Here is a 70936-nt window from a genome sequence, read left to right on the forward strand (position 1 = left end):
ATGGAAATTAAAATAAGTAGGTTTTTTTGGGAACCCTTCCTCTGGATCAGGCCCTATGCTGACATCTCTCTGAGTTACCTCCCTGAATCTTCACAAATAACACAAAGACATCGGTGTATTTGTTATTACCACTTTACAGACATGAAAAGTGAGGCTTGGATGAAAAAGCAACTTGCCCATGGTTATACAGTTACTGAGTGACTGTGGGGATTTGAACCCAGGCCTGTCTGGCCACAGAGGCACAGCTCAGAACCATGTATGGAAAGGCCTGGCTCTACCACTCGCCTGCTCTCCACCACACACACACCCAACATACTCCCTTACTCGCTTAGGTTCTGAGACTGACACATCCTGTATTGGGAGCCTTCTTGGCTCTCTCCCAAGAGCTGAAGGCCCTGCCCCAGGCTCCATGGCTCTGATGTCATTCCTAAGGGAAAGGACCCACCCCCAAACCCACAGAGCCCCCACCCTCTTTCCCCCAGAGGTCTGTTGGCCCTGGACCCAGGGCCTGCCTCTCAGGCCTCAGTGATGAGCCCTATCGGTTTTGGCCAGCAGCTCCTTGCCACCTGATGCCAAGAGGACCCCTTCCTCCACTGAAGAGCTCCTCCGAGCACAAACCCTGGCCCCACCCCGCTGGGCTTCAGAGCTCAGGTTATAAAAGTTGTGCCTTTCTGGAAGGCTGGAGACAGACCAGGGAGACTCCGGGCAATCCTGTGATTGGAGAGGTAAGGACAAGCAGGGCACTTCTCAAACGTTTCCTGAGCACCTACAAGAATGTGGTTTGGTGCACAGGTTCTTAATAGTTCGAATCCAAGCGCCGCCACCTGTGTGACCTTGGGCGATTCGTCTTTCCTCTCTGAGCCTCAGTTTTGTCATCTGTAAATTGGACTTGCAATCCGTAATCCCAGACCATTGCGGTGGGGACTCACTGATGTGATGAAGCTTTACAACATTCTTGGCACACTGCCTGCTCCCTAGAAAGCACTCAAGTGGAAATTGGGGCTGGTCGGGATGCCTTAAAGCAAGAGGGAAGAGCTGGAACATGGTGTGATGTACGCAGGGCAGGAGGGAGGGAGACACCCGACATGGGTGAATTGACTGAGAAAAGTACCAAAATAGGGACCAACTAAACTCTGGTGGGGTGAATCGTGGGTGAATTTCAGTTCACCCTGGAAGCAAAATATGACTGTTTAATGCCACGAGAACCAACTTCCCATCCAAAACTTGCATATGAAAGCGAACAATTGCATTTTTTATTACCCAGCATAATCACTGTTCTGAGCTCCTACGACACCAAGCAACAAAAAACTAGATGCTACTAATTCAAGGCATTGCCAGGATTTTCTCAGGTACTTCAGAGTACACTTGGCCTTTGGGGCCCTCTTGTTCTTGCTCAGTAGCAGCGTTTACCCTCTGAGTAGCTGCCTCATGGGCACAGCATAGGGGTCAGGGGGGCTCCCCGGTGGGCCCTGCTGATGTTGGAGCCGTCTGCATCCCAGCTGGTCTCTGCCTTGAAGTCCCAGAGGCTGCATCTGCTGAGGCACAGCCTTGCCCACCCGGAGGGCCCCCTGCCTGCGGGCTCAGGGTCTTTTTTTTTTTTTTTTAATTTGACAGAGAGAAATCACAAGTAAGCAGAGAGGCAGGCAGAGAGAGAGGGAGAAGCAGGCTGCCCGCTGAACAGAGAGCCTGATGCAGGGCTCGATCCCAGGACCCTGAGATCATGACCTGAGCTGAAGGCAGAGGCTTAACCCACTGAGCCACCCAGGTGCCCCTGGGCTCAGGGTCTTAACTATGTCCTTTGGCCACCTGGTCAGGGCTGAAGTTCAGCTGGTGAGAACCTGTACAAACATCCTGGTTGAAATATTGAAATATTTCCCTACTAGCTGGTAAAGAGCGGTGCCTTCAAGCCCCTTCCCCAGTGCCCACCCCAACCAATCTAACACCTGCCCCAGGACCCTCATCCACTGTCCTCCGTCAAGATCAAGAAACGTCCACAGTCCAAAGGGAGTGCTGTATCTGCTGCCATCTCACAGGGTCGCACAGCCGCAGTAACAGCTATGAGCACCCGGCTTGCTAAGCGCTCTGCACCTACTGTGGAATGCATTCCTCACTGCCACCATGTTCATCCCCATTTTACAGATGAGAACACTGAGGCACAGAGAGGTCGAGTAAGCTGCTCAGGGTCACGCGGTCAGGCAGTAACAGAGCCTGGATTTGAAAGCAATCCACACAATGCGGAAGGGCAGTCCAGGAGGAAGAACCCAAAAGCACTAGGGTGAGGTGGTGAGAAGTGCAGGTAGGGTTCAAGGACTAGCAGATCTGGAGCTAGAGGGAACAGCAAGGAGAGAGGAAAGCTGGAGAGAGGTTCTAGGGAAGGCAGAATTAGGAGACCCTAGACAATGGGTCCCTAGTGGGCATATGGAGGTGGCCACTGGGGTTCCCAGCTCTATTCCACAGGTCATGACTGAGAGGATGCTGCTGTTCTGGGGGTCACTGCTATGCTGGGGGCTGCTGCCCCAGGCTCAAGGGAAGGCCCAACATCTGCTCTACCTGCGAATCAGCAAGAATCAGCTGGAAACAGGTAAAATTTAAGCAGCGGGCTTTAGAAGGCAAGATCTCAGGGAAGGGAAGGGGTGGAAGATGGTGCCATCACCCTCCCCAAGGCTTCTCCTCTTCTGGCCTCCCCATCACCAGCAGCAGAATTTGCCTTCCTTCACCTAAACCTGACCTCATCTTTACACTACTCTAATCCCTAATGTGGCTCCCCAGTACCCTCAAGAGACGCTCCAAATTCCTCACCTTGGCATGCAAGGCCCTGTATCCCCGATCTCTTCCACCGCCACCTGGAGTGGAAGAGGCCGGGGATACTCCCCAGTCTCCTTCCCTTCCTGTGATGTTTCTTCCATCTACAAGTCTCTTTCCCTACTTCCCAACGTGGCGAATTCTGACTCATCCTTTAAGGCAAAGCTCTCAAAGTCCCTCCCAGTTTTCCCAGGCAGGACTCTCCTTCCTCTGAGCTCCCACAGCCCTTTGGTGAAGCCTCATCTATGGCACTGGCCTGATATTTTGTAGTTATCCTCTCTGTCTCTCTCCCTTTTGACCATGAGTTCCTTTGACCGATGCCCACCCACCTCCTACCCCATTCCCTGCAGCCTAACCCCAATGATCTTTCAGTTTAATAAATTCACCAGACTCATTACCACCTCAGGGCCTTTGTACATGCTGTTCCCCCTGCCTCATTTGCTCTCATCCCAGATCTTGCAATAATGGATTCCTCCACTTGACTCAGGTCAGCTCAAATGCCTCCTCCTCAAAGAGGCTTTCCCTGACCACCCTATCAAAGGCAGACCTTCACCCCAGTTATCTTCCAACTCAACTCCATTTCATTTTCTTTGTAGCACTTACTTTCAAAAATTGCCTTGTTCACTTATCGGGATGCTGGGTAGTTGTCTGTCTCTCCCACCAAAATGTACACTCCTCACGGGCAGACTGCACACTGTTCCCATTCCCTGAGCCCAAGAGAGAGTGTACACTTAGTAAATACTTGCTGCTAAATGACCATACAAATTGCTGACTGAGCGGGTGCCAGGGGGCGTTTGTTGAATGACCGAATGAACGGTGAGCCCCACCTTGAGGAGAGGCTCATGTCCTCAGACATTTCAGACCTATTCTCGGAAAACCACATCCTGGACCGCATGGCCAGGATTCCTGTGACAGGGCCCACCAGTGAAGGTGTCACCATCCTGGACCACCTGCCCTTTGTAAAAGAAGGCCTCTCCAAGAAGAGCAGTGGGCTTGACCTGTCCCTGGTCGGGGACCTGCTCTCAGGGAAGAGCCTCCCATTGCTGACGGAGCTGCTCCAGGCTGGCGGGTGAGTCTGCAGAGGCTGACTCTGACCTTTCTTCCTGCTTCAGGCTCGTCCCTTTCCCTGAGCCACAACGTTCTCACGTGTCAAGTGGATCCCTGGGCGGGTGGGAGGCCCGGTGGGGTTCCTGGGAGGTTCTCTGCAGTCTGGAAGGCACTCGGGCAAGTGCATCTTTCTTGTTCTAAATCTCTCCAAGCCACTTAAAATCATCCAAGGAACAAAGCAGAGTCTGGATCGAGGGTCTCAGGCTGGCGCCCCTCCAGACCTCCACACTCAGCCTCCACCTGGGTATTGCAAACTTGCATGGTGCTTTTTAAATATTTTCATTTTAAAAAATTAAAAACGTTTTAATGAATTTCCAATATGTAAAAATCAAAAGGGTTTGAATCAAAATCTAGGCTTTCTGATTGTAGAGTTTGTCAGAAATGCCGTAACAAAGTACCACGCAACAGGAATTCCTGAGGCTCACCCAACAGGGATTCATGGTGTCAGGGTTCTGAAGGCCGGAAGTCCAAGATCAAGGTGTGGGCACGGCTGCCTACACGCCTCTCTCCTGGTTTGGGGCGGTTTGCTGCCCATTCTAGTGGACAGCAGATGAATCACCAGCTTGTATCTCATGTTCAAAAAGTACTCTGGGTTCCTCTCAGCTCGGGGAGATGCTGGGAACCAACGTCACTGAAGGGAGTAGAAGGCTCTTGTCCTCCCCCGGGAATGCTCGGCCAGGCAGATGGTCCCTTAGCAGATGGCGGCAGGATCACCAGTCACCTTGCTTTCTCTGACTTTTGCCCGCCTGCTTCCCTTTTGCAGAATGCATATACTTGAATTCAGGCAGGCTCAAGGGCTCAAGGCACATAGACAGCCCCTCTACAGTATTCTCCCCATTTTGTAGAGGGTGATACTGAGGCCGGAAGAAAGGGAAGGGACTCAGCCCGCTCTTGAAGGCTTGGGCGCTGGAACTACAGTCCCATTGTTCTTCATCTGGGCTGGGGCTCAGAGATGGGGTTGTCCCAAAGCTGTTCCTACTCCTCCTGGGGTCTACCCTTATTCCAGCCAACCCAGACACATGCGATACAGAAATACAATGGCTTTACCAGGCCGTGCCAACACCCCCTGAACCCCTCTTACAGGCTGGTCATAGAAGACGTCAAAGGACCTGAGGTTACCCTGCGTATCCTGAGCGACAGCCTGCTGCAGGTCACTCTGCGAAGCAAACTGTACCTCTCGCTCCAGGAGTGAGTACACGGGGTACTTGGTCGCCCCCCTTCTCGGTGCCTGGCAGGCCCACCCTCGCGGCTATGACACAAGAGGCAGCTGTGCAGGGCCACCAAAGGCCTCCTGCCTCTGTCATGAGAAGGCTCATAATAATCTTTGCCATTGGGGCGTGTTTCAAAGTCATTTTTACTGACGGAGAAACGAGGGCGCAGAGTGGGAGAGGGACCTAGCCAGGACCACACAGTGAGGCATCAGTGTCCTCGGACTGCCCAGGCCAGAGAGCATGTGTCCCGCCTGAGGGACAGGCAGATGCAGTAGCCGGATGTTCTGAAGCGGGCGGCTGCAAGCTCACCTCAGAGCTCCGCACCCCGGGCCTCCGCTCCCGCTCACCAGCCAGGCAACTTGAACAAGGGCCTCTGTTTCCTGGGCCTCGGTTTCCTCATCTACCAAATGGGTATGATCCTCTGCCCTTGGCTGTAGTGAGCGTTCACTGCCGACCCAAGAGCTCAGACCACAGCAGGCAACAGAGGGAGAGCTGCGGGTGGGGTCGGCACGTGAAACAAATCTTCGTAAATGCCCTTCAGGAGTATGTCCACCCCTGGTTTTCTTGTAAAAATGTGGCTTTCTTGGTCTAGCTTCCCTTTTTAATAGATAAGGGAACACAGAGAAATATTTCTCTCTTATCATCACCCTTGTAGTGATGGGCAGTAAAACCACAGCTTGGCCCTTGGCCTGGTGGGACTGGAGCACCATGAGCACCTGTGGCCCAGCTCAAGGTCACCATCAGCCCCATGTGATGGCCCCACTAAGGATGCGGGCTGGTGTTGGCAGCTCTCTCAGGTTTTCCCAGGCATGAGATCCGTATCTTTTTTTTTTTTTTAAAGATTTTATTTATTTATTTGACAGACAGAGATCACAAGTAGGCAGAGAGGCAGGCAGAGAGAGAGGAAGGGAAGCAGGCTCCCTGCTGAGCAGAGAGCCCGATGTGGGACTCAATCCCAGGACCCTGAGATTATGACCTGAGCTGAAGGCAGAGGCTTAACCCACTGAGCAACCCAGCCGCCCGAGATCCATATCCGCAGCTGCAGGTCACTAGCCTGAGACTTCCAGCCTCCGCCTGAGGCTGTGGCTTGGAGCCTGCCTGGACACACTGCCCCTACAGGGTACTACGGCTCAGAGTCCTCAAGAACATTCGCATTGGGGTACGGCTGGAACAGACAGGGAACAAGACCAAGGTGATGTTAGAGGAGTGCCACACTCCACCGGGATACCTAAGCATCAAGGTCCTGGAACAGTGAGTACCTGCCCACACCTGTGCTCTCATCGGGCAGGAGCGGGTGCCGGGACTTCCGGCACTGCCCCCGCTGCCCAGCCCTTCACTGGGTCTCACCGCAGGGGCTGCCTCTCCCCAGCCTCATATTCTGAGTGACCAAGGGCCTCAGGGACAGGGTCATCTCCGAGGCTGCAAGTGGCATACACCATCCATCAGCATTTCCTCTCTCGACATTGAATGTCATGGCTGAGAGTGGGCATCCACCCAGGTCAAGTCTCAGCTTGCCTGCTTCCTAATTCAGGGGCCCTGTACAAGCTGTTTGACTTCTAGAGCCTGTTTCCTCACGAGTAAAATGGAATTGCCTACCAAACTCAGCCAGCATGGCATGGCTGTGGGGAAAAGATAAGCTAATCCACGTGCTGAGACAACCTTAGCACAAAAACCACCTCCTCCAGGAAGCCTTCCATCACTCTCCCTCCTTGAAAACCCCAGAGACCTTTATCAGAGAGGAAATAAAGAGATGGAGGCAGAGAGGGTCTATCAGGAAGAAATAAAGAGGAAGAGGATGTCTTGGAGAGGGAGCAAGAAGGCATGAAGGAGACAAAACAGAAAAGGAAAGGGTAGGGGTGGGGGAGGAGAAGAGAGACACAGGAAGGAAGCAGCCACTCTAGAGTTTCCCTACTACGCAAGCCCAGAAGCCCTGCCCTGGACTCCTGCATCTGGCCTCAGTTTCCCCTTCCATGGTGTCTCAGACTCCACCTGCCCTCCTCCACCACTAGGATGAACCCCTTCCTCGCAAACGCAGCTCTGGAGTTGGTGACAAGCGTCCTGGATGAGGCATTGCCCTTCCTCCTGCAGAAGATAGTATGTTGTTTGTCCTCCTCTGCCTCACGGGGCCGCTCCCACACCCTGGGAGAGGGGTGTGACCCCGAGGGAGAGCACTTCGACCTGACAAGGACCCCGTCATGCCTTCCCTGCAGGTGTGCCCCTTGGCCACAACCCTACTCAACTTACTGCTGGAAGACCTGCTGCATGTCACTCTGCGTACGTAGCTCCTGGCCGAGGAAGCGGTGTATTTTCCATTCTCCTACTGTGTGCCAAGAATGATGCTCTAGGCTCTGAGAATATGACAGGAGACAAAACAAAGCCTACCCACAGGGAGCCTCCTTTCTAGTGGGGACAAGAAAGGGCACTATGCCTTCTGACCTCGGCAAGTCATTTTCCCTGGGAGCCTCAGTCTCCCAATCTGTAAAATGGGACTAATGCTAGACCTCCAGAGCGGACTGCACTGCTGCAATAATACCTAGAACCAGGCACAAAGCTATTGCTCGATAAATGTTTGTTGTCCCAAGAAGCATAGATCTAGCCCACAAGCAACTTCAAGCTAAGCAGAGACGGAGAATAGATTTCTGCCTGCTTCGCTGCCTCCCCACAGCCGCCCACCCTCCCCCAGGGGAAGCTGAGTCCTCGTTTCATTGCAGCCCCAGCCATCTCAGGGCCGGAAGACTTCCAGTACTATGTCACCACCACGGAGTTCACAGACGAGGCCATCCTGATGAATGTCCGGGTAGGCCAGTCCCACTGGCCAGAGCAGACCCCTCTGGGGACATCTGCTGGTCTGGGGGGCGGGGAATGACAGCCAAAAAAGGAAAGTAGGGTTTCTCTGGTTAGGAGACAGAGAAGGAGGGAGAAGGAAGGGGAGAGCTGGCAGGTGCCTGCCCTCAGGAGCCAGTACGGAGCCCAGAGAGTCCCACCTCAACCCTGGAGAGCAGGAGAGGCCACAGGGCTGAGTGTCCTGTGAGTGGGGATCAGGCTCCAACAAGAGGGCAGTTGGGACAGTTCAGGGGTACAGGATCATGCGTAACGCCCAGCTGGCAGGGACCCTTTAGATGGGGAAACCGAGGCCCAGAAAAGGGATGAGGCTGGCTGCCCAACTCCCTTTCACTGCTCCTTCCCCCTCCCCCATGGAATGGTCAGAGGTGGGTCAGGCAGACAGGAAGGATAGGAGAGGATAGGAAGGAGGCATTGTTAACAAAAGCACAGAGAAGGGAATGGGTCAGATAAAGAAGAAGCGAGGAGCGGGGGCTCGTGAATTCAAAACCCAGCTCCCCCTCTTACCCTGTGTAGGACCTTGAGTAAGTCACTTTACCCCCTCTGGGCTTCTGTTTCCTCATCTGTCAAATGGGGATAGTTACAGTTCCCAACTCACAGCACCCTTGTAAAGTTGAAATGAGATTGTGCACGTGTGTTTAGAACTGCCTAGCACATAGTGAGCCTTTGACATTGGTTACAGCTATAACCAGTTGTTGGCCAGAGAAGCTGTTCCCACTGAGTTTCTCCTTTGTGTTTCTGAAGCTTGTGACACCCTGCGGCCCCAGCCAGAGACCCCGAAGACCTGCCGGCCTGACCCCCCAACCCCTTCCAAAATTAGCCCGAGGCAGCATGGCAGACCTGGCTTTTGGGCTAGAAACCTACAATGACATCCTGTCCTGCCTCTACACCAGCAATGAGATCCGAGTGGACCCCCAGGACTCCAAAGTGAGTGCTTGAGAAAGAGGAATAACATAATTTTATTGCTTTACTTTTCACATGAAGAAACCAAGGCCCAGCTGGCAGAAGTGCCTTTCTGGGTGGACCTAGATAAGTCACTTCTCTCTGGACCTCCAGGGAGAACTCCTATTCAACCTTCAGAACCCAGCATAGAAGTCCCCCACTCTAGGAAGACTTCCTTGAACATCCAGGTGCATTGTTTTTCTCTTCATAACACTTATCCATTCATTCATGCCACAAAAATTTATTGAAAGCCAATTATGTGCCAGGCTCTGTGCACCCAGGGTCCCTGCCGTTACAGATCTCAAAATCAAGGGGGAGAAAAGAACCTGAACAAGGAAACAGCCAGATAAATAAAATAATTTAGCTAATTTATAATAAGACCAATGGATCAGCAAGTGACTAGTGGGGATGACAGGGCTGTCCTGGGTGCCACAGTCAGTGAAGACATCTCTGAGGAGGTGGCCTAAGTGGGGGCAAGGAGGCACAGAAGTCTGCAAGAAGAGCAAGTGCCCAGGGTCGATGAGGGGATCACATGAGGGAAAAATCCACAAATGTCACTGCTGCAAAGCCCATAGAAGCTCCTCACCACACCAAGTCTCTTCCCTGAAGTTAGTACCCTGCTGACCTCTCCAGCTCTGTCTCCTTACCCACTACTCTCTAGACACACAGGCTGAGCTGTTACCCACCTCAGGGCCTTTGTACATGCTAGTTGCTCTGCCCAGAACATTATACCTGTTGGTCTTCGTGAAAATGTCATCTCCTCAGAGAGCCCTTCCTTGACCACCACATTGAAACACTTAAGATAAGCCTTCCCCCTTTTCCCCTCCACTTCCTCTCTTTCTCTCTGTCCTTCTCCCTTCGAGACACTGATCCCACTGTGTATGTGTATGGATAGAGTTGTATATGCAGTCATGTGTATACACAGACACATGTGTACGTATATTGGGGTTTATTATTTAACTTTGTGTATTCACTGTAGCTCCCGTTTTAAGGACAGGGACTACGGGTGGTAGAGTATGTCTACAGCACCCAGTGGGTGCCCCATAAACACTCAAATATGAAATCCCAAGATCCGTATCTAGAAGGGATCTAATTTGTTTTTTAAGATTTTATTTATTTATTTGATAGAGAGAGAGCACAAGTAAGCAGAGCAGCAGGCAGAGGGAGAGAGAAAAGCAGGCTCTTCTGCTGAGCAGGGAGCCCAATGTGGGGCTCAATCCCAGGACCCCAAGATCACGACCTGAGCCAAAGGCAGAGGCTTAACTGACTGAGCCACCCAGGCACCCCGGTATCTAAAGATTTGCTCCGTTTTTGTTTTTTGTTTTTTGTTTTTTTTTTTATGTAAGGAAACAAAGGCCCAGATAGGGAAAGTGACTTGCCCAAGGTGACCGAGCAGGTGAGATCAGGAATGGAGTCAGGTCTCCCCCTGCTATTCCCTCCTTCCCACACAGATAGGACAGCTCTGGAACAATTGTAAGTGAACACGGTAATTCCATGTCTGCAGAAATTCTTACACCAGTGGGCAAGGGTATTTGTGCAACGGTGCTCTTTTAGGTTTCACTTCCTACCAGGTGAAGAATAAAGTTAACCTAGGTCTCCATTAATAACAAATTGGTGGGGCACCTGGGTGGCTCAGTGGGTTAAAGCCTCTGCCTTCGGCTCAGGTCATGATCCTAGGGTCCTGGGATCGAGCCCCACCTCAGGCTCTCTGCTCAGCAGGGAGCCTGCTTCCCTTCCTCTCTCTGCCTGCCTCTCTGCCTGCTGTGATCCCAGTCTATCAAATTAAAAAAAAAAAAAAACTGGTAAAATGAGTCTGGTTATGGTCATATAAGGCAGAACACTATGCAGCTGCTAAAGAATGGGGTTGTTCTATATATACTGACCTTGAGAGAAAAAAATAAGGTGCAGGACTACGTGGTTTGGAAGATCTCAACTGCGCATGCTTCCATGTGTGTAGAAAAGAGTCAGGAGGGGCGCCTGGGTGACTTAGTGGGTTAAAGTTTCTGCCTTTGACTCAGGTCATGATCTAGGGTCCTGGGATCGAGCCCCGTATCGGGCTCTCTGCTCAGTGGGGAGCCTGCTTCCTCCTCTCTCTCTACCTGCCTCTCTGCCTACTTGTGATCTCTGTCAAATAAATAAATAAAATCTTTTAAAAAAATTTTTTAAAAAGATAAGAAAACAGTCAGGATATACACCAAAATGCCAACAGGAGTTACCCCCTGAAAATGGAATTTGGAGGAAAAGGGGAAGAGGTGTTGGGGTAGACCTTGTACTTTTTACTTTATACATTTTTTTACTGTTTTCTATCATGATTGGTGATTTTCAAAAACAGAAGGAGTATGGATAGATGGATAGAAATGTGGTAAAAGCAAAGAGAAGAAATGTTCTTTGAAGAATCTAGGTGATGAATATGCAAATGTTCCTCTAAAATTTTTTCAGCTTTGTTGCCTATGTGGCAATCTTCACAGTGAAATACTGGGGGAGGGGGGAGATCACTGAAACAATAAAGTGTTAATATTTCCAGATAGATCATGGTGAGAAACCAGGTGAATGGCTCCTCCCAAGCTCACAGTGACTGACGTGCAGGTCATAGATTCATTTGGAAGCAATTATACCTCACTGAACCCCACAGACACCCCTACCCCCAAAGCTGCTCAGAACAGATTTACAGGATTCTAAATGCCACATTTTTGCCCTTTTTCCAGGCTGCCAAGCTCATTCAACTGTTGCCCCCGGGCAAGCAGGAGCCTGGGCCCCGGGTAGGTGTGTTGCCAGCTTCCTTCCTTCTCCTTCCAGGAGATCCCCACCAGGATCTCAGGGAAGAGTCTGGGATCGGGTCAGGGTTGGGCCCCCAAGCAAGCTCCATTTGGCCAGAGTTCCCTACTGTGGACTCTGAAATTCTAAGGCGCCATAAGGGTTAGAGGCATTGACTCAAGTAGGCACTTAGCTCATCGGCCCGGCCAGGTGGCTGGCACCATGACTCCCCTAGGGCGTACCTACTGAGGCAGACAGAGGTGCGCATGCGAGCAACAGTGAGCAGTGACTGTGTCCCAGGCCCCTTCACCTACAGCCACCTAAGCCCCAGACACCCCACGCTTTATCCCATCTTCGTACGTCAGCAAACAGCAAACAGACACAGCAAGGTGGCTTCAGTTTCCCAAGCTCATATTGCTGAGCAAGCGGCAGAACCAGGATTTGAAGTCAGTCCTGGACTCCACAATCCATGCTCAGTGTCCTCTCTCCAAAAGCTGTTAGAATATGAAACCACAATCCCAAAAGATAACCATAGCATCGTGAACTGCCGGGCTCCGTGCTAAGCACTCTCCACGACTGAATTCATCTAATCTCCACAACAACCTTATAGAAGAGGTACGATTGTCCTTATTTGACAAGTATGAGAACAGAGAGTTGAAGAAACTTGTCTCAGGCCACACAGCCTACAAGTGGTGGAGCGGGGGGTCTGGCCCCAACAATCTATGTTCTTACTTGCTACGCGTGCCCAAGCAAAGGAAGATGCCATCTCACTTAAAGGGAGCGCAGGAAGGTTGAACTGAACTCCCCCAAGGTCATGTAGCAAGTTATAGCAGAGCTAGAATACAAATTCGGAGACCCCGGCTCCAAAGACAATCCTGTTCCCATTCCTCCAAGCTGGGAATTAAGGAACTCCATCCTCTCTCCCTGTCTGCCCCTTTTCCGTTTTAACTTCATTCAGACTTCTAAGCGGTCCAGAGCAAGTGTGAAAGTGACCCTCAGCGCCCCCAACCCTCCCACTGTCCACATTGATGGTCACGCCGCCACCGTCACTCAGCCGGGCTCGCTGGTGCTGCTGGGACCCGGCAACACCTCCTCTGTCTCCATTTCCTGGGTGAGTAAACCTCGAAATTCTTTGTTCCTGGGGGGTCTGGGTCCACATGGGGGCCCCTCGAGGGTCAGCTGACTGAGGCAGCAGCTGCCTTCATGCCAGGTCTTCTGCTCGTATTCCATCGGTCCGCACCCAAACAGCTGTGCCTGTCTCCAGCACATTAACGTGCTTGAGTCCCGATGCCCCTGAGTGCAGCTCCCTGCGCCCCCCACGGACCTCCTTGGCAACTAAAGGGTTTCCCCCCACCACCCTCTTGCTGCAAGGCCCAGGGCCTCGCAGAGAGCTGTCAAGTCTTCTGACTTCTTCCCTGGACGGGGCTCCATCAGAAGCCCTCGTCCCCAAAGCCAGGAGAGAGATCAGAGAAACAGTTCAAGAGGGACTCAGCATGCCTGTGTTCTCTACTCTATTCCTGGGGAAATACAGCTTTCCCCGAAGTCTCTACTTCTCCATTCTAAGCCCCTTAGGATCCCTACTTCCCAGTCCACAGACCTTACAATTGGGAAGTTCCCTCAGATACGAGGGCCTGGGGGGGTGGCTCCGCCACAGGAGAGCCCCACAGCACCCGATGTTCACAGGACCTTGGGGTCTGCCACGGGAGTTGGCATGACTCTGTGGTCAAGAGACTGGTCATCTCGGGGGTGCCTGGCTGGCTCAGTGGGAAGAGCGTGTGACTCTTATCTCGGGGTTGTGAGTTCAAGCCCCTTGCTGGGTGTAGAGATTACTTAAATAAATAAATAAAAACCTAAAAATAAAGAAGAAGAAGAAGAAAAGAAAAGAAATTGGTCGTCTCTAATCAGCAGTGGGAAGTCCTATTTCTAGTCTATGAGGTGACCATGGGAATCACAGAGGCCCATAAACAACCCCCTCAAAACCAAGGCGCCCTCCGGCTTCCAGCAACAGTGATTCTACAGCTAAGTGCATCATTGCAAAAGATTTTCTTTCTACTGGGCTGAGCCTCCTACCCAGCACCAGCCTGCTCTGTCCTGGAGCTCCCAGCATCACCAGTGCCCTCTCCCATGGCCACACCCACACAGGCACGGTCTGGACACACAGGACAAGCCAATGGCGCGGCGGGGAGAGCACCACGTGACAGGGGCCAGCCCTCTCACAAGCATTCATTGGAGGTCAGGGTGAAGGGAATCCCTCTCGCTGGATCATAAACTCCTCTCCTGTTCTCACCTGATTTCAACTCCCATAGAATCTCCTTTCGAAAGCGGTGTTGTCTTCGAGAAATCAGGAGTTAAAACTCCAGTTCACTCCGAACAGGTAATGTTGTTTGGTTTTGGATGTTCAGAAGAAATAAGAAGCGCTCTCGGTAGGGGAGTGGTGGGGGGGTTGGTCAGGGGTACATTCCCACAGAGCAGTGCACACAAGGTCGGCGGGGAGAGGAGGTGCCATGACCGAGGATCACTGAGCACGGCACCTCCAAGCAGCTGCCATGACCTGAAAGGGTGATCTCTTTTCTCTGCTAGCACCACAGTCACCCTGGGCCCTTACCCTGCCGGCCTTGCAAAGCAGGTGAGTCTCCCCTTACCTCTGGCCTCTCCGCGGTCCTGAAGGCCCCATCAGCAGGCCCGGAAAAAGGCCCTGAGTCACCGATGTAGGCAGTTGAAAGCCTCACTCACTTTCTATCATTGATCTCATCTTGCCCTGCTGTCCCCATACTCCGTGGGGTCAGGGGAGCCCCCAGAACTTAAAGTTGTTCACTCCGCTCTTTCATACACTTAACAAACAACTACGGAGCAAACACCATGTGCCCAGGCTCGTTTTAGATACTGGGGATATGTCAGTGAACAAAACAAGGGACCCTTGTGGCACCCACACTCCAGCAGGGTGAGGTCAGATCATGGACAATAAGCCCCGTCAGGTGAACTATACATTGTATGGAATCAGGTGCTGATGCTCTGAAAAAGTAGGAGGGATGGGGGATCGGGACGGCGGGTGCGGGTAATACTAAAAAGGAATGGCCTCACTGAGAAGGTAAGTGTTCGAGCAAAGACTGGGGGAGGTGACAGTGGGGGCATCGGGAAGAGGGAACCCAAGGCCCGAAGGCAAAGGTGTACCTGATGGTTCAGGGGAACAGGAGGGGGCCAGGGTGGTTGGATCCGAGGGATTGAGGAGAGGTCAGAGGGTGGGCAGGACCTACTAGTGGGGTCCTGGTTCTTCTTGAATGCAAAGAAAGTTGATGGAGGGTTCCGGGCATAGAAGGAGCAGACTGGCGTGGAGGCAGGGAGACCATCAAGCAGGCTGGTGGGACAACACAGAGGCCTGATGGGGTTTGGACAAGATGGTGGCAGGTGGCAGTGGGAAGAGTGGCCACACTTGTTCTTGAGTCCACAGGTGGAACACAGGGTCTCTTCTCTCAGGGTTGGTTCTTGCTCCAACACTGAAAGCTTTTCACTGCCTCTGCCTGTCTGAGGGAGGCCCCCTAAAGTAACTCCCCCTTTTCCCCACCCTGGAAACCTTTCTCCACCCTCCGCTTGCACAGGACTGTGAACTCACATTCTAGCCCTTAATGGGGCAAGACTGCAAGATGGAAAAAAACAACAAAATGAAAGGGCTGAACAAGAACATGTACTGGGAAACACTTGAAAATTATCGGCCCTACTATATAAAATTATCAGCCCTGCTCTATCAGACCTTGCTCTGGCCTTACTTGCTTGCTTAGGATCCCAGACCTGAAAAGTCCTAAAGATTATCTTCCCAGATTAGGGATCCCTTCTGTGACATCATCAGAGGGCAGTCATCCATACCAGGGCTGCTGGGTATGGTTGCACTGGTCGTGCACTGTACAAGACACCCACACCATAGATAATACAGGTACAAATGTGTTTATAAAAGTCTCCCAAATGTCTTAAAGAAAGGGAATCTTTTCAATCTGTCTAAATGAGTTGGGGCAGCCCTGATCAATCTCTTGAACTTCTTAAACATCCCAGGTAACAGGAGGCTTACTATCTCAATGAGAAAATTACTGTCCCATTATCAGACAGGTCTCAGCATTAGAGAGCTCCTCCTTGGACTGACCCAGAGTTGGTCCTTGTGAAGCTCTGGTCCTGCGGTTTCCTCTGGCCCAAACTATTTGCTCTCCCCTGGAGTATCCCACAGAGTTATGAAGATGGTCCCTGTGACCAGGGTGAGGGCAACTCTTTTTCAGGCCCTTTAACTTTCCCCAGGCCTTCCACTATTTGGTCATCTGGTTCCAAAGCCCTTTGAAAAAGTAGTCCTGGGGACTACTGATCTCCTGTGGGCACCTGTACAGTGGAGACACCTGATTCCCGTAGTCAGAATCTGCTAACCCAGCCGAAGTGACCTTCCTGTTCCTTTTTCATCTGTTATAGGAAAAACGTATGGAGGCCCTTCTCTTAGAGCTTCTGAACAGGCTATTCTTGCCCCATCACAATGGTGAGCCCCTGTGTTTCTCCTCGTGCCCATAGACCAGAAGTTGGGAGCATCAACTGTGTCCAAAGCTCTGCAGGGACAGCTGGCTTCCGCCTGGTCCCCCAGAGTCGGTTAAGAATGGCCTCCGGGCAAGGCAGATGGAGGCAGGGGAGAGATGGAAGTTTGGGATGTGGCAGATGGGAGGGTGGGAAGGGGCCCTGGGTGCCCTCCTGTTCTTTGCCCAGGCAGCTGGTGTGGGCAGGAGCTCAGAAGTGGGATGAGTGACCAGGAAGGGCTTCTTAGGGGGGTGGGGCTAGCATCGTGGCACGTGAGAACCAGAGGGGTCCTTCAAGACGGTGGAGCCCACTGCCCAGAGCTCCAGGCTTGCAGGGTCCAGGGAGATACCACTCACAAAGGAAGCTACCTGGGCAGGGCCAATGGCAAATGGGCCGTGCCCTGGGTGGGTGGCTGACACAAAGCTCAGTCAAAAGCTGGCAGCAGGGGGGATCTTTTGTATTTTGAGAGATGCTGCAAACCTGGATTTTTTTGAGACATGACACCTAAGTTTAGGTCTCAGCAACAAAATCAAGCTTTTCCAAAACAGCACTCAGTCTGGGCTCCCTCAGAAGCAGACCCTGAGATAACAGAGTGCAGGCAGACTTTGGGGGAGGTGACCCCAGGAAGTGGGAGGAGTGTGGAAAGTGGGTTCTAGGGGAGTGTGGAGCCCAGCCCGGCTCCTCTGCAGCACAGAACCCACTGCCCTCCCTCCCCCCGACACCGCCCACCTATTCACATGATTCTTTGGTCAGCCCCTCTGTCCTTAAAGGAATGGTAAGCTGCCTGAGGGCAGGGACCCCGTGTTTGCTTTCCATTGTGTCCCCCACACCCTGTCCAGTACCTCCCACCCAGGACACACTTAGGAAGCACACGCAGGAAGTCTGGCAGAGCTGAGCCCAGCATCAGGCTCTCTGCTTCCCCTACAGGGCACCCCTCTGTGCTCCAGCTTGAGGGCTCCTGTTAGGATGGCAGATGAGGCTAGAGGAGCAGGCAGGAGCTCAAATGCTGGTCAGGGTGAAGGGTTTGGCATAATTCCATGGGCCACGTGGCCAGGGAATGTTCTGGGCATAAAGTAAGTAAATCTGTGTTCAAGAAGGGGGACAAATTGGAAGTGGGGAAGAGTGGTAATGGAAGGTCTAGCAAGGCAGCCAGTGAGTTCAGGTGGGCAAGGATGCCACCTGACCTGGCCAGTGACTTCCACAGGCAGCTCATTCAGTAAGTGTATCTTAAATCCCGGACCACATAGAGCTATGGCGAGGAACAAGAGATGACCCAGGAGCTAGGTCTCGTTCAAGAAGCCTAGATAGTCTTGCAGGGTCTGAACACCTAGGTCAGGGGGTGCCTTTCACACTGGGGTCCTGTCCATAGCTCCCCAATAAGGGAAAAAGGAGCAGGGCCAAAGCCACTGGGGAAATACAGGAGGACTGCCTGTAAGAAGCAGCCAAAGAGTAAGAAAACTGGGAGGAGAGAGATTCACAGAAGCCTGTGCTGCAGTCAGCGTCATCTGGTCCCAACACGGAGAGAGGATTGCAATGAGGAGGGGTCCAGAGGCTGGGAGCTGGGAGGCTGGCGACAGGGCCTCTGCAGATCAGAGGCCAGATGGGAGACCAGAGGCACATGTCCCTCTACCTCCGTCCTGCCCCTCACCTAACTGGGCCAGAATGCACAGGGGTATGAGACCCTCCCTTGAGCCCGGAATGATGGTAGGAGCCAGGACAAGATACGCACTGGTCAGCGCCAAGGTCGGGGCAGGAGCGGCCCATGTCAGGCCCTCAAAGTCAAATCTCAGAAACTCAGTTTGCCCAAAACTGAGTTTTGGGCAAATGATTAATTCTTCGAAATTCAGTTTACTAAATGACCAATTCTCCAAGTTTACCACTTACCAACTTAACAAAAACTTACTCCAAGGACTACCTTTCATGTATTTGGTAAATGAGTATATTCATGAATATTTTCCTGGATACATTTTAATGGATATTTTCTTATTATATAACCAAATTCCTAGTGTTTTAAGGTTGATTTTTCAGTTTATAGTGACTGTGTCTAAACTTTTTTTCTGAGATGTTTTCTGTCTCCGTTAACATTCTAAAATTTCTAGGAGCATAAACATTGTTTCAGAAGTTTTATGCAATTAAATGAGGAGAATGAAATTCATTAATAGCTTCCCAAGATGCCTTCAACAAACTGAACATTCCTTAAAATGATGCTAAGAAGAATATCTTCATAAGAATGTGTTCATGGTTACTGAATATATTCAAGAAGAAATTCCCTCAAGATAGGTTTTTAATAAATGGGTAGTGTAGCTGTTTAGAGACCTGGTTTTCTGGAGTGGGGTTGCCTGATAGGGGACACTGTGCCCTGGGGAAGGGGAAGAGAAAGGGACCATGCCAAGTCCTTTCCCTGTTCTGGACAGTGCAGCAGACAGGGGTCGGCTGGCGTGGCCCTCCCCTGTGCTCACCAGGGCACTGAGCTTCCCTCCCCACACCTTTCACAGAGCTGCTCAGAGAACAAAACCTCCCGCTGCCCAACGTCAAGGGCCTCTCCTTTGACCAGGCCCAAGTGGAGACCTCCGAGGTAAATGCCAAGAAAAAGAGTGTCCTGAGACCTGCCGGGGAGGTCAGAGCTAGAAGGGTCTTGGGGTCCTGCAGGTGCCTTGTCCCCATCCTGCGAGGGCAGAAGCTGAGGCTCGGGCCAAGGAGAGCCTCATGTCTATGTGGCAAGCCCTTTACCTCCCTCGTCTTAGCATCTCATAGGCATCCTGGATGTGAAACCCCATTTATAGATGAGCAAACTGAGGCTCCACGGGGCTCCATGAATCCCTCAGGGATCCAGGCCCCAGGCTCACGGACAGCTTCAGACCTGCACACAGGTCGTCTTCACAATGAGCTGCATGAAGTTGATGTTATGATTTCACCCAGTTTACAAAAGAGGGAACTAAGGCACAGAGAGGCAGAGACACTTGCCCAGGACAACAGAGCTAGGGTTCCAACTGGGGTTTATCCAACTTCAAAGCCTTTTACCCTTAGCCAGGTCCACCCACTTCCCTAGAATTCAGGTGTCCTGACCCCCAAAACAGGGCTGTTGCATCTGGCCCCTGCTTTCTGTGAACGGCCAGAGGAACCAGGCCGGCACTAGGCTGGCTAATTGCCCAGGAGGAAGATGAGGCCCAAGAGCAGAGGGCCAAGGTAACCAGCAGAGGAAACAGAGTGGCTGCCGAGGGAAAGCGCCAGCTCTGAATCTGCCCCTAGAGTCACCCCACCTCCTTGGCCTTCATCCCACCCCTCTGTGCGGTGAATCTAAGAGACAGATGGGGTTGGTGGGAAGGGGCAGAGCTCAGAGATGCCCTTCATTTCCCCCTTCCCCAGATTCCCACTCTTAAACAGCAGTGCTGAAAGGGCTCTGGGGGCAGGGCAGAGAGAGAATCAGACAGAACCTTCCATCTGGGTGACATCGGGCAAACCACCACCCCTCCCCCGGCCTGTTGTCCCTGTCTATAAAATCAAGATACAAAGACATAAGGTGGAGGAAAGGGTTCCCCCTCAGAAGCACAAGGAACTGCTAGGACCACTGATTTCACCCCACCCGACTCTGATCCACCATCCCAGACATAAGGTTTGAGTTTTAGGACCCTCTGCTCATGCCCCAGTTCTGGACCCAGGATGCCTGGTTCCCAGTCCTGACATTTGGGAGACACTAGAAATCTGGCTTCAGGAACCAGAAGTTAGGGCGCAGGAGGCGGGAGGAGGCAGCAGCAGTTTGTCTCATAAAATCCCAGCTCCTGGCCTGTGCTACTCACCACCTCCCCACCCCCCACCCGCCCCACCCCCCACCCCACCCCCACCCCCACCATCCTCAGACCCCTCCCCCAGATCCCTCCTCTGGAACCCACCCTGACCTTGACCCTGACCCTGGCAGGGAGGGGTCATCCCAGGATGACCCTAGGTTGGGGCTGGAAGAGCTACTACAGGTAATACAGGGGCTGGAGCTATCCAGGAATGATGCCATAGCTCCTGGCAAGGTGAGCCAGGAATGGCATTGTTCTGAATGCCAAAAAGTGCAAAGTCAGGACACAGCTCCTCAGCTCTCTCATAATCTGACCTATAGAGGCAATAGCTCGTAGGCTCACCCACTGATTCATTTCTAGGCTGCCTCGCACTGTTGTGGCAGTTACATATTACAAAACTCTAAGATGCACCACTCATACTGTGGTACACAAACCACATCACCTAGAGTTGGGCAGTGCACTATCTGCACAACCTTATATGGCTGCTCTGATCACTCCCTCATTCATTCACTGTCACTAATTTATTTATTCTATTAATACATATCACTGATTGCACTATGCCTGGCCATGTGCTAAGTAATGCTGGGAGTTAGATCCAGTCTCTGAAACCCTCAAGAGCTCCCCCTTTGGTGGAAAAACAGGTAGAGGAGCAGATGGATTCCAACAGCATAGTCTGGGCATTGTGGGTGGGAGCAGGTGGAAGGCTCTAGCTGGATGAGAGACCTACCTCAGGGTAACCCTAGCAGGACAAACCCCAACGCATCAGAAACATTAGAGGACTCTAGCTAGATAGGTATTTAGGAAGAGCTCCAAGGACTGACCTGTTCCTTCCTTCACAAACATTCCCAAGACCCTTCCTCCCCTCCCATCTATCCCCTGTCCAGTCTGCCCCTGACTCTGCCGTCTTGCCAACAGGGGAAGTTGTAATCTTAGGACATTTACAACCCCTCTCAAGATGTCTTGAGCCACCTCAGGGAGAGCTGGTTTAATGGGCAGTGAGGACAGATAGAGCATGTCTACCTGCTTCTATCCACAGGGTTATGTGCTACTGACTATTCCAGAGGAATAGCCGGTTCTCACTGAAGGCCTGTCCCTCCCCTCAGCCACTCATGCTCTGGATCCTTGAGAGGCTGAGGATGGCTACAGTCACAGTGGAAAATCTCAGTCGCAATAAAGATGATTTTTGCTGGCGAAGGAGTCTGGTTCTGAGTGTGCTAAGGGATTCTGGGAGGTGGTGAGGCTACCCTGAAGTGCTCCTGTGTTCCCCTGGCCCCTGAGAGAGATATTCTGAATTCTGTCTTCAGTGTCTCAGGGAAAGGAGGCTCCTCGGAAAACAGAGGAAGAACCTGACCTTCAAGAGCCCATGGCCTAAGAAGCAGGAAAGGTTCCTGCTCAAGAGGAAGGAAGAGGAGGGGGTGCTTCGGGAGCCCAGAGATATGTGGGAGGGCCCAAGCGCAGAGGAAAGGGGTTATGGGAAACTGCCAGACCCCTAAGGGTGGAGCCAGGTCCAGGTGGAGGATTATGATACGGCCACACCACAGAGGTGTGACAGGCAGGACAGTGACCGTCATGTGCCCAAGAGCAGTGCCATCAAGGGAGAGAGTGAGAAGTCCCCCTCCCCACCCACATCCAGCCCCATGTGGCCCCGGCAGGGCAGGGCAGTGAGCAGAGAAAACCCGGCTCCGAGAGAGCTACACATTCAGAAATGTCAGTAGCTCCATGGCTGCCAAAGGCGGTAAAGCAGGTAGATGCCCCCTCTCACACCTGGGCATCTGCCAAAGTCCACAGCGAGTTAGGCCTGGCCTCAGAAAAAGGCAGATGAAAGGAAACTTTGGTTTGTGATAAAATCCCCATCACGGGCAGGATGGAGGCTCATAATAGTCTCTGTTTCAGGAGTGAAGAGGGGTCAGCAGCCGGTAACCCCAGCTCATCTCTGGAAACTGGTGGGCCTGTGGGGAGGCCCTCCCGGTGGCTGGTTCTTCACCCACCGTCCGCAGCAGGTGGTGCCCCGCATGGATCTGGTGCAAGGGTCTGGCCTGCAGTCAGAGGCTGCAGCCCGGAGCAAACACTGCTGTGGGTTCTCTGCTTGATCCCCCGACCTGTTCTACAAATATGAACCAGGAGCCTGGTCATGAAGGAAATAAGTCCCCTACAAGCAGCCCGCAGAGAAGTCCCTGGGCGAGAGGAGGGGGCTACCCTGCACTTCGGCCTTGCCGTCTCCCAGCCCTTGGTGCGTCTGTGATACACTAAGATCGGGTGAAGAGCCTAATCCTAAACCCAGAATTTTCCCACTAGGGGACTAGTGCTGAGCACACGGCCTGGTGCATGGTAGCTCCATTGTAAGCACAAAACAATGGAATGAAGACAACCTCAGGACCTTGAAGAAAGCAGGGATGGCCCTGGCCTGCTCCTCAGCAGGAGTGAGCTATCCAGCCATGAGAGGGCCTGCCTATCAAGGAAACCCCTCCATTTCCCCCCCTGTGGGACAATTTATTGACAAGTGCATCTCACTTTACAGTCTAGGCATGGATACCTGCACAGATAGTGCAGGCACGGCACTGACATGTCCATCAGATTCTACAATAACACTGAGTGGAACGTGAGGGGCTGTGCAATGACCTCCATCTGCCCAGGCAGGGTTGCCCACACCCCTTCTGGTGCCGGAAGTCAGGACACGCACTCCAAAGACCACTGTCCTCCTCCCTCTACCCCAGATGGCCTCTCCCTGCCCCCACTTCCATCCCAAGCCTCTTCGCTCAGCTGGGGAGCAAAGAGCCCCAAACACCTCTCCCATTCACCTGCTCCAGTGGCCTAAAGTCTTCCCCAGTGGCATCACTCCTAAAGGTCTTTTTAGGGAAATATACTTTTTGAGAAGTAGTTTTCCCATTTTTTCCAAGGCTAATGATTCATTTCCTCAAACAAAAGCTAACAAAGAAAACTGATACATAAGAAATGGCAAGAGAGAGGCTCTAACTAGAATGAGACCGGGAACTAGAGCCCCACCCCTCTAGTGCCACCTTCTAACCCCCAAAGTAGACACACCTGAGGAAGCTCTAAGCTCCATGAGGTTAAGGCACTGGGTCACCCAGGAGGGATGGCATGCGCCTTCAAGAACCAAGGAGTAGTACGCACAGGACAGATGTGTTTTGACAACTAGGATAGTAACCTAGAGAATGGGGCGGGGGGCACCTGCTGGCTATAACGGCTGAGCATACTACTCCACTCTAGATCTCGAAGTGGTGAGTTCAAGCCCCATGTTGGGTCTAGAGACCACTTAAAAAAATGAATGGTGGGAAATTCATCAGAAGAATGAAGGGGCCTAGAGGAAGGACACAGAAGATTCTCCCTCTTCCCCACCCGCAACAAGGCACCACTCCCCCCCCCCCCCAGCTGAGGGCTCTGCCTTCTCCACGCCTGGTCCAACACCCAGTCCAGTCCTGTCGTCCTGCGTTGTCAATACTCACACCTCCACCTGCAATACCAATGGACAAGGCACCCTTCATCTCTCACCTGGATTATAACATCGCAGTCAGAAAAGACTTTTCAAAACATAACCCGAATCATGTCACTCCCTGGTTAAAACCCTCCAGTGGCCTCCCCCACCCACAGAAGGAAATTCACCATCTTCACCACAAGCCCCGGCCTCTGCGTCTCCTGGACTCCAGTTGTCTCCCTCCAGCCCCTTCCCTTCCCTCAGCGCACGCTAGCCTTAACTTGCTCCCCACCAGGCTGCTCCCTACTGCAGGCTTGTTGTGCAAGCCATTCCCTCTCCCTCTTCCCCCCACCCTGCATGAATAGTTTCTTCTCATCCTTTAGATCAACTTAGAAATCGCCTCATGTGAGAGGCCCTCCACTACTCCCCTTTCAACCTTCATTTCTTTCAGAACACTTAGCACAACTTATTATTTTATTGGATGGTATGTTACCTGTTCTGTGTCTGTCTCTCTGACTACAAATTATGAAGGGAGAGACCGTGGCTCATTGATACACTTCTGGGCTTGGTACACAGTGGGTGTTTAATAAATATATGAGGAATACATGGATGGATAGATGGATGGATGGATGCATGCATGCATAGTAGATAGATGAACTCACCACTACTAATCCAGGCCCTGCTCCCATCTGAGGACACACTACTGCCAGAAATCAGAGAGGAGGCAGGGCCAAGAACTTCAGATTTTCCATTTGCATAAAGGTATGTTTCAAGGAGAAAAAAATCCTATCTCTTTTAGGTGATACCTTAAAGCAAACAAAACCAGGGTGCCTGGGTGACTCAGTGGGTTAAAGCCTCTGCCTTCAGTTCAGGTCATGGTCCCAGGGTCCTGGGCTCTCTGCTCAGCAGGCAGCCTGCTTCCCCTACTCTCTCTGCCTGCCTCCCTGCTTACTTATGATCTCTCTCTATCAAATAAATAAATTAAAAATCTTAAAAAAAAAAAGCAAACAAAACCTAGTTTGAGATGTTAGATGGAGTCAAGCTGCTTTTCCTTCTAGTGTAAACTTGTAATTCATATATTTCACTTAATGACACTCACCTTTCCCCACAATAAACCCAAATGCTTGAGGTTGGACAGAGCAAGCCAGATCTCACATGGATCCTGAAATATGAAAATATTCATATTCTTTTAGATGCATATGATAAATTTCCACTTCTGGAGATTTTCTAAAGAAATCATCAGAGATTCAGAGAAAGATTTAAGGGCAAGTCTGGTTGCCACAGCTTGGTTTTATGATGAAAATTTGGGAAAAAAATGGGGCACCTGGGTAGCTCAGTGGGTTAAGCCTCTGCCTTGGGCTCAGGTCATGATCTCAGGGTCCTGGGATCAAGCCCCACATTGGGCTCTCTGCTCAGCAGGGAGCCTGCTTCTCTTCCTCTCTCTCTGCCTGCCTCTCTGCCTGCTTGTGATCTCTGTCTGTCAAATAAATAAATAAAATCTTTAAAAAAAAAAAAAAGAAAAGAAAATGTGGGAACAAGCTACATGTCCAACAACAGAGGGTTTTTTAATGAAAAATTCTTAGTAAGAAATATTGCATAGCCATTAGAGTCATGCTTTTATTTTAGGATTTATTCATTTGAGAGAGAGAAAGAGCAAAAGTGAGTGCGGTAGGGAGAGACAGGGGAGAGGTAAAGTGAGTCTCAAGCAGACCCTGAGCAGAGCACAGAGCCCAACATGGGGCTCGATCTCACAACCCTGAGATCAGGACCTGAGCAGAAACCAAGAGTCAGATGCTTAACTGACTGCACCAGCCAGGCGCCCCTCACGTCATGCTTTCAAAGAGCATTTGGTGTCAAAATAAAATGCTCACAGAAAACCAGGATCCAAAATCATCTAGAATAAGATCCCAGATTTGAATATATATAAATGAAATTAATTCAAAAGGTTGGTTGTGATTGTCAGATTGCTTGAGTTGGTAGGATTGCACGTGATTTTCTGCTTAATATCTTTTTCAAATATTTTATGGTGAACATAACTGATTTTTATCATTACAGGAAAAAATGCTCAATTTATTCAATAAATAGGATATCAAACACCTACTCTGTGCCACGTAAGCAAGACAGCGCAAGAACGGCTTCTGCCTCATGAAGTTCGTGAGGGAGACGACCTTCAACAGCTCAGCCAACAGACACACACATGACTACAAATTCTAATGATGCCTAAGAAGGAAAACTGTAGAGGTACTGAGAGAGATAACAATGCAAGGGCAATCCCATTTCAACAAGGTGCCAGGGAAGGCCTCTCAGATGCCATACATAAGCTGAGACCTGCCAGATGAGTAAGTTAGGCAAAATGTGAAGGAAAGGGATTAAGGCGATGGGACCAGAATGTGAAAAGGTCCTGACACAGGAACAAGGTAGGTATATCCAAGAAACTGAAAAGAAATCCAGAGCGGCTGAAACCACAGGCAAATGCCACCCAAGTGACCCCCGCAGCTATATATGGAGCCAACTTATTGCACTTTCAGAACAGGATGACCATTAGCAGCAATGGGTAGCCAGTGATGGCAAAGTCGTAGCAGGTGCTCAGAAGGAGAGCGGCAGAGACAATGCCCACCAGCTACTTGCCCCTCTGGGAGTAATGAAAAGCTCCTCTGGGCACAGTCACACTCACCTCTGGCCTACAAAGTCAAGATCACAGGCCTGACAATGGACATTGACATCTGTGGGGCAACTGGGTAGGAAAAAAAACAGAGCCAAGACACAGACACTTGCAAACGCATCCTAGAAGTAAACACTTAGCCTCTTAAAACCTCTCATGCATTTGTGAGAAGGTGTATTCACCAGTACAGTTGCAGCTGAATGTACCAAGAAAACTCTATCCTTCTATTAACAATGAAAACTCAGTGACATTAAGACATCTCTATACCTGCCTTCATTTTTTTTTTAAGATTTTATTTATTTGTCAGAGAAAGAGAGCACAAGCAGGGGGAGTGGCAGACAGAGGGAGAAGCAGGCTTCCCTGCTGAGAAAGGAGCTTGGTTCAAGACTTGATCCCAGGAACCTAGGATCATGACCCGAGCCAATGGCAGACGCTTAACTGACTGAGCCACCCAGGCATCCCAACATGCCTTCATTTTGATAAAAGCACAGTAAAGAATCCATTTTTTTGGTAAAGAAACAATTTTTAGGGGCGCCTGGGTCGCTCAGTGGGTTAAAGCCTCTGCCTTCGGCTCAGGTCATGATCCCAGGGTCCTGGGATCGAGCCCCACATCGGGCTCTCTGCTCAGCAGGGAGCCTGCTTCCTCCTCTCTCTCTGCCTGCTTCTCTGCCTACTTGTGATCTCTGTCTCTCTAGTAAATAAATAAAATCTTTTAAAAAAAAACACTTTTTGAAATCCATATTTTTTTGTTACAAATAAGGTTTGAGTAGTTGCCAAAATCTAGGGAATATCTAGGGAAATGGTATAAAATCTGAGAGAAAGGTGGGTGAAAAAAACTGAAAATGGCCAACACAATAGTAAACAATGATGATGGTGATGATGATAGTAAATTATAGAATACTCACATATGCTACCCATGGTGCTAATCTTGTTACATATTTCATCTCGCTTAACCCTTGTGACAATCCCATATAAGGACAGTGTTATCCCTACTTTACAGATGAAGAAATTAAGACACAAAAACGTTGGACCATGCCCAAGAGCATACACCAGCAGCCAAGTGAACCAAGATTCACACCCAGGTCTGTCTGGCCACAAAGCTTATATGCAGAAAGTTCGCCTCCTCCTAAAACCTATATTCTTTGCCTTTGAGAACTCACAAAGCCCACTGAAAATCTCGTGAGAGATCCTAAGAAATGAAAATTGACCCAAATTTTACAAGCAGCATAAGAGTGTGCAGGGACACAAGCTCCCTGATGGAGGCCCCTCTGAGTTCCTGCTACTGGCCAAGATCTGAGATTGATTACACCAGAGAAGGAAACTGAGGCAGGAATGTTAGACATGACCGCTGAGTTCCAGGGCTAGAAAGACATAGACAGGCATATAAATGTGTACGCAATATGTGTCTATGTCACTAAAGAAACACCTATGAAAGGTCAAAATCCTGATGGCTGTCAGTAGGACACACACAGCTCAGCCAGACCTATTGAGACATCTTCTCACAGAGGCCATTAAGAATTTGTACCTGCCTTATCATCGGCACCTGTGATCTCAACCAAGCCTTGGCCAGCCCTGAAAGGGTCCTCTCTTTCAAGAGTCAGCAGGTGAAATCACTTAGGGCTTGGAACAAGCAGGTCCTTTTACCCAGTGTGATAAGCCACCCTGAGTGAAACGCCTTCCCATAAATCCTGGATTAGCAGAATTCAATGGCTGCCCCACCTCCTAATCAGAGAAAGACAAAGAACTTGGAGGTCTCAAGGGCCACTAGAGGCTACATCCGGGATGTGCCCTTTCCCAGCATCTGAAGTTGGATTAATTCTTTGGGTCCAGAGAACCACTTGGAGGTACCAAATTCAAAGGCCACATCCACCAACTGCTGTCACAAATTATGCCTAAAAGATGACTCCATTTCCTTCAGATGTCCAAGAAAAATAACACCAAGACAGTTGGGTTTTGTCTTCTACTTATCATCATCTATAAAACTCTAGGTTCTGCCCTTTGAGAAAAGGTCAAATGTCATTCGTTTTATGCATCCAACATTTCAGCAAAACCCAAAATGGGACATTTGGCAAATGGAGCTATCGTTGAGGTTCACAGCATGAGAACCCCCATGGGGCTGAAGAGAGCCCTGCACCAAACACGTGGAGCCTGCTTGAGGGCAGAGATCCGGGCTAACTCCCCAGCCTCAGGTGGGCAGGAGCAGGCATTAACCGACCCCTTAGTCAACATCTCTCTCTCTCTCTCTCCCAGACTCTTGCACTGATCATACAGGATGTACAAAATCACAAAATTTCGAGTGGTAGGAGCCTAACAGGTGACTAGGCTCTTCTCTAAAATGGAGGAGGAGCCAGAGGCCCAGAGAACACGCTCTAGAGTTTAAGGGGTCATTAAATGAGGTAACAGAGGAGAAAAAACTTAGAATTCTTGAATACTAATGAGCACCACACGAGGCTACAGACTCTGTTCACGTTTTATCCCAAGTGCAATTAGGGAAAGGAAAGAGGGCTGAGCAAATTCTAGAACTCCTTTGCTTAAAATTCCCCAGGCAGCACACATATTCTCAGCAGTTGCAGACACTGTGTATGTTTCCATCCTGCATCCAGAGCTTCCTTCTTATCTCATACATCCGATATAAAAAAGTCACTTGTCAGAAAGGCTGTCTCTAAACACTCTGACCCTCACATCCCCACCCTAGCACTGGTCACCACTGAGTGCTGACCACATCGAGGGCACAGAACAGGTGTCCCGCTGGGCTGGCACCTGGCACCCTTACACGGCCTTCCGCTCTGCCATGCACCCAACACACCCCCCAGCTGGAAGATAACAGGTTTAACATAAGGAAAGGTTTAACATAAGGAAAGGACAGATACCTGGCCTGTTCCAAGCAACCTGAACACCCCTGAGAAAGACACCGGCAAATGTCGCAGCCATTAGCAGGTGCTGATCTTGGCAGTCAGCCTGTATCACGCCACCCTTATCAGCACATTTGGATCATGCTCCTTCATCTCTGACAACTTCTGCGAGAGACACGGGACTATAAAATGAGATGCAGCTTTGCTTCTGACAGTTCACAGGCAAGAGAAGGAGGAGAGACACCTTCCAGAAACATCCGCCTATCAACAGAGACCCATTGACACTGGCTAAGGTAAGAACTTGCTAAATCAAAATTCTTGAAAGTAAAGGTCAAAACTCTGAGGCTGGAACAAGTATAGGGCAGCTTAGCAGAGGATCAATACCTAGGGTTTTGTGTTGATCATCTCCTTAGCAAAGCCCCTTCCCTACTGAAATGCACAGCACTCTGCCTAGCATGGTAGATGTTAACAGTTGCCTGGTAGGCAACTGCTTTTAAAAATGGGGCATCACAGGCGCCTGGGTGGCTCAGTGGGTTAAGCCGCTGCCTTCGGCTCGGGTCATGATCTCAGGGTCCTGGGATTGAGTCCCGCATCGGCCTCTCTGCTCAGCAGGGAGCCTGCTTCTCTCTCTCTCTCTCTCTCTCTCTCTCTCTGCCTGCCTCTCCGTCTACTTGTGATCTCTGTCTGTCAAATAAATAAAATCTTTAAAAAATAAATAAATAAATAAATAAAATTTAAAAATGGGGCATCTTTTGGGGCACCTGGCTGGCTCAGTCGGTAGAGCATGCGACTCTTGATCTCAGGATCGTGAGTTCGAGCCCCCCATTGGGTGTAGAGATTACTTAAGTAAGCTTTTTTTAAAAATTAATTAAAATAAAATCTTTTTTTTAATAAATGGGGGATCTTTCCTGGGATTTTTGAAGATTCCATTCAAAACGATGTCTTTACAATCGTGCCACAAATTCAGTCACAGGCAGAGAATTTTATTATTTCTCCATCACAGGACACCTACATGTTGCCTTAGACAGCAAATTCCAATTTCTCACAGATGAAGGTAAAATGAGAAAAATAATGACAATGTAATGAGCTTTCTCCTAAAAAAGTCTAACAAAAAGTCTAACTTCTCCTAAAGTCTAACAAATTCAATGTGAAAGATGTCACTGACTTCCCATTTTGTCTTTCCCATCATTTGGACAATAGCGGTTCTTCTTGGTCTTGGTAAATGGTGGGCAGTTTGATTTGGGCAATGTCTATGCATGGCAAGGGCACAGGTCAATGAGCCTGAGCTTTTTTTTTTTTTTTTTTAAGATTTTATTCACTCATTTATTTGAGAGAGAGAAAGAGAGCACCAGCAGGGGGGAAGGTCTGAGGGAGAGGGAGAAGCAGGCTCCCCACTGAAGACCATGAGATCATGACCTGAACAGAAGGCAGACACTTAACTGACTGAGCCACCCAGGTGCCCTGTTGAGCCTGACCTTATTAAACCTGACAAGGTAAGAAAATGCAAGCAGACAGGAACTCCAGAGTCTACTGGTTTCGCTGAGGGAAAAAACCCTAAGACACAAATCTCCCTAGTACCTTAACCTGAGAGGAAGCCTTGAGAGAATCACGGTAAGGGAGGAATCTGATGGCCAGAGGAGAGAAGCTACCCTTGAGTCACACACCTGAGCTCAGAGTCAAACAGGGATTTTCTGCTGTATAGACTCAGCTTTCTGTCTTCTTGCTGAGGCTAAGTCTCCTCACCTGGAAATGGCGTAGTAAGTATTATCTAGCTCCTGGATTTGCTGTGAGGATTACATAAGATGTTGGGGACCAAGGGCTTAGCACACTGATCAGTACCTACGCTGACCAGTACTCCATAAGTAGATATGTACGAACACATCCCAATAAAGAGAGGGAAAGTCAAGTCTTACAAGTTTACACATCCACAACAGCTATGGCTGCTCATCCCTGGCCAAAATAAAAAGAAGCCACATGCTCTGTGGTTAACAGGCCCATCCAGTTCCCTGCAATAGAAGAAGTGACAGGAAGTGAGTAAATGGGCTAACTCTGTCATCAATCCACATCCAGAGGAAGCCTCCTTTGTGCCAACCAACACAACAGTGAGGACGGTCCAATGCCACCATCGGACCATGCCTGTGCTCTCCAAGAACACAGGAATAGGCTTTAAAAAGATGAGAGAAGGCCTGACATGGTCATGCTGACATAAAGTTAGCTCTAGCCTCTGCACCCTGAGATGAAATGCCAGGACAGCCCAATGACCAAAGGGGTAGATGGTGCCAAGCCTGGAACTGATTGATTGGGTGATTTAGTCCTGATTGAGCAAAAAACTACCAGCTGAGTCTGGCCAGTGGGCTCAGGTGAGAACATTGCCTGCTCTGTACCACAAGATTCACCCTTGGTAAAATGAGGATATACCCTCCTTCTCAGGGTTGTGTAGACAGTTTAGACCAACTGATGTCCATTTACTCTCCGCAAAGGGGCTGACACATAGAAAGCTCATACCATCAAGGGCAGTGCTATATACTAGTTGACCAGAAGCTGGGAGAGACTTTGCCCACCACTGGAGTGACACCTTTTGTGGCTGGACCATTCAAAATTCTTGAATTCCCCAGTTGATATGTCAGAAGGCTCCAAGAATATATGAGAAAGGAACACTGGCGGGAGGATGTGGACCCTAGAGGTAAGGCTGTTGGCAAGGTTTGGCCTGTGCTCAAAGGTTGCCACCAGCTGTAGACATCTTGATGCCAAGCTGAAAAAGTAGAAAAAACAAGACTTTGACTGCCATGTGATGGAACATTTTCCAATGAATACAATATACAGACAGAATATCAATAATGTGAGTGGCACCTTTCTGCAAGGGCTGGGACCCTTGCATGTGTGTATCCAATACAAAAAAAACTGGCACCCCTATGGTCCCCTGGAATGTGGTGTCTGACAAAGCTCTCTCTTGCAGGTATCAGTTGCCAAGATGCTGACCCTCTTGGCCCTGGTCATCACGATGACCATCCAGGCAGGAGCACTTGACCTGCAGACTTCATCTTTACTGCTGGGAAATCTTCCTGTCGATCAAGTAGCCACTGAGGCTTTCAGAAAAGCCCCTCTCGATCTAACTGGAAGACTGCTCAGGAGTCCCCAGAGAACCCCTCCATTCAGAAAACGTCAAGCTAGGACCCCAGGAGGCAGGTGTCTACCCGTGGCCAAGTACTTACTGTCCCAAAGCAAACTTGAAGAATGTAAGTAAAAATTGTTTCACCTGTATATCTTTGATCTTCCGCCCCCTCACACAAACTTCTCATTTCTAAGCCCAAAAGCTAATTATACCTTCAATAAGGAGAATGCATCAGTATCACCTTGGGAGCTTGTTAACAAAACAGCTGCCTGGGCTCCACTTCCAGACACTGTGGCATAACGGTACTGCAGTGGGCCTGAAAACCTGGTTTTCTAATAAGCTTCAAGTTGATTTTGAAGTGCTTGTCTGTAGTCATGGGGAAGGACTGCTCGAAGCAACCCTGGAGAAGGGAACTCTTGGATCCTGCCAAATGTCTGGTTACCTGCCTTTTATGGGACCTTTATCGCCTGGACACTGCCAGGAGCTCCCACAGCTGCTCAGGGCTGTGCTCTACAGCTCATCCCCAATACCCACAGGTGCTTAGAACACCAACCTGCTTGACAAGGAGGCAGGAAATGGGAAATCCAGGTCCACTACCAAACCCGCTGACCAGATATGCTCTCTCCAAGCTCCCCTCTCACACCCTTGCTAAGTCTCAGTCTCCCCCTCAAAGATGTGGCATTCTGTCCTCCAGCAACCTCCTAGGCTCAGAGAGCAGAGGAGCCTAGGAATTCCAAGGCTTGGCAAAGAAGTGACTCTTTTTGGAGACCAAGAAAGGAGTAGGACTCATCAGCAAATGAAGGCCAGGAGGAGAGCCCACAAGGCAACCCGTGATGGCCTTTTGCAGCCTTTTCCAGCTCTGGCCTCTGCAGCCTTCCAGGATGTCAGGACAGGGTGACGTAAGGGAATCAGTGCCTGCCTAATGATCACAGTGCCCAGCCCCAGAGCTCACAGATCCTCTGCTTTGCCTCTTCAGGAACATTTCCTCCTCTCTGCCTACTCTCATCCTGCCTTATGACAAAATCCTTGAAATATATAGAAAAGTTTCAACAGTGGTAAAAATAACAGTTGTGGGGGCACCTGGGTGGCTCAGTCGGTTAGGCGTCCAACTCTTAATTTCAGCTCAGGTCATGACCTCAGAGTTGTGAGATCGAGTCCCCTGTCAGCTCCTTGCTCAGTGCAGAGTCTGCTTCCGATTCTCCTCCCTCTCCATCTGCCCCTCCCCCTCCTCGTACCCTCTCTCTCTCTCAGATAATATATATCTTATTATATATCATATTATTATATATAATATATATCAAATACATAAATCTTAAAAAATAAAAATTAAAAAATAATCGTTGTATACCCAACACCAGCCCCAATTGGTGGTGCTCGTTGTTAATTTCATTGTCAGACATCAAAAACCATTAACGATATATACAACAAATACTCTTGTAGACACAACTGAGATTAAGGAATAAAACCCAGCCCTAGGGCTGAAGGCCCCAGGGCTCCTGCAGGGCTGCAGGGTGGCCTCCCTCCCTCTCTCCCCTTCTCCTCTTACCCCTGGAGAAGACCTCTGGCCTGATTATTTTTCCCTTGCCATTTCTCTATATGTTGTGGTATGTGGCTATTTCTTCTTAATACTAAAAACTGCAGCACATGTTATAAAGTTTCCCGAAAGGTAACCTGCTTACAATGTCTCAATCTTGTTTCTGAGGTCATTTATCTGTATTTAATGAGCAAGACTTTCCATTGACTTTCACCATGGTATTCTAGATGAATCTTCGATAATGTGCATCTATTCAATTTCCATTTTGTGTAATTCTCCGCTACTCCAAACAACGCTGACCTGAACACCCTTGTGCGGGTCTTGTGGTGTTCGTGGGAAATTCTCTGCACATCCACATCACCCTCCACAGGCAAGGGCTCTGCAGAGTGTGGAGCCCCACGCATGGGAGGCAGCAGCAAGGCTCCCAAAAGCCAAGGCTCATCAGCTCAACAGGGCTGGTACCTGTGAACTTCTTCCTGCTACTCTGTTTTCCTTCGATCCAATTAACTTGTTTGCTGAGGTAGGTAAGGTTGACCACCACCCGGATGCAACAGCTCCCCTTCTGAGTTTCTTCCTCAGGCCACTGAGAACAGTGTGATAGGGTAGGACCCCCATGACTTCCCGGCTCTCCAAGCTGGCTCTTGACCCTCTCTCCTTCCCCACCATCTTCTGGGAGTCCACATCCCCCTGCCCTGCTTACCTCCACCCTAATGATAACAATGCTGCAGAAGGATCAGCACTGATGCAGGTGTCCTCTTAGTGTGGGCAGCTTGTCAAAGGTGGTAAGACCTCCCAATGACCCACGAGGGGTAAAGGAGGCCTGGAGAAGAGACTTGCACAGAATCACACAGATGGAGACAGAAGAGTCCAGATCTATCGGCACCACCACCTCTGCACTAGCCACCTCAACCCTATTCTGCACTTAAAATCGGCCTAACTCCTTACTCCTGTCCCCAATGACCCATGCTGCAGGCTCTGTCATGCATTCCTGGACATGTGCAGAGACTGGGGCCCAGGAAAGAGAAGACCCTGCCTTGGGCCATTTAGACTTATAGGAACAGAGTCTAGATCTTATAAAACCAGGGCTATTGGGCTCGAAAGCTAAACTAAGTCCTTCCATGCCATGCCCAGCCTGCTTTAGAGTAACATACTCAACACCAGGTTGGCCTCAGGTAGGTGCTAATAAATGTTAACTCTTGACAGAAGACAGGTTATCTCTGCAACGGCAGGCTGTCCTGTAGGGGGCAGGGGCAGGGATGGATATATCCAGAAGGCATGACATACAGGACCTATGGGCCTCACAATTCAGAGGTGCTGGTTTTCCAGCTGGGAAGTTTCCTCTGGCTGAATCAGTTGCACAGCCAACAGCAGGATCATGTCTCTTGACCTGTTTTCAGATATGAACACCACCCTGCCCCCAAAGATCCAGAAGAAGCTGATGTGTGAGAAGGTACTTCTGTCTGGTACAATTGGAAAAGTGCTATCCACGGTGACCAACTCCGACCTACTGTCTATATTAGACGTCACTTCAGCCCTCAACTTACCTGGAGGTGATGCTCTTGGTGGCATCCTGGGCAAAGGAAGTGGTGGCCTGACCTCACAGCTCCCACTGCCATCACTCTCAAAAGTCACTGACACCCTCAGTATCGCAGGGGATCTGGGCAGCCTACTACCCACTGGTGCAGAGAAGAATCCTGCAAAAGGACTCGTCGACACCCTTGGTGTTGCAAATCTCCCCCTGCCCCTGAATGATGTGGGCGAACAAGCCGGCAAGCTCACAGAATCCACCCAGGACATGCTGAACAGCGCACTGCCAGCAGGCATTGGAGATGCAGTCACAGGCATGCTGGGAAATATTAACATAGAAGACCTCTTGTTAGGGTAAGTGATTCCTTAATCCTAAGGTCTGGCACAAGAAGAAAGCTGCTGTTTGGGGACACTGAAGTTCAACCTCCTGCAACCTCATGGAAAGGGACAACCACATTTTCATGAAGCAATATTCTAGTTCTATGCTGAAAGGGTGCCCTTTCATTGGGAAATATGTTCATGATTTCTTGAGCTTAAAGAGCAGCGTGGGGAAGAGGGCTAGGGAGTCCCAGAGATGGATGGGTTGGTAAGTTGTTAACTGGCTGCTTCGAGGGTATTTCTCCCGCTGCCCAGGCTGATTTCTGGAGCCAGGACTGACCCATGATATTGTCACTTTGCAGATTAAATGTTCAAGCCGTGACTGTGGAAAACATGACATCAGCCATGAAAGGTGGTGGGATCCTTGTCCAAGCCACAACTACTGCCATCATAGGTGGAAAAGGGTGAGTATGTTTTCAAAGCAGTCGACTGGGACAGCACAGACTAGAGACTTAAGATCCAGGGTCCAAGGGTCAGGCAGAGACAACATAGAATAAGGTAGGATGCTTGAGGATGGGATAAATTGGACACCAGGCACAGCTGTCTCTCTCCTCTGCCCCAAAGGACCAAAGCAGGAGAATGACCCCATGGAGCCCCATCCTCAAATAGTGTAAGCACAGCCAGAAATCCAGATTTCCATGTGAAATCTGCACAATTTTACACATGGGCAATGAAGAGAGAAATCTCAGAGAATGACATGTACACTGGTATTACGACTCCAAATAATCTGGAATCTCCGAGGAGAATCAGCGCACTCCACAAACACCACAGTCTGAGGCAGTAATGGGGGACGGAGAGCACTCATCCACCTAGTGGGTACTGAATACACAGCTCCCTACCAGATGTCGTGCTGGGCACATAAGGAGCACTACTGGCGGTCCCTGGCCTCATTGAGCATCAGCATGTAGGGAGAAACAGGTTAACAGTGCAAGCCCAAGGCACACAAGAAAACATGAGAGGGAAAGGTAATCCACACTCAGGAGAAAGCTTCTTGGACTAACACACACAGCACTAAAAACTGAGTAAGCTCCAGCCAGGCACTGGCTGGCACTCTGAACTCCCTGAACTCTTCTGACGACCTCGTCAGAAAAGCAGTCCTGTTTCTGGACTAGGGAACCAGTTTAGACTACCAAAATCAGTTACAAACCTTGCTCAAAGTCACGCAGCTGACAGAGTTTGAACCTAGGCATTGTGTCTCCAGAACCCACATTTGTAACTAGTACAGTTAGCAGTATCAGGAGAACCATTTGTCTTCTCCAGAACATCCGGTGTTAATGAGACCTGGCTCTGGTAAATGGTGGGTTTTTCTTATGCTGTCACCTACGCAATAGACAGCTGGGGATGCTGGGCACAGAAGTGTAGCCTGTAATGTGCATCTTGCTACAAGCAGGCCTGGGGCCACCAACAAAAGAAAGACCTCTTGAAGGCTGGTGAGAAGAGTGACTTTCTCAGTGTTTACTGAATGCCTCCTGTCACCTTTGCGAGGTGGGGATCCTGGTGATCCAGCCCATGTGATGGGGGGACTACCGACTGATGATCAGTAGACGTCTTTATTTCTTACGATCACTTCTTTTATACCTTCCACAAGATCCGATTACAAACAGGATATAGATTTCTGTGCAAGGCACAGGCTACATGTAAGATGTGATTTACAAGCAGGCAATCAAGTGAGACAAGTGAAAAACAATGATTATCTCTTAGCTTTAAATGAGAATATCTCTTAGCTTTAAATGACAGGAGCAAGTTAAGGATTCTCCACACTTATCAGATCTATCTTAAAGGAGGATGTGAAAACACTCCAGAGATCCTCCCATGTTTATTCCGGGCATTGACCCAGGAAGACTCTTGCCCTCCACCTCCTGGAGTTTTCTCACAGGATTCGACAGGACCCCAGTCACGTTGGCGAGGATCTGGGTTGTGTTCCAACAACCTCCCATGAGCCAAGTTCTGAATCCTGTGTAGAGGAGGAAGGCCAACCTTGAGGCATCCTCACTGGAAAGCACCAAACTTTCCCTCTCTCAATTAATCTAGACAAACACACGAGGCTGACTCCCCAAATGCCTATTGGATGGCCTGAGGGACATCCTGGAACCAGGTCTGGTTTGACCTGCATCTTACTCTCCACAGCCTAGCGGGACCTGTAGTCAGCATACTGGGATTTCAAGTACATGGGGAAGTAACCCTGAAAATTGGTCTTTCCACGAACAACACCCAGTGTGTCAACCTGCAAGTCCAGGACAAGGACATCAAGGTCACCAAAGTGTCTCTTCAGATAGTGGATACGTACGTAAGACCATTTTTCTCATTTTCTAGAACAGTGTGTGCCAGAATGTCCTCACTAATGCCACCCTTAGAGATAAATTTGGCCAATCCAATGGTTTGAATGATCTGTAAATGGAGGCTCAGAGAGGGGTCTCTGTTTGGGAACAGCCCCCCACTGTTTGAAAACCGTCTTCTCTCACTCTGCCTATACTATGCTAGGCATACTCTTTGTATTTTGTTCTTTTGCATAAGCAATACATCTACTTAGATCAAAATTCAAAAGATACGAAAAGCCATGTGAAAAGTCTTCCTCCCTCCCATTGATGCCAACTGGCTAATTATCCTTCTTGGAAAGAACCAATGAATCTAGTCTCTTCTGCTGGCTTTCAGCAATATTATATATGTGTAGCTGTGTGTATGTGTACACACACTAAAAGGGGCAGATATTTTATACACCTTTCTGGACTCTGGATTGTTTCACTTTAAAAAAAAGAGCTTGGAATCTGTTGCATCCATATATAGCTTCTTCATTTTTTACGGCCTAGCATTCCATTATGAAGGGCACGCAATTTAACAGTCCTTTATTAAAGAAGCGTTGTATTTTTCAGTTATTAGCTTTTATATCCAACTCCAACTAGTAAGGTCCCAGGCAAGTCTGTTCACTATCAATGGGTATCTGAAGAATAAATCCCTCTGCATGGGATTGCTGGGTCCGATGTCAGGCATTGGCAGTCTTCCCAGGTATCGCTGCATCTTCCTTAATGACTGAAACTGTAGACAAAAGGTTCAGGTGCTTGTACAAATTAGGAAGCAGGACATCATGCAGCTGTTTCATCCATAGATGTGTTTTTTCCCAATGTCTGGGCAAAATCTAGAAATGCAAGAGTCACATGGTTCTCCACATCTTTCCCAGGCTCACAGGTACTTTGTCAGGGGCCGTCCCTGTGCCTCTGCCTCTGGACAACATCATTTCTCAATTGTTGACAGTCGCTGTGGAAGAAAATGTAAGTCCTAAGAAAGAGGAGAGCACCACCTCAGAGGGCTAGGTCACTGGGAGAAAGACAGGGAGGAGCCCTTTCCTTGGATGTAGCCTGATGCTGGGAGAGACTCAAGAAGGAGATAATCAGTCAGTCCTTCTGGCCCCAAAGACCCAGCAGCAGGACAGGATAATGCCTCTGACCGGGAGAAGGAGAAGATGAGTTCTGTCAAAGAGAAGTCCAAGAAATAGGACTGGAAGAAGGGAAGGAGGATGGGGAGGAGGGAGAGAGAGCCGGGCTGAGGGGAACAGGCCTGCTGCACTTCCTTGGCAAGGCTAACTGGTGGTGATTTCACAGTTTCAAGAATCAGAATCGTGTGACATTGAGTTCAGTGATTTCAACGAATGCAAGAACTGTGAGTACAAATTCCAGACCTCCCTGAGGCTCATGGGTCAATGGAGGGCCCCTCTGGGATCCCACCAGATGACAGAGCAGAGAGTATGGGGCTGTGAGCTACAATACCACGTACCTCCAAGCATTCCAACCTCAGCACCCTCGTGGCAGAAAATGTGGCAACCTACAGGCTTCTCTGAATCACTGTGACTCATTCTCTAAGATAGAGCAGGGCAAAGAAACCCTTAGAAGTCTCTTTGTTAACCCTACCGCCCAAGTGGTTTGCGAAGTGCACATGTGTATAGAGTTAGAGCAAGGAGCATTCCCAGTCCTCACGCCAGGGAAGCTGAGAAGCAAAAATTCCCTCCAATGTCCCCCAATATATCTGGGAGACAGGAATGAGAGGACATAGTGGGACAGTGGCTGCCAACACAGTCCAAGCAGGAAACTGGTAACATTTCCCAAGTCCCAGAGTAGATGAAACTGGGGCCTGGGCAACAAGCCTTTTCCTCTCACTTGAGGTTTTGGCACAACAAGAATAGGGCCAAGCCCTTGTGTTGTCTTCCTCCCTGAAGCCTCCTCCCAGAAATGTGGAAAAGCCAGTAGGGTACCAGCTTCCTGCCTGGGAGCAAGAAAGCAAGAGTTGTCCACACTGATCCCCCACCTGGAGGGCGGAGCCACCAAGAGCCCGGGGGTAGCAGGGGTCACTCTATATACTCTCTTTCCTCTCACCCGCAGCTACTGGCTTGTTCAAGTACGAAGTTAAAAGCTCCAGGATTTCCATTCGAGGTCTTTCTATCTCCTACTGTGTAAGTGTTCTTTATGCTTACAACAGATTTCCATTCGAGGTCTTTCTATCTCCTACTGTGTAAGTGTTCTTTATGCTTACAACAGAGACATCCCTGAACTCATGAAATATATGCTACTTAAAGAACCCTTAAATAGGGGAATTCACCTGAACAGTGAGGTTCTGTGGCTTCTCTTAGACAATCAAAAGCCTGGGGGGCCCAAGTTGGACTACATCAGAGCAGTGCTTCCTCCTTTATAAGAGGTTCTGACTCTCCAGTCTCCACAAACCCCACAAGTTCCCACAGGCCCCTAACACGGAGGCTGGATAGGTCTCCTGCTGTCCTCATTCTCATCCACTGCAGTGCTCACAGGGGGCCACGTCACTCCTCGAAATCTCAGCTGGAACTGTTAGTCACACATAATGACACGCATTTTTCTGCCTTTCTTTCTCTAGGCTAAAGCCCTCTTTAACAGTGGTATAGTCCCTGTGCTTGGAGGTCCCCTGCCACCAGATCCTAAAAATGCCAACATTTCCTTAACCCTGTCTTCTAAGTTTCTCAAAGAAATTGTTGCTCAAAGTGCCAAGCAGAGCTCTGTCAAGGTAAGCACCATCTACATGGCTCTGGGCACCATTCTCCTCTTTGTGTAAGCCTAGTCTGTCAAACCCTGAGAGAAGGTAAAAAGGAAGTGGGTTCTAGAACATTCCTCCAGCGATCAATATGAGGAAATGCCGTGGGATGCAGATTTTCCCTTAATGATCATGTAAATGGATCCTTATTTTTTTTAAAGATTTTATTTATTTATTTGTCAGAGAGAGCGAGCGAGAGCGAGCACAGGCAGACAGAGTGGCAGGCAGAGGCAGAGGGAGAAGCAGGTTCCCCGCCAAGCAAGGAGCCCGATGTGGGACTAGATCCCAGGATGCTGGGATCATGACCTGAGCCGAAGGCAGCCTCTTAACCAACTGAGCCACCCAGGCGTCCCTAAATGGGTCTTTGTTAACACTGACAGAGAGCAGAGAGCAGGGACATGGAGAACAAAGGTTTTCTGAGTGCCTGCTTTTTGCCAAGGACAAAGCCAGGTGCCTTCTTTACATAATGAATGTCCTCGCATTCTCACAATAGTACTAGGAGGTTGGGGTTCTTATCCCCATTATACAGAGAACCAAAGCGAGAGAAGTCATTGACCCACAGCCACAGTATGAACTAGGGAGTGGGTTTATCCACATGGGAGGTAGTCATTTGCTTCTGGCCCCGAAAGTGAGAAAAGAGGCAGTAATACAAGGATATGATCATCACTGAGTACTTTCTATGGGCCGGGCTCAGTTTCAGCAATGTACGTGGTTTCCTTAATAGTGTCCCAACATGATCAAGTACAGAGCAGTCTGTCACAAGAGCACAGAAAGAAATGGTTTTTTTAAGTTGCTTGAAGGGTAACAGAAAAGCAAAATTTTACATGTTAAATGCCCTCCTGTCCTTCTGAGAAAGGAAATGACCTATAGGAAAATATCTGGAATTAGACCCACTAGGTGAGCGACTCGTACTAGAGGGCCAATAAATATTGAGTAAATGAACTGAGTGATGCCCAAGTATCTCACTAGGCAACATTCTGCAGTCCTTCTTCCTCTCCATATTTTAAATGATGACTTCTTTACAACAGATGAATAACCTGGCTGCAAGCATCTCCAAAATAGTCTACTCCTTCCAGTCAGGCAACCAAATCCAAGCCACCTACTGGGTCACTGTGGAAAAGGATGGTGAGAGTTTTGCTACTGGGAAAACGGTAAGTACTGAGTAATGAATCAGGATTGAGCTGAGGAGGAACTAACAGGAACGAAGGTTACATGGAAAGAAGAATGGTCTGGATAGTAAGGGGAGCCAGCATCAAATCCCTGCAGGCCCAAGTGCGTGGCTGTCCCTAAGACAAGGGAGGCTGGTGGGCTCAGCCACCAGGGCAGAAGAGATAAATAGGTTGTCTCCTGAGACCAGATAGTTTCCGCTCTGGTCCTTCCCTATGATCTTGCTGGTCATATCACAATGGGATATGTTTGCGGATTGGCCAGGTCAAGATATTATTTTTAACTCACGTTTGTTTTATATGAATGCAGACCTTGATCCTCTCCCATGACTGCAAGATTTTGAAAGACAAACTGATACCAGACATCAAGGTTAAGAGGTACTGTCTGTAACTACAAAATCCTGTCATTTGTCAGCATAGAAACAAATTATCAAGAACACAACTGAGGGCGCCTGGGTGGCTCAATGGGTTAAAGCCTCTACCTTCGGCTTAGGTTGTGATCCCAGGGTCCTGGGATCGAGCCCTACATCGGGCTCTCTGCTCAGCAGGGAACCTGCTTCCCCCTCTCTCTACCTGCCTCTCTGCCTACTTGTGATCTCTGTCTGTCAAATAAATAAATAAAATCTTAAAAAAAAAAAAAAACTTAAAAAAAATGAACACAACTGAAATCACATGCATAATTATAGGAAAATCAAAATGGAGCTTTACTCACCTTAAAATTCATTTCTCCTCTGGATCTGACATCTTATAAGTGGCTTTGAGAAGTGACTTAATACCTAAACTCTAGAATTGGTTAATATTTTTTATGTGAAAATAATTTTTCCTTGTACTGTTTCCTGACAGCTCTGAACACTCGGTTACACCCCCTGAGGATGTAAGTGGACTCAATTTCCAAAATATCTATATGTGAGAAATTACTTTAGGACCAGATGCTCAGTGACACAGGGACTCTGGAAGGAAAAGGTCACACAGACTAGATCACACATGCAATGTGGAATAGCACTATAGGTTCCAAACCTAAGCCCTCTCTGGAGAGTTCTTAAAACTAGTTCCTAAAGCCCATTATTGGAGTCCCACATTCAGTCAGTGACCCCAGGAAGTCCTAAATCCACGCTTTTTTAGTGTCCTGGGTAATTCTGATATACAAGGAAGTTCTAGGGTCCATTGGAAGGATGAAAAGGTAATCTTGCATGGGCTCATGGGCGCTGCTCAAAAATATACCCAGCCTCCCACGGTCTCACCCTTCCCATCAGTGGTTCTCAACCCATGTTCTATGGAATGAGCACATGGATCACCAGATGAGAGCCTGGGAAGTGGGGAAATGGGGAAAGTGAGGGTAGGGCCCAGCAAGTGGGCTCCAGGAAATTCACAGGAGGTTCCCCAACCACACCCCTCTTTAAGATACTTGGTCTTACACATGTTCATGCCATTATTCAACAAATGTTTAGTGAGCACCACTATGTGCCCAGCTCTAGGATACAACAATGATGAGATCCCTGACTCTGAGAGTGACTCTCAAGTTTAAGTGGTAAGACAGAGACAAATTAAAATCATTAATGAATCAGGTAAATCTTGAAGAGTCTAGTAGCCATACACTAGAGGCATATAGACTGGGCACCCAGAAGTGAACAACCTTATGGCTATGGGTGACTACAGGTGCTGTTCTTGTGTCAGCCCTGAGATAAAGAAGAGTCAGTTGAGAGACAGACTCTGGGAGTGTCGCAAGCCCAGTGATCCTTCATCTCATCTTTACTGCTGGGCAGCTGTGTAGACATGCCAGGCTCTGCGCAGGAGAAGGACTGTGGAAGGCATGGTCTCTAACTTTGTATAACTATCCACCTGACAGAAGGCACAATATTTATGCAGAAAGTTGTCGATTTAACATGAAGATGACAGAGTAAAGACCACCAACTAGGAGGCAGACAGTGAGTTCCCTGAGATGATGTCTGAACTTAGCCTTGAAGGAGGAGCGGTTTACTACTTTGGTACCCAAAGTGGGTACCAGGCAGAGGAAACAGGATGCATCAAAAGTAGGCATCACGGCATCATAGGCCTTTTGAAGAGGGAAAAGTTAAGTAGAATGTCAGCAGAGAGAAGCAAATCTTGGAGATCCTAGGAGGGGATACAGAGGAGGCAGGCTCAGCAACAACCAGGCCTTTCCAATACTGAATTCAGTATCTGTCTTGAGAATATGCTGCACCGCTATGACTACAGCACTGTTTGGAACATAATAGGAACCCAATAAACATTTGTTCAAAGAGCCACCTAAGGCATCAAAACCTACTGAAAGGCTTAGCAAAACCCCTAAGGCAGAAGAGGCCCAAGGGATTGACCGAGTTCCACCTCTCCACCTAGTCTTGTTCAGTAATAGACTTCTACTGAACCCACATGTCAGAGGCACCCAAGATACACTGAAAAAATGCTCTTCCCATCTCTTCCAGGAGGATGAGGTACAAGATGTAATGCCCGTGGTTCTGAAGAAATTTTTATCTGCCGTTAACGGTATGTGGAATTAGTAATGTAAACACTTAGAAGAGTCATAAGGGACAAGCCTGTGAAACCACGCTACAGAATGTTCTATGGCACTGAGCACAGTATCTATCAATCACCATCCAGATTGAAAATCACTTCTTGTTTTCAGATAGGGACTTCAGAATCTTGAGATGCCAGAACATGAAAATTAAATCTAAATGCCTCTTCTATAGGTCCTAATGAAATCTTGCCCACTAGGGGGTCTTCAGGACCAACATCATCATACCACTTAGAGGAAACATGGACCTGGATCACCTAGTCACAGAGATGCTGGAGTCTGAGACACTTGAGACTGAGATCATGAACTTCACAACCATCCAGAGATGATGGTACAGAATACCACCTGTTCATACTTGTGATGAACTCTAGAGGGGTTCAAAATATTGCAAATAACACCAAAATAGTAGGGTCTTTTAGTCTTCTTAAGTTAGTGAAGGCAGACATGCTTACATGTCTCTAAATACTGATTCTCTGTACACAGAATACCCACCAGGTTTCCAGTTATTTCTAGGGTCATTTCTGATCCTTGCAAACCTACCCATACACACACAGAAGATTAAGAGAGTCTATGTCTAAAACCTGTCCATTGAATGGGCATGGGAACAAGTTCTCCTAGAGCTGTACACTGACCAGAGATCCTGCCAGTTGATTGTGGCTAAAATAAACCAACGAGATCATTGTTTTTTTTCAACTCATATCATAAAATTCTTCTTTATTTTAGAAATGACAAGTATGTGGAATGTGCCACCAGGAATAACCTCAAATCCTCTAACCAAAGCCAAGGTTGAAGTACTTAAATCGGTAAGAGAGAAATATAAGTATTTCCCTTTTGCACTAAGGCCTACTCTGTACTTCAACCTTCACAGGAATACGAATGGGGCCAGTGGGCCTCAGCCTCAGTCTGTTCCAGGCTGCCTTATCAGCTCCAACCAAACTCCCCACTCTTTCCTAGGTGGATTCATTGCCTACTGTCCCTTTAGTCACAGGTCCTAAAACTGAGACACTCTTGGTTATATGCAGGCAAATAATCTATCCATCCCCATGAGGACTCTCATACTTTTCTGACTATGCCTCAGTCCCTTCTTTGGAAAGACTCCTACCACATATCCCTGACTCATCCACACTATTACCTTCTGTATGCTAGAGCCTTTCACTCTTTGCCTCCCCGACTCTCATTTTCCTCCTTCTTCCTATCTATCTAACCTTAAAACCAGAGAAAATTTCAAAGAGAACCTGCTTCCTAAGAAACAGGTAAACGAATGGGATTTTTATTTAAATTTGTCACCAGGAAAACAGTAAATGATGAGGGTGGAACAAGAGAAGATATCCGAGAGAGCAAATAAGTTCAGCCTCTCCATCACCCTTAGATGTTCCATTCTTGATAAACATGCTTATCAAGTATGTAACCCAAATGGGAAAATAACTTCTTTCATTTTGGCTCAAATCTCAGAAGTTGTATATTCATGTTTTTACTTAACTCCCAAATTTCCCTGGATCTGTGGCCAAATCAACTACCAGAGTACAGAGCAGAGTAAATCAGCATTTACCTCAGTGTTGGTTTTCTGCCTCCTGCTCTTACCTGCACCTGTACTCCATGGCTCTGAGTGGCCTTCGACATATCAGTTAGCCTCCCGAAGTCAGCCTTGAGTCAAGGGATGGGATCAGATGAACATCAACTGTGTTCCAGCTACAAATGATAGCCTAACCAGAACTGGCTTATGCAACAACAATAAAATTATAGGCAATGAACATCCAGGGATGAGACTAGCTTCAGCAGTGGCCTGAATCAGGGCCTAAATAATGATACCAGAATCCATCTCTTGGCTCTACTGTTTCTAGGTGGGGTGTACTTTGGCTGTACATGGAGGTCTCTACCTACTGAGAGCTTCACTCTCCATATCTTTCTGGAATAGTTCAAACAACAATCACCCAGAAATAACCTCGGGGACTCCCATTAACCTGACTTGTTCCTTCCTTGAAGCAAGCACTGTGGGCGGGGGGATAGACTGCACTGGCTAGCTCAGTCCATGCCTATAGTCAGCTTATGTATTTGAGTATAATTAGTTGTCTTTCATCTCCTCACAGAACGATCTTCAGGCAGCAAACTAAACCCAGCATACCTGATGCCAGAGAATTTTCCAGAATGAAAGCATTCTAAAACTTCTCTAAGAAATATTGAGCCAAGGACATCCTTATCATTAAAAAGCCAAGTAGAATAGTGTTCTGAACATGCCAACTATTTTTCGGAATCTCACCAACATTATCTTGAATTAACAAGTGCAACAAAAGCAAGAATCCAGCAATTTTTGGCATTCTGTAATCACTTCTTTAATAATTAACCTGTTTTCATGCAAAAAAAAAAAAAGGACTCCTTTGTCTTCAATTCATAGAAACAGGAATTTCATCTTGTGTTTATGACTAGTAAAAGCACTATTTATTAGGGACATAAAAATTAATAGTATGAATGATGAGGCAACAAACCCAGGGTTAATTTATCTTGTGCACTGCGGGACAATCTTGACAATGATTAAGACTTTTCAGGGCACCTGGGTGGCTCAGCTGTTAAGCTTCTACCTTTAGCATATGTCAGGATACCAGGGTCTTGGGTTTGAGCCACATCAGACTCCCCACTCAGCAAGGAGCCTGTTTCTCCCTTACTCCTGCTGCCTGCCGCTCCCCCTATTAGTGCGCTCTCTCTGTCAAACAAATAAATAAAATCTTAAAAAAAAAAAAAAAAAAAGACTTTTCTACCCCTCTTTCCTTTCCTCTCCAATTCCAAGTGCTTTCTTTTTTTTTTTTTTTCCCAAGATTTTATTTATTTATTTGACAGAGATCACAAGAAGTCAGACAGGCAGGCAAAGAGAGAAGCAGGGGGAAGCAGGTTCCCAGCTGAGCAGAGAGCCCGATGCGGGGCTCGATCCCAGCACCCTGAGATCATGACCTGAGCCAAAGGCAGAGGCTTAACCCACTGAGCCACCCAGGTGCCCTCCAAGTGCTTTCTTTTTTGCCCCTTAGGCCAACAAGAAAATCACACAGGGGATAGAATCCAACCTCCTCCTAAACAATGAGGGGCAGAGTCCAAATGCTAAAAGCTGGTTGGAAAAGAGCACAGGAGAGCCTGGCAATTCGATGAATAGGCTACCAAATAATCTGGGTTCCAGCTTAGGAATTACAGAACATGCCAAGTGGCCAGAGGAGGAAAGCTAAGCCAAGCAGTCAGGAGACCAATATATACAAAGAGCCCCAGAAAAGTATGCAACAGGGATACTGAGAAACACAACTATGATCTCTACATCAGGCAAAGACTCTATGCCTTGTGCCCAATGTCTGTTCTGGAACCAAAAGAATTCAGATTGTCGGGGCGCCTGGGTGGCTCAGTGGGTTAAGCCACTGCCTTCAGCTCGGGTCATGATCTCAGGGTCCTGGGATCGAGTCCCGCATGGGGCTCTCTGCTCAGCAGGGAGCCTGCTTCCCTCTCTCTCTCTGTCTGCCTCTCCGTCTACTTGTGGTTTCTCTCTGTCAAATAAATAAATAAAATCTTAAAAAAAAAAAGAAGAATTCAGATTGTTCTGAATTCTTCCCCTACCAGGAAGGGGAAGAAGAGCCAGATACTGGGCCTGCCTCACAGCAAGGGGCAGCACCCTATAAAATAAAGGCCAAATCACACTATTACCTTCAGCCTCTTGTCCAAACTTAGGTCTTAATTTCTCCCCAGGCTATACCTCCCATAGTCAATTCCAGCTCAGTAAATGGCAATACAATTCACTCAGGTTCCCTAGCCAGACGTAGAATCATTCTTGATTCCTTTCTTCACCAACAGACCAAGTCCTTTTGATTCCACCTCAAGAACACCTCACCCATCTGTTTGCTTCTCTCTCACCATGCCAGTCCAAGTCATCATCATCACTTACCAGGGCAACTGGTCCCCCTGCTTCTGCCCTTCCCACCTACCATCTAGTCTCTACCTGGCAGCCAGAGTGCTCTCAATAAAACACATGCTCCTACTTAAAAACCTTTCCATCACTGTGAGCATATGGAGAAATTGGAACCCTCATGCATTGCTAGTGGGAAGGTGAAAATGGTCCAGTCTCTGTGGAAAACAGATTGGCTGTCCCTCAGAAGGTTGAAACACAAAATTTACACATGACCCAGTAATCCCACTCCTAGGTATATGCCCACAAGAACTGAAAACAGGCATTCAAACAAACACTGTACATGATTATTTGTAGCAGAACTGTTCACAACAGCTAAAACATCTGAACAAGTTAACATTTAAGATGTTCAAATGTTCATCTATAAATGGATGGATGAACACATGTGGTATGTACACATACATGCACACACGCAGATGCATGCACACACAAAGAAATACTCTTCAGCCATAAAAAGGAATGAGGTATTGATACATTGCTACAAGGCGATCAACCTTGAAAAGATTATGCTCAGTGAACAAAGCCAAGCACAAAACATCATATATTGTAGGACTCAAGATATATGAAATATTTAAAACAGGTAAATCCATAGAAACAGAATGCAAAATGGTAATTACCAGGAAGGCAGGGAATAGCTAAGGAGCCTAACTGCTTAATGGGTATGGAGTTTTCTTCTGGAAGGACAGAAATATTTCAGAACTAGATAGAGGTGGTGGTTGCACAAAATTGTGAATATACTAAATGCCTCGCCTCCATTTGAAACAGAGACTTCTAAACAAACAGAGACTTCTAAACAGGGACTAAACAAGAGACTTCCAGGGAAGATGGCAGAGTAGGAGGACTCTGCCCTCACCTCATCCCACAGATACAACTAGATAGCACCCATCAGTGTAAATAAGCCAGAAAATTACCTGAAGACTGGCAGAAAAGACTCTCCACAGGGAAATGTAGAGAAGAGGCCACACTGAGGAGGGCAAGAAGGAAAGAGAAATGGTGGGGAGCTAAATGGAACCACAGGGTTATCCTTGGGAGGGAGCAAGGCTGCAGGTACCGAGTGCTGCGAGGGGAGAAAAACAGACCCTCAAACCAGGCATCTCAGGCATAGGGAACCCACACAGGAAGACTGGGAAGACAAACCCCCGTTACATTTGGCTTTGAAAAGCAGAAGGGCTGAATTTCACGAGTTCTTACCATCAGAGGAGCTTAACAACTAGAACTTTAAAAATCAGCAGGCTCAGCTCTAGGAGAACTGAGAAGGCAATAAAAAATTAAAAATTGAAGCAAAAACCTTCGGGGCGCCTGGGTGGCTCAGTAGGTTAAAGCCTCTGCCTTCGGCTCAGGTCATGATCCCACGGTCCTGGGATGGAGCCCCATGTCAGGCTCTCTGCTCCGCGGGGAGCCTGCTTCCTCCTCTCTCTCTCTACCTGCCTCTCTGCCTACTTGTGATCTCTGTCAAATAAATAAAATCTTTAAAAAAAAAAAAAAAAAAAAAAAAAACACCTTCCAGGGCACCTGGGTGATTCAGTCGGTTGAGTGTCCAACTCTTGGTTTCAGCTCAGGTCATGATCTCAGGGCGTGATCTCAGGGTTGTGGGATCGAGCACCACAGCAGCTCCCTGCTCAGCAGAAAGTCTGCCCTCACCCTCTTCCTCTATTCCTCTCCCTGCTCACTCGCTCCCTCTCTCTAAAGTAAATAAAATCTTAAAAAAGAAAAAACAAAAGCCTTCTAACCCACAGTAACAACAAACCACCCAGATGTTGGTTTCTAATATCATTCTCTACAAAAGTAATCAGGACCCCTTGGAGAAATGGCTAATTCTAGGACTAGAGAAAATATATAAAAGATGACCCTGAAGCATCTTTTTAATTGCTGAAAGTAAGAAAGTACTCAAGGAAACCACAATGATGGAAGTATGTCAAAGTTAAAGAACCAAGTGAAAGGGCTGCAAAAGCTGAAAACAACAGGACCAACAGAATAAACAGAGTGGTACTGGATTATAACCCAAGTATAAAATAAATATCCAGCAGTCTATACTGATATAAACAAATTATTCAGCAGGTAAGTGAGGGGAGAACAGACACAGCCCCTGTGCAGAAAAAGCCTGATTTACATAGCTACTTCACCTTCATGGACATGGAGCATAACTTCCCACTGCTAAGTCTCAGCAGCACAGTGACCTTTCTCCCAGGAGCACAGTATGGAAAGGGGGCGAAAGCAACTTTACAATCAAGAAAACTGACAAACACTACCTCAAGCCAGGTAATCAAGGGTAATATGAATAGTGATAAATAGTATTACATATGTACCCTTATGATGTGATGAGAATGGTACTTTATTTCTGTGGTCTTCCTCCCCTAAACACATAACTGCAGTCTGATCATGAGAAAAACAAGTGACAAAATCCAATTGAGGGGCACTCTAGAAAGTATCTGACCAGTTCTCCTCAAAACTGTCAAGGTCGGGATGCCTGGGTGGCTCAGTATTAAGTGTCTGCCTTCTGCTGCCTTCAGTTCAGGTCATGATCCCAGGCTCCTGGGATTGAGCCCTGCCTGCTTCTCCCTCTACTTGCTCTGCCGGCAACTCCCCCTGCTTGTGCTCTGACAAATAAAATCTTGAAAAAATAAAAAACTGTCAAGGTCATCAAAAACAAGGAAAATCTGAGAAATGGGCACAATCAAGAGGAGAAATTCACTTTTAGAACCAAAGACATGGGGAACCTGGGTGGCTCAGTGGGTCGGGCCTCTGCCTTCAGCTCAGGTCATGATCTCAGGTTCCTGGGATCAAGCCCCACATCGGGCTCTCTACTCAGCAGGGAGCCTGCTTCCCCCTCTCTCTGCCTGCCTCTCTGCCTACTTGTAATCTCTGTCAAATAAATAAATAAAATCTTAAAAAAAATAAAAAAGAACCAAAGACATAAATAAGCTGAAAGTAAAGGAATGGAAAAAGATATTTCATCCAAATGGTAACCAAAACACAATTAAGGAAACTACACTAGTATTACAGAAAATAAAAGTAAACTTTATTTTTTACAAAAGATTTTATTTATTCATTTGTGAGAGAGAATGGGGCAGGGGAGGACAGGCAGAGGGAGAGGGAGAAGCAGACCCCTTGCTGAGTGCAGAGCCCAACACAGGGCTCGATCCCATGATCCCGATATCATGACCTGAGCTAAAGGTAGCCGCTTAACTGACTGAGGAACCCAGGCGCCCCCAGAAAATAAATTTAAAACAAAAACTGTCACAAGAGACAAAGGACATTATATAATAACAAAAAGGCAATTTATCGACATGATATAACAGTTATAAATGTATGTGCAATAAGCCCAGAAGTTATATAGCAAACTCTACAGAACTGAACGCAGAAATATATAATTCAATAGTAACGAACAGAGAGCACAACATCCTACTTTCAACAGTGGAAAGAATAATTACACAAAAGATAAAAAAGAAAGTGGAACGTTTGAAAAACACTATAAACCAACTAGACATAGCAAACATACAGAATCTACCACCAACAAGAAAATACATATTCTTCTCAAGTACACATAGAACATTCTCTAGGAGAGACAGTATTTCAGATGACAAACAATTCCCAATAATCACGTACTTTAAAATGGTGAAATTACTGGGATTTGAATTACATTTCAATATAAAGGGAAAAAGGGAGAATTCAGCCAAAGTGGCTATAGTAATACTAGACAATGTAGATTTTATTTTTTTATTTTTTTATTTTTAATATTTTTATTTATTTATTTGACAGAGAGAGAGATCACAAGCAGGCAGAGAGGCAGGCAGAGAGAGAGGGGGGGAAGCAGGCTCCCTGCTGAGCAGAAAGCCCGATGCGGGACTCGATCCCAGGACCCTGGGATCATGACCTGAGCCAAAGGCAGCGGCTTAACCCACTGAGCCACCCAGGCGCCCGACAATGTAGATTTTAAAGCAAAAAAATTACCAGGGAAAGGTGCGTGGTTGGCTCAGTCAGTGGAGCATGCAGCTCTTTACCTTGCAGTAATGAGTTCAAGCCCCCCACTGGGTATAGAGATTACTTAAAAATAAAATCTCAGGGACGCCTGGGTGGCTCAGTTGGTTAAGCAGCTGCCTTTGGCTCAGGTCATGATCCCAGGGTCCCGGGATCGAGTCGGGCTCCTTGAGCCTGCTTCTCCCTCTGCCTCTAGCCTGCCACTCTCTCTGCCTGTGCTTACTCTCTCTCTCTAACAAATAAATAAAATCTTAATAAATAAATAAATAAATAAATAAAATCTTAGGGGCACCTGGGTGGCTCAGCCAGTTAAATGTCTGCCTTTGGCTCAGGTCATGATCTCAGGGTCCTGGGATCGAGCCCCGCATCAGGCTCCCTGCTCAGAGGTAGGCCGCCTCAGTTTGGAACATACTTTACTGTCCCTCCTCCACCTTCTGAAAGTTCTGGCCTTCATAAAAAGGTACTAAATTAGGAGAAAGTGATAGTAGGGAAACTGACCAATTATAGACACCTATTGTATTGTTTTAGTTATTTACCATATGTATGTTTTACTTCTTCATACTTCAAATTTCAAATTTTAAAATTTTAAAAACAAACAAACAAACAAAATTTTAAAAACAGCTTTTGAATAAAGAACTGAGGTGAAGAGCCATAACAAATATTTTCCTCAGCAGATGGACATTGGGAGCAGAAACCAATCTTCCCAGGCCAAACCAGCATCTGAGGAAGAGTTCCCAAAGGCTGCCATCAGGTCAGTAGAAATGTCTAAAGGAGATCATGACCAGACACACAATAAAGACTTCAGCATACCCTAATATACACAGTCTGTTTTAGAAGCAAAATCTTTCCATGATTGCCCCCATCTGCTGAGTACTTACTATTTCATAGTGCTACACTCTTCACAAGTTATAATCTCACTGAACTTCATATGAGATAAGCATTTTATTATCCTTATGTCACATGAGAAAACCAAGGCACACAAGAATAATTACTGAAGTTACTCTGATTCCAAATATTTCTATGTTATCATCTTTTAGATTTTTTTTCATTATACCCACAGAATGACATAATGTTGGTAGTGAATGGTCCAAGAGGGACTTCTCAGAGCCTACTAGGAGGTAATGACATCTCAAAAAGTCGAAGTGCTAAGTAAATCAGTAATCAAAAAACTCCCAACAAACAAAAGCTCAGGACCAGACGGCTTCACAGGTGAATCCTACCAAACATTTAAAGAAGAGTTAAGGGACGCCTGAGTGACTCAACCAGTTAAGTGACTAGCTCAGATCATGATCCTGGAGTCCCGGGATCGAGGCCCACATCGGCAGGGAGTTTGCTTCTCCCTCTCTTCCTGCTCCTTCTCTCTCTTTCACTTGCTCACTTTCTCTCTCTCTAATAAATAAATAAAAGTAAGAGTTAATACCTATTCTCAAACTATTCCCCAAAAAAAGAAAAGGAAGGAAAACTTCCAAATTCATCCCATGAGGCCAGCATTAGTATCCTGATACCAAAAACAGATAAAGGCATCATTAAAAAAGAGAGCTGCAGACCAATATCCTTAATGAACACAGATGTGAGAATTCTCAACAAAATACGAGCAAACTGAATTCAACAATACATTAAAAAAATCATTCACCACGATTAAGTAAGATTTATTCCTAGCTTGCCAGGATGGTTCCATATTCACAAATCAATCAACATCAGTTGGTTGGACGACTGCCTTCGGCTCAGGTCATGATCCCGGAGTCCCGGGATCGAGTCCCGCATGGGGCTCCCAACTCCACGGGGAGTCTGCTTCTCTCTCTGACCTTCTCCTCGCTTGTGTTCTCTCTCACTGTCTCTCTCTCAAATAAATAAATAAATAAATATCTTTTAAAAATAAATAAATAAAAAATAAAAAGCTTCTACAGTGAGGGAAACAATCAACAAAACTAAAAGGCAACCTATGGAGAAGATATTTGGAAATGACATCTGATAAAGTGTTAATAACCAAATATGTAAAGAACTCATAAAACTCAACATTCATGGGACACTTGGGTGGCTCAGTCGGTTAAGTGTCTGCTTTTGGCTCAGGTCATGATCCCAGGGTCCTGGGATCAAGCCCTGCTTCAGGCTCCCTGCTCAGCTCCCTTCTCCCTCTCCTTTTGCCTATCACTACTCCTGCGTGTGCTCTGTCAAATAAAGAAATAAAATCTTTTTTAAAAATAAAAACAAGGGTTGCCTGGGTGGCTCAGTGGGTTGAGGCCTCTGCCTTCAGCTCGGGTCGTGATCCCAGGGTCCTGGGATCCAGCCCCGAGTCTGGCTCTCTGTTCGGCAGGGAGTCTGCTTTCTCCTCTCTCTCTGCCTGCTTCTCTGCCTACTTGTGATCTCCGTCTGTCAAATAAATAAATCTTTAAAATCTTTTAAAAAAATAAATAAAAACTAAAAATAAAAACAAAAAACAAAAAAACCCAACACCCAAAAAAAAAATAATCGAATGAAAAATGGGCAGAAGACATGACAGACATTTCTCCAAAGAAGGCATACAGATGGCCAACAGACACACGAAGAGATGTTCTTTATCACTTACAACCAGGAAAATACAAATTAAAACCACAATAAAGTATCACCTCACACCTGTCAGAATGGCTAAAATCAGTAGCACAAGAAACAACAGGTGTTGGCAAAGATGTGGAGAAAAAGGAATCCTTGTGCACAGTTAGTGGGAATGCAAACTGGGGCAGCCACTGTGAAGAACAGGATGAAGGGGCGCCTGGGTGGCTCAGTGGATTAAAGCCTCTGCCTTCGGCTCAGGTTATGATCCCAGGGTCCTGGGCTCGAGCCCCGCATCGGGCTCTCTGCTTCCTCCTTTCTCTGCCTCTCTGCCTACTTGTGATCTCTGTCAAATAAATAAAGTCTTAAAAAAAAAAAAAGAACAGGATGAAGCTTCCTCAAAAGTTAATCACACTAGTAGGTGTGATTAGAAGAACACTAATTCAAATGGATACATGCATACCTACGTTTATAGCAGCATTATTTTCAGTAGCCAAGTTCCGGAAGTAGCCCAAGTATCCATCAACTGAGAAATGGATAAAGATGTGGTGTGTATATACAATGGAGTATTACTCAGCCCTAAAAAAAGAAAGAAATCTTGCCATCTGCAACGACATGGATGGGGCTAGAAAGTATAATGCTAAGCTAAGTGAAATAAGCCCATCAGAGAAAAACAAATCCCATATTATTTCAGTCCTATGTGGAATTGAAGAAACAAAACAAATAAAGGGGTAAAAATGAGAGCGGCATCTCAAGAAACAGACTCTTCACTACAGAGAACTTCTGGTTACCAGCAGGGAGGAGTTGGCGGGGGGAGGGGGGGGGAGCCTGAAACAGGTGATGGGTATTAGGGAGTGTACTTGTTGTGATGAGCACAGGGTGATGTATGGAAGTATTGATGAACTGAGTCACTATAATGTACACCTTAAACTAATATATTAGTCATATACTACTATAATAACAGTTAACTAACCGGAATTAAAATAAAAACATAAAATAAAAAACAAAAATTAATTAATTAATTAATTAATTAAATCAGGGGGGGGAAAAAAACCTCCAAGTGCTGTCAGACCTAAGGGCAATGAATAACCTGACAGGCTAAAAAAAGAGGACCATGAGGGAAATCCTCAGGTAAAATGTGAGAATAAAGAAAGGAGACAGGCAGCTAAGTCAAAGTCAATAAACCAAAATATCAGAAAGTGTAGGACAGGTTTTCCCATGCAAATGGTTCTCTCCACCTTCCCCTCCTTTAGTCTAACTCATAGGGTCCAGAGCTGAAAATAAGACAAGTTAGCAGTGTACACAGCAAAAATAGGGTTGGGAAACACTTAACACAGACTGTAGGGGAAAGCCCAAAAACACTAACCAAGGCAAAAATGAAGTAAAAGTACAGAGACAAAGGGACCAATTTACTTTCCGTAAATTTAATGCCTGTAAAAGCTGTTCACATAGCAGAGCAAAGAGACACATTTCCCATCGGACATACAGTTGCTTCACCACTTGCAGTTTGTCTCCAGAGCCTTGTTATCGCTTTCATGAGTGACCAGTCAAATCTCCATTCCTGTCGGCAAGGACAGCCCATGTCAACCCTAAGGCCATCCGCTCAGGTCAGCAATATGCTGAGGAGTCCTTCAGGGTGGTCCTGCAGAGAACATGTCCTTTAAGCGTCTGAGAGCTGGTGGACGTGATCTGAAAGAAAACCAGAAGAAAGTGAGGTAACCAGGACTGCACTGAATGCGGAGCGTCCAGAGGAGAGGCCACCAAGAGGAGTCTAATGGAAGTGGTGACAAGCCAGCAGAGACTGCTTGGTTCCCATGTGCCCCCACTCCTGGAAAGAAGAGACATCTGATACAATGGTAATACGTATAATTTAAGAAGTCTAAAATAGTTCAGTCCCAAACTACCACTTCCCCCCTTTCTCTTGAGAGACAGCTCTTCTGCAGCACCAGTCATAACTTTCTGGTGTGAGCTGCCCATTACAGACCCTGCCCTCCTAACCCCAGGGGTAAGCTGTGATCTAGGCATACCAGTCAAATCCTTCCTTAGGATATTTATGGCCAAAATGTGGTAAGAAAAGCTCTCTTTTCTCTAATTGAGAGCTGAAAGCATGTGACCCCAAAGGAGCTTTCAGGAGAAGACAGGCAAAAATATGTAAACAAAAATGACTTCAGGCACTGAAAACGGTTACAAAGATCAAATGTGCTGATACGATAAAGGGAACCTACTTTAGCTTCCCTAAAGAGAAGGCAGCTCATGGAGGTGACATTTCAGAGACAAAACGAAGGTTAAAAGATGGCAGTCACATAAAAATCAAGAGCCTCCCAAGCAACACAACATCTGCAAAGTCCCTGACACTAGAACTAGGACTGAGGGGCAAAAAGGAGGCCACCAAGGCTGGACAAGAGGGTGTAGAAGAGTAGAGGGGACATGAAGTTGGAAAGGCCACTGGGACAAATCATATAAGGCCTAAGACACCGTGCATTTCATGCTGGCTTCAATGAGAATCCACTGGAGGGCTGAAGCAGAGGAGTCAGTGACCTGATTTAGAAAGACCACTATTGTGGCACAGACAGACTAGAGGGCAAGAATGGAAGTGGGAAGTATGAAGCCTTTGGAATTCTCACATACTGCTGGTGGGAGAGCAATATGGAACAACTACTTTGTCTAGTTCTGTTACATATACTTTATGAGACAGCAAGTCTAAGCCGTTTACCCAACAGAAAAGAACACGTATGTGCACTAAAACACATGTACAGGAATAGTCTTAGCAATCCCATCACAATAGCTCCAAAATGGAAACAACCAATAGTATAAGCCATAAACAAACTGTAGTATATTCATATAACATGGATAAATATAATCAGATGAACTACTCAACATAAGACTGAGGAAAAGAGACAAAAACCAAAAATAGATGTCATATGATTCAATTTTATAACCAAAATAGGCAAAACCAGCAAAGGCATTAGAGATTAGGATGTAGGAGCAGCTAGGTGGCTTAGCTGGTTGAGCGTCTAACTCTTGATTTTTGGCTCAGGTCATGATCTCAGGGTTGTGGGATGGAGCCCCACACTGGGCTCCATGTGGAACACTGAGCCTGCTTGAGATTCTCTCTCTCCCTGTCCCTCCCACACTTCTCTAGCACGCTCTCAAAAAAAAAAAAAAAAAAAAAAAAAAAGAGGAAGAAGAAGAAATTAGGACATAGGGAAGAAGAGTAACTAGTAGGAACATGAAGAAATATTCTATTTCTTGATCCAGGTGGTAGTTATAGGGGTAGGGTCACTTTGTGATCATTCATCAAGTAGTGTAATATGGACAATTTTCTACCTTTATGATATGCTTCAATAAAATAATTCATCTTTAAAAACAACAGAAAGGGTGCCTGGGTGGCTCAGTGGGTTAAAGCCTCTGCCTTCTGCTCAGATCATGATCCCGGAATCCTGGGACCGAGCTCCACATCAGGCTCTCTGCTCAGCGGGGAGCCTGCTTCCTCCTCTCTCTCTCTCTGCCTGCCTCTCTGCCTGGTTGTGATCTCTGTCAAATAAATAAAATATTTAAAAATAAAATACAACAGAAAATCATGAGAAGACTTCTAAAATCTCCCAGCCAAGAAATGATAGTTTGGAGACAGAAAGAGGCAGGTTCAAGATATATTCCGTAAGTTGCTGCTAGAGCACAGGAAAGTGAGTATCTACAATGAGTCCTGTATTTTTGGCTTGAGCAAATACTGCTTAATACAGATGGGGAACATTTGAAAAGAAGAAAACTACAATGAAGAATTCATTCTATTTTGGCCATCTTAAGTTTAAGATGCAAGAAAGGATATAAATGCAAATCTCTTGAAAGGATGAAAAGGGATGGAAAAGAAAACATAAGGGAGAGTGTAAAAGAACATGAAGATGTTTCCTGTACAGTCCCATGTGTGAGTGAACAGCACGTATGGGTAGGGATCTGAGTGAGCTAGCGGAAATAAAGATGAGACAATGAGGTTTCATCTGATTGTATCGCTTTTCTCCATGAAATAGGAGACAAAGACATCAGCTGAGACTAGGGCTTCAATAGGTGAGTAAAGATTTAAGGAGAGAGAGTAAGAAAGTCAATTTACTAAGGAAATAGAGTAGGCTCGGATTTCAGGGCCACGCTGAGTGCTCATGTTGAGTTTTATGGTCATGAATTTGAACTGAATGCAGCTGGGTTCATGCAGCAGAAACTGCTACTTATCTCCCAATACCTCTCTTCTTCCTAACAGAACTCCCAATTGGACATTGGCTGGACATCCGATCATTCAGAATGAAGACCACATTTCCCATCTTCTTAGCAGCCTGATAGGATGTGTTATAAACTGTGTGTAGAACTCCTGTAAACTGCCCTAAAAGGAATAGAACATGCCCTTTCCCCCTCTTCCTCCTTCCTGACAGTTAGAATATGGACCTGGTGCTGCAGTAACCCCCTAGGATCATGGAATAACCTTAAGGATGGAGACCACACACAGCAGAGCAAAAGATAGGAGCCCAGACCTCTGATGATCATGAAGCCATCACAATCACCAATTCTGGACCTTCCATATCTAGATTTTTATGTAAAAGAGAACCACCACATTTAAACCACTGTATTTTGAGTTTTTAATCATCATCTGACCTAATCTGTGTAATACAGATTACCTGCATGCTTTTCCCTACTGATGTTTAGCTGCTAGGGTGCAGATGCAAAAGAAAATAACCACTTTCACCAGGGTTGGGATTTAGCCAAATAAGCCCCAGATAAAAAAGAGAGACAAGAAAGTGAAATGTGGGGCACCTGGCTGGCTTAGTCGGTGGAGCATGCCAACTGATCTAGACATTATAGGTTCAAGCCCCGTGTTACGTGTAGAGACTACTTTAAAAAAAAAAAAAAAAAAACAAAAAAAAAAAAAAACCTTAAAAAAAATTGAGATATATGAGAAAGAGATTCTAGTGCAGCCTAGAAACTCCATGTAAAGAGAAATGGGAGGAACAACAGAGGGAGGAACAACAGAGAGAGTCAACAGAACCCCAGTTCCAGGGCGCCTGGGTGGTTCAGTGGGTTAAGCCTCTGCCTTCAGCTCAGGTCACGATCTCCGGGTCCTGAGATCAAGTTCCGCATTGGACTCTCTCAGCAGAGAGCCTGTTCCCCTCTCTCTCTGCCGATTCTGACTTCTCCCTCTCTGTCAAATAAATAAAATCTTCAAGGAAAAAAAAAAGAAGAAGAAGAAGAAGAAGAACCCCAGCTCCACAGCACCTTCTTCATTTAGATCCTTCCACTAAATCTTACCTGTGGGTTTTATGTCACTTGGGGAAAAAAAAAAAGAAGTAGCAAGTAATACAGCATAAACTTTCTACCTTTCTTTCTTTTTTTTTTTTTAAAGATTTTATTTATTTATTTGACAGAGAGAAATCACAAGTAGATGGAGAGGCAGGCAGAGAGAGAGAGAGGGAAGCAGGCTCCCTGCCGAGCAGAGAGCCCGATGCGGGACCCGATCCCAGGACCCTGAGATCATGACCCGAGCTGAAGGCAGCAGCTTAAACCACTGAGCCACCCAGGCGCCCCAACTTTCTACCTTTCTTAACAGATGGAATTTTTCCATTACATAAAAGAATATCAAACTAACAGTACAAGCCAGCACACCAACCTCATCTCCCTTTTCAAGTAACCCTTAGCTACAGTGAAAAGGAGGAGGGGTGGGAAAGCAAACAAAAACCAAAAAAGCAAACATTCAAAAGACAGAGAAATAAACAAACAAGACAGTGTCCTCCAAAAAAGAACAAATGGAGAAGCCTATGAGGGATTATTTCCAAATCAACCACATTGCTATCTAGTAGTAATTATTCCACTTAGTAAATTCTTAAAGTAAGACAAAGCCCAGTTGAAACAAAGCCAGAAGGAAACAGGATCACGTAAAGTCCCCAACCAGCAAACTGACTGTGTTTTAAGCTTTTGTCAGATGGACAGAACAGAACATCTCACGGTGGTAAAATGTCCAGGCCAATCCAAAGAAGCTACATGCCTTCTTCAGCTGCAAGCTATGGACCATGCCCCCATGACAAAAAAGATGTGACAATAAGAGCAAGGACAGCAAGTAAAGGGTGAGGCATGGGGGAGCAGGGCAAAGGATATAATACTAATCAGCATTAGTAAAAAAAAAAAATCTCCCTCTTCTGCATATTCTTCATAGCTTAGTGTGGGAGAAGCAGCTTTGTTCCTGCCTACCTCATCAGAATGTGTCCTGTCCGTCTCTGGTTCTGGGGTAAAATGGACATGAGGACCAGAAGGAGAGGATGGCAGTAACAGACCTGTATAGTGTGGTAAGAAAAAGAGGTAGGAAGAAAGTACATGAAGGAGGGGAAGGGGGGGGAGGGGAAATCCCACACCCATTCATCTGGATCTTCTAGTCCAGGAGAAGTGAGGGACACCTAGGGCATCAGAGACCTCAAAGGGCATGTTCATCACTGACAGAGACAATGAACTCACTCGGAATCACTTCCACTTCCTAGTCTCTCTGCTGCAGGGAACTGTATGCTACCGTGTACTCCAATCTCACTAAATTCCTAAAAAGAACCCTTCTAAGACAGAAGAAAGGCAAAGAAAAACAAGGAGGCATTAGTTAGGAGCAGTTCAAAATTCAGTTCAAGGTGCCCTTTCATTGTTCAGGCTGAGAAGAGATATTTATTTTACTAAAGAATTTCTCCTGGAAGAAATTTCATTCTACCAAATTATCCAACCCAACATCCGTTTCATAATGCAAGATAAAGCCCCAAAGGAAACCTTACCTTCACCAGCACATAGTCCCCAGGCTGAGCTCTGACCCTGACCTCGGAGTTATTAACATCCTCCATCTCTACATCAGGGAAGATCACTTTAAGGTTTCCATCATTCCGGCCACACAGATCAGAAGCAGAGCGTTTACTGTGCTGCAAAAAGAACAGAGTTATGAATCTGTCAGTCATCAGTTCCGGGAGGGCAGAAATTATGCCTTCTCTGTCTCAGATCCCTAAGGGTCTCACTTATAGAGCACTCCTTAATCAAGGAATCATTGAAGACTGCATCTTTACTGCTGCTTCACCAACAAGGACAATGTGTGGCACACTACAGAAACTCAATAAAGTTTTGCTGACTGTATGTTAATAAATGACTCAATCAGTCTTTGATTACAGAATTACCTTTCTCAGGAATGGACTTCCAACAGTCCTAAAAGCAAGGACATATGGGTGATGCAGTTGGCAAACTGACTTTCACTATATCCAGTCTCAGAGTAATCACTCAGGAATGTTCTGGGGTTGTCTTGCCTGGGTAACTTGTAACCCTAATGAACAGGCAGACATGAAGCCATAGTCCCCAACACAATGTACAGAAGATGGGGTCAGGAGAATTATAAAGCCAGCAGAATGGTATTAACTTCTAGAATATACAAGTTTTTCTCTTTCAGCCATTATAAAGTGACAAGAACCAAATTTACCCCCTGGCCTTAACCAGGAAACTGGACAAAATATATGAAATCATTATTTTCAGATACTGAACTACAGACCGTACAAGACTGTGAACCCCAAAGAAGGGAATAAATGAGATGAGTCCTCCAATGACCCCTGTATTCTGCCAGAAGGCATGTGTAACATAGAAGTATGCAAAGCAGGAAGATCTTGAGGTAGAGCACGGTGGTTCTCCCTGGATTTCGGAAAAAGAGATGAGAGTTCAGGGAGCCTGCAGTAGCTATAAACTGCAGAGCAAGTTCTAAAGAAGAGGGAGGGAAGCAGAAAAATAGCTATAGAAATATGCACAGGGATCCTTTAAGTCCTTGCTGAATACTGACACCTGCTTGTATAGTGAAACTCCACTAAATCAGTCAAAGAAAGTAACCTGGGAACTGTCAGCAGATGGGCTCCCAGAGTTCATGTAAGGGTGGGAATCATCAGACCTACCACTAGACAGTCCTCATTGATTCCTCGGGACATGCAGTAGTGTCTCTAGAAAAGACACACCTTAGTAATGAGGCTAAACTATCCTTGGGATAAAAAAGCTTTTCCTTTTTTTTTTTTTTTAACTTTTCTAACAAAGTTTAAAAATAAGTCTTGAAAGGATTAAACTCGACTGCAAATAACATAACTGCCTACCAGAACAAAGCCCAACACAAAATCCAGACCTCCAAAATGAACATCACAAAGTCAAATATCCCATCAAAAATCACTAGATATACCCAAAAGCAGAAAAATGTGACCCAGAATCAATAGAAAAGTCAATCAACAAAAACAGACCAAGAAATAATAGCAATAATGGAATTATCACAAAAATAACAAACCAATTTTTATAATCAAATTCAAAGGAAACTAAGTTTCAAAGGAAAATAAGAATACAGAAGGGGAAAAAAAAGAATACAGAAGGGAAGGTATTAAAAACCAAATGTAATTTATACAGATGAAAATATAATATAGAAAATTAAAAATTCAAGATAATAGCAGATTAAACACTGCCAAAGGAAAAAAGAGTGAACATGAAAACAGAGCAAAAGAAATTATCCATAATGAAGCACAGAGATACAAAAACAACAGTTTCAATGACCTATAGAACATCAAGTGGTTGGATAGGTAAGTAATTGGAGTCACAGAAGGACAAAAGAAACAGAACGAGTGGTGGCAGGAAGCAGAAGTACAGGAAAAATACCTGAAGAGTGACAGATGAAATTCTCCAAATTTGATGAAAATTATATACCCACAAACTAAGAAGCCTTAACACAACACAAGGAAAACATAAGAAATACACACAAAGAAAGCCATGCCAAGACATACCGAATTTCTAAAAACAGTGATAAAGCAAATATCTTTAAAAAGCAGCCAGAGGGAAAAGATATTTTAGTTCTTTTTTTTTTTTTTTAAAGATTTTATTTATTTAACAGACAGAGATCACAGGTAGGCAGAGAGGCAGGCAGAGAGAGAGGAGGAAGCAGGTCCCTGCGGAGCAGAGAGCCCGATGTAGGGCTCGATCCCAGGACCCTGGGATCACGACCTGAGCCGAAGGCAGAGGCTTTAACCCACTGAGCCACCCAGGCGCCCCAGGTATTTGAGTTCTTAAACTAATACTACTTTAGGGAAACAACAGTCAGGTAAGATTCAAAAAGACTCCCTACCCTCTCCTTACAAAACACTCACTAACAAAAGGAAAAAGAGTAACTTTTTAGTCAGCAAGCCTAGCTGACATCACCTTAATGAAATGTTCAAAATTATTATCACCAGTAATGAAACCATCACAACTGTATGCCACCCCAAAGGATAAAATAGGAAGGACACAATATCATTTCCCTAATACGCCTGCCTAAAAATATATAACCTGAATCTTACCACGAGGAAACTCTTCAAATCCAAATTAAAGAACATTCTACAAAATAATAGGCCTGGGGCGCCTGGGTGGCTCAGTTGGTTGAGTCACTGCCTTCCGATCAGGTCACGATCCTGGAGTCCTGGAATAGAGTCCCTTATCAGGCCTCCCCATCTCTGCAGGGAGCCTTCTTCTCCCTCTCCCTCTGCCACTCCCCCTGCTTGTGCTGTCAAATAAATAAATAAAATTTTAAAAAATAAGTAAATAAATAACACGCCTATAATCACCAAGTGTCGAGATAATGAAAGTCAAAAAAAGGCTGAGGAATTATTCTAGACCGAAGGAGACCAGACAGAGAAGACAATGCAACATATGACACTGAACTTAATCTTTTTGCTGTAAAGGAGAGTTCTGAGAAAATGGAGAAACTTAAATGGAGTTGGAGGATTGGATTGCAGAAAGGTAACAAGGTTAATTTCCTGATTTTGGTAGTAGTACTGTAGTTATGTAGGAGAATGTTGCTGGTTTTATGAGATATATAATACAGTATTTGAGGGGGTTGAGGGCATCAGGTCAGCAAATAATTCTCTAATGAGTCAAAAAAATTTTTGGTAATGTATTACAACTTTTCTGTAAGTTTATGATTGTTTTACAATAAATTTTTCAAAAGGCAGTGTTCAAGTTCCGTGATTTGAAAACAACCATAAAAATATAAAAATATTTGAGACAAACAGAAATTAGAATACTGACTAAATATTTGACAATATTAACAAACAACAATGACAATAGCATTATGTCGGTTTCTTTTTTTTAAGATTTTATTTACTTGTCAGAGAGAATGAACAAGAGTGAGAGAGAGTGAGCAGCAGGCAGAGGGAGAAGCAGACTCCATCCTAGGATCCTGGGATCATGACTTGAGCTAAAGGCAGACAAGCAGACAACTTCAGTTTAATCAACTGAGTCACTCAGGTGACCCTATTGGGTTTTTTTCTTAAAAGAGTACTTATCTTAGGGCACGGGGTGGCATAGTCAGTTAAGTGTCCAGTTCTTGGTTTCAGCTCAGGTCCTAATCTCAGGGTTTGAGATCAAGCCCTAGATCAGGCCTGCACGGAGCTCGGAGTCCCCTTAAGTCTCTCTCCCCCTCCCCGTACCCTCTCTCCCCTCTCTAAAATAAATAAATAAAGCTCTTTTAAAAAGAGTCCTTATCTTTTAAAGATATATATATTGAAAGGTTAACTGACAAAATATTATGATATATAAATATAATATGTATAGGGGCACCTGGGTGGCTCAGTGGGTTCAAGCCTCTGCCTTCAGCTCAGGTTATGATCCCACAGTCCTGGGATCGAGTCCCACATCGGGCTCTCTGCTCAGTAGGGAGCCTGCTTCCCCTCTCTATGTCTGCCTCTCTGCCTACTTGTGATCTCTCTGCCAAATAAATAAATAAAATCTTTAAAAAAAAATTTTTTTTTATATGACATATAAGCTACTTGCTTCAAAACAATCTAATAGGGGCAATAAAGATGGAAACGAGATTAGCCAAGATTAACACTGTACTGACAGCTGTTGAGGTCTGTTAATGGGGACATAGGCATGCATTATACTGCTCTCTCTATATCTATGTATCTTTTTAATTCCCCATAATTAAAAAGGGGGGGGCGCCTGGGTGGCTCAGTGGGTTAAGCCTCTGCCTTCGACTCGGGTCATGATCTCGGGGTCCTGGGATTGAGTCCCGCATGGGGCTCTCTGCTCGGCAGGAAGCCTGCTTCCCCCTCTCTGCCTGACTCTCCGCCTACTTGTGATCTCTCTCTCTCTCAAATAAATAAACAAAATCTTTTAAAAAAATAAAAAATAAAAGCGGGGAGAGGAAATGTTGTATAGAGGCTCTGGAATGAGCTAGACCTGACTCAAATTCTGGCTCTGCCACACAATCTGTATGGCCTTCAGGAAGTTATTCTACTTCTCTGAATCTCTGTTTCATATCATAAAAGGGCGAATAATAGCACTACCTCCAAAAACTGTGATGGGACTCAATGTGCCAAAGACCATAAAGTGCACAGCTCCTGACAGAGAGCAAATGCTTAGTATACATGAGTTACAATCATCTTATCTGCCACTATGGATATAACAACCGGAAGGTTTTTTGTTTTTTTTTTTAAGATTTTATTTATTTATCAGAGAGAATGAGGGAGAGAGCACACAAGCAGGCAGAGTGGCAGGCAGAGGCAGAGAGAGAAGCAGGCTCCTGGCTGAGCAAGGAGCCCGATGTGGGACTTGATTCCAGGACCCTGGGATCAAGACATGAGCCGAAGGCAGTGGCTTAACCAACTGAGCCACGCAGGCGTCCCAATAGCAACCTGAAGTTTTATTTTTTAAGAGTTTATTTATTGGGCAGACGGAGATCACAGGTAGGCAGAGAGGCAGACAGAGAGAGAGGAAGAAGCAGGCTCCCTGCTGAGCAGAGAGCCTGGTGTGGGATTCGATCTCAGGACCCTAGGATCATGACCTGAACTGAAGGCAGAGGCTTTAACCCACTGAGCCACCCTGCACCTTACAACTTGAAGTTTTAAACTGGCCAGGACTAAAGGAAAGAAAGTCCCTCTAAAAGAAAGTAAAGACTCCCAACTGCTAGCCCTGAAAAATCCATTTATTCTCTAGCCCCAAGTGAGAACTGGCTTATGTATATGCCTAAGAAATAATCTTATTTCAGTTTATTTAATTACCATAGGTTCTCTGTAAGCCTGATGAAGCTAGGGACACAGATTGGTAAACTCTGAGTACTTATTCATTCATTCAAAAGAGAAGTACACAAGGCACCTGGGTAGCTCAGCTGGTTAAGCAACTGCCTTCAGCTCAGGTCATGATCCCAGGGTCCCAGGATTGAGCCCCACATCCGGCTCCCTGCTCCTTGGGAAGCCTGTTTCTCTCTCCCTCTCCCTCCGCCTGCCGCGCCCCCTGCTTGTGCTCTCTCTGTCAAATAAATAAATAAAATCTTCAAAAGAAAAAGAAAAAATAGAGAAGTACACTTTTCTGTGCCTTACTCTGTCAGGAGAGCTGGCAATACAGTAAGACCTAACTCTTACTGGATGAAATGTAAATTGCTAATAGACATGTACACGTACAGATCTCCAGAGTCACAGATAATACTCTAAATTACAAAGCATTTAGTGAGGCAAACACCCTTCGGGATATCATGTTAACTGAGCTCACCATCCAGCAGCCAACTGTGAGTCTAGACCATAGGAAGATCGCCTAACCCAGATGAGCTGATCAAGTACAGTTCCTGGAAACTGGAGCTGGTGCTGAGAGACACAATTTTGGTCTGTGAATAGCCAAAACTATAACATGTAAACACAGGAACTATAGGGCTGCTGTGCTCTGTAACAAAAATGAAGAAGCAGGAATAGCTGGTCCAAGGAGATGAGAAAGTACAAGCCTAAAGGGCTTCCGAAGCTAAGCACAGCCCTTCCTGCCCTTGGGCTGCACAAGATACCTCTGAAATATAAAAAAGATGGCTTGAAGAAATTCTCACTGTTACTCACCGAAGAGTCCTAACAAACATAAATACCAGACAATTAGTAGCTCTGATGCTACCATATCCTAAGACATGGAACAGGACTCTCCTTTCTCAATCCAGGACTTCAGAAGAGTCACATAAAGGGCGCCATCTCTCTCTTTCGCCTCCTCTCCAATGGCTGCAACATATAGCTTCAGGCTGCCAAACTTACCCTCTATTCCAATCTGTTTAGCACCCTAGTATCTAGGTTCCCAGGCCTGACTGGAGAAGCCTATAGGAACCTCAAACTTCCCAAAAAGCAGTACATTTCTAAGAAAATGTGATTTATTTTTTAAAGATTTTATTTATTTATTTGAGAAAGAAAGAAAGAGAAAACACAAGTAGAGGGAAAGAGACAGAGGGAAAAGCAGGCTCATTACAGAGCAAGAAGCCTGATGCAGGACTACCCTGGTATCATGACCTGAGTCAAAAGCAGACACTTAACCAACAGAGCCAACCAGTCGTCCCAAAAATGTGATTTTATTTATTTATTTATTTATTTATTTTAAAGGTTTTATTTATTTATTTGACACAGAAAGATCACAAGTAGGCAGACAGGCAGGCAGAAAGAGAGGAGGAAGCAGGCTCCCCGCCGAGCAGAGCGCCCAATGGGGGACTCGATCCCAGGACCGAGATCATGACCTGAGCCGAAGGCAGAGGCTTAACCCACTGAGCCACCCAGGCGCCCCAAAAATGTGATTTCAAAAAGGATTGAACGAGCACATAGCTGGCTCAGTTGGTAGAGCATCCAACTCTCAATGTCAGGTTTATGGATGAGCCCCAAATTGCATGTAGAGATTATTAAAAAAAATAAACCTTCAAAAAATTAAAATATAATAAAAATAAAAAAGGACTGAAGACAGACAATAAAACTGATTCTAAAAACATACATATGATACTCCTTCCAGAAAGAGATGAAGCAGGCATACTCTTCCTAATCCTTCTGCTGCTAAGTACAAAAATATCTTTCAAGAATGAAGGAGAAATCCTGACATTCTAAGATGAAGGAAGAAAATCTACTGCCAGAGTGTCTGAAGGAAGTTCTCTGAAGGGAGAGGAAAAGATAAAAGAAGGAAGCTTGGAACATTAGGAAGAAAAAAACATAATGCCATGATTACCTATGCAGAAAATCTCAAGGAAAATGCCAAAAAAAGGGGCGCCTGGGTGGCTCAGTGGGTTAAAGCCTCTGCCTTCGGCTCAGGTCGTGATCCCAGGGTCCTGGGATCGAGCCCCGCATCAGGCTCTCTGCTCAGCGGGGAGCCTGCTTCCTCCTCTCTCTCTGCCTGCCTCTCAGCCTACTTGTAATCTCTGCCTGTCAAATAAATAAATAAAATCTTTAAAAAAAAAAAAATGCCAAAAAAAACCTCCTAGAACTATTGATTTCAGCAAGGTCACAGAGTATAAGATAAACACACAAAATTGAGTTATAGCTGTATAATAAAATGAGCACACGAAACACCTGAAATTAAAACATACAATAGCAACTGTAACAGTTTAGAAAAAAAGATACTATGGTATAAATCTAACAAAATACATACAGGAATCCTAACACAAAAACTCTGATAAATCAAAGAAGATCTAAATAAAAGGGAGACACAGGGGCACCTGGGTGGCTCAGTGGGTTAAGCCTCTGCCTTCAGCTCAGGTCATGGTCTCAGGGTCCTGGGATCGAGTCTGGGATCGAGTCTGACATCAGGCTCTCTGCTCAGCGGGGAGCCTGCTTCCCCCTCTCTCTCTGACTGCCTCTCCGCCTACTTGTGATCTCTCATAAAATCTTAAAAAAAAAAGGGAGACATATTGTGTTCCAAAAAACAAACGAAAAATATATATACATATGACCTTACCCCTTCCACCAGGACTAGCTGGGTACAACCCACAGAGGTCATGTTGGCTTTTGTTGCTTCTTCTCGAAAGACAGTAATAAGTTCCTCCAAACGCCTTAATTTTACCTCTTCTGGGACATCATCTTTCAGCCTGTGATATGCCCGGGTCTTCTACAAAAAAAAAGAGAAAGAGAAAGAGAAAGGTCACCAAGGACTCACAGAATTCCCTTTTTTCCCCATTCTTCTTCTTCTTTTTTTTTTTTTTTAAAGGATTTGTTTATTTTAAGGGCACTTGGGTGGCTCAGTCAGTTAGGTGTCTGCCTTCAGCTTGAGTCACGATCCCGGGATCAAGCCCCACATCGGGCTCTCTGCTCAGCAGAGAGCCTACTCCTCCCTCTCCCTCTGCTGCTCCCCCTGCTTGTGCTCTCACTCTCTGTGAAATAAAATCTTAAAAAAAAAAAAAAAAGACGTATTTATTTTAGAGAAGGGAAAGAGAAAGTATGCGTGCGTGCACACGTTGGGGAAGAGGAGGAGGGAAACAGGGATAGAGAATCCTCAAACGGACTCCCCTCTCAGCAGGAAGCCTGACAAGGGGCTTGATCACAAGATCCTGAGATCATGACCTGACCCAAAATCAAGTCAGATGCTTCATTGCCTGAGCCACCCAGATGCCCTCACCCCAAAGAATCTATTCTTAAGGGACAGAGGGACACCAAGTTCACTCCACCTCTAAGTTACAGTCATATATACAAGACCCAAGCCATGCCAGAAGGGTTCTCTAGCTCTAGGAGCATTCTCAGAGAGATAGGTAACTATGCAGTCAAGTCACATTTTTATAAGGGTGAAATTCTAAACTTAGTACATGAAAATCAGGCTCAAAATTGTATTTAATTTTGTAAGCTAGAGAGAGAGAATAAGAATGTGGGAGCAGAGGAAGAAGCAGATGCCCCATGGAGCAGGGAGCCCAATGGAGGACTCAATCCCAGGACCCCAGGATTATGACCTGAGCTGAAGGCAGATGCCCAACCAACTGAGCCATCCAAGCACCCAACACATTTTTTTTTTTTAAGTTTTCTGTATACAGGTTTGTAATACAGTTGAAGAACCACTGAGCTAGATATAAGTACGGAATTATAGGAAAACCTATATATCAATGTGTGGTCATTCCACTTGTCCTTTGAAAGAAGTACAAAGACAAATGGGTTTATTCTATTTTGTCTTATTAACAAAAACTTGCATCTATTGTGCATTTACCATTACCAAACACTATTCTCACTTCAAAGGTGGAGACACCAAGGACCTTTCTCAAGATCATACAGTTATTAAGTAAGACTGGCAGAATCTGAATGCTTGCTCTCATCCACTAGACTACTAGGTCTCTATAACTTTAACCCTAACTTAGAAATTAGATCCCAAAGTGAACACTCATATTAATCCCCATGACGCTTCCACCACACACTGCACACCCATTCCCAAATCTAACATTAGAAAAGAATTTCTCTTGCATATTTGTGATGTCCATGGAAAAGCAGCAGCAGATTTGGAACCCAAATCTACTCTGAAGCTTC

At 46.5% G+C, this 70936-nt stretch overlaps 2 protein-coding genes and 2 long non-coding RNA genes across 6 annotated transcripts in view; 3 read left to right on the forward strand and 1 right to left on the reverse strand.

The window, feature by feature from the left end:
* The first annotated feature begins 2472 nt into the window (after positions 1-2472).
* LOC132022724 (uncharacterized) lies at positions 2473-21053 on the forward strand. Its single transcript, XM_059407963.1, has 15 exons — positions 2473-2581; positions 3655-3871; positions 4993-5097; positions 6240-6371; positions 7130-7214; positions 7331-7394; positions 7832-7917; positions 8706-8888; positions 11609-11662; positions 12616-12768; positions 13964-14031; positions 14238-14283; positions 16104-16167; positions 18695-18774; positions 21021-21053. The coding sequence occupies exons 1-15, from the start codon at positions 2473-2475 to the stop codon at positions 21051-21053; spliced, it is 1479 nt and encodes a 492-aa protein (XP_059263946.1).
* Positions 21054-37638: 16585 nt separating this feature from the next.
* LOC132022725 (uncharacterized) lies at positions 37639-42564 on the forward strand. 2 transcript variants are annotated; one of them, XR_009405680.1, is made up of 5 exons: positions 37639-37765; positions 38658-38748; positions 39079-39136; positions 39853-39923; positions 40358-40406. It is a non-coding gene; the product is annotated as an uncharacterized LOC132022725 (long non-coding RNA). The 2 variants fall into 2 exon arrangements; XR_009405681.1 differs by lacking the exons at positions 37639-37765; positions 38658-38748; positions 39079-39136; positions 39853-39923 and adding exons at positions 39949-39982; positions 41560-41682; positions 42008-42075; positions 42541-42564 and having other exon boundaries at positions 40358-40504.
* Positions 42565-44138: 1574 nt separating this feature from the next.
* LOC132022726 (uncharacterized) lies at positions 44139-46498 on the forward strand. The gene is made up of 3 exons (XR_009405682.1): positions 44139-44199; positions 44951-45030; positions 46315-46498. It is a non-coding gene; the product is annotated as an uncharacterized LOC132022726 (long non-coding RNA).
* A 9578-nt stretch (positions 46499-56076) lies between these two features.
* The window catches only part of CDK5RAP1 (CDK5 regulatory subunit associated protein 1), a 37970-nt gene continuing 23110 nt past the window's right edge, over positions 56077-70936 (reverse strand). For both annotated transcript variants that reach the window (XM_059406799.1, XM_059406797.1), the window contains 3 exons: positions 69390-69539; positions 61454-61594; positions 56077-56357 (listed from right to left, as the gene is read on the reverse strand). In XM_059406799.1, coding sequence (XP_059262782.1) covers positions 56277-56357; positions 61454-61594; positions 69390-69539 — 372 coding nt within the window. In that variant the 3' untranslated portion in view covers positions 56077-56276. The remainder of the gene's footprint in view (positions 56358-61453; positions 61595-69389; positions 69540-70936) is intronic.

The sequence above is a fragment of the Mustela nigripes genome, chromosome 7 (assembly GCF_022355385.1).
Source record: "Mustela nigripes isolate SB6536 chromosome 7, MUSNIG.SB6536, whole genome shotgun sequence".
In the NCBI taxonomy this organism is placed as follows: Eukaryota; Metazoa; Chordata; class Mammalia; order Carnivora; family Mustelidae; genus Mustela; species Mustela nigripes.

Bases quoted from the DNA above. Each gene is read 5' to 3' on its own strand.
- LOC132022724 (XM_059407963.1), top strand. From the start codon at position 2,473: ATGCTGCTGTTCTGGGGGTCACTGCTATGCTGGGGGCTGCTGCCCCAG. The intron at 12,769-13,963 runs GTGAGTAAACCT...CAACTCCCATAG, and splicing joins CCTCTGTCTCCATTTCCTGG to AATCTCCTTTCGAAAGCGGT. The intron at 18,775-21,020 runs GTAAATGCCAAG...TTCTATCCACAG, and splicing joins CCCAAGTGGAGACCTCCGAG to GGTTATGTGCTACTGACTAT.